At 29.5% G+C, this 72,089-nt stretch overlaps 2 protein-coding genes and 1 pseudogene across 2 annotated transcripts in view; 2 read left to right on the forward strand and 1 right to left on the reverse strand.

The window, feature by feature from the left end:
- Positions 1-9,098: 9,098 nt before the first annotated feature.
- On the reverse strand, positions 9,099-25,666 carry LOC129313283 (dynamin-2B-like; annotated as a pseudogene).
- Positions 25,667-33,270: 7,604 nt separating this feature from the next.
- LOC129314225 (glycerophosphodiester phosphodiesterase GDPD4) lies at positions 33,271-40,606 on the forward strand. The gene is made up of 9 exons (XM_054957586.1): positions 33,271-33,513; positions 34,226-34,312; positions 36,689-36,786; positions 37,226-37,286; positions 38,494-38,574; positions 38,730-38,822; positions 39,001-39,090; positions 39,565-39,692; positions 40,200-40,606. Exons 1-9 carry the CDS (start codon positions 33,301-33,303, stop codon positions 40,366-40,368), a joined length of 1,020 nt encoding a protein of 339 aa, XP_054813561.1. The 5' UTR covers positions 33,271-33,300; the 3' UTR covers positions 40,369-40,606.
- A 27,033-nt stretch (positions 40,607-67,639) lies between these two features.
- The window catches only part of LOC129313739 (serine/threonine-protein kinase D6PK-like), a 5,346-nt gene continuing 896 nt past the window's right edge, over positions 67,640-72,089 (forward strand). The window contains 4 exon segments of the mRNA XM_054957091.1: positions 67,640-67,997; positions 69,617-70,620; positions 70,623-71,421; positions 71,956-72,089. The exon segment at positions 71,956-72,089 is cut by the window's right edge and continues 896 nt beyond it. Coding sequence (XP_054813066.1) covers positions 69,741-70,620; positions 70,623-71,421; positions 71,956-72,089 — 1,813 coding nt within the window. The 5' untranslated portion in view covers positions 67,640-67,997; positions 69,617-69,740.

Genomic DNA, 72,089 nt, shown 5'->3' on the forward strand with positions numbered 1-72,089 from the left:
TTTTTATTTCTTTTAATTTTTACTTTGATATAGTGCTTTTTACTAGTGATAGATGTATATATTGCACTAAATTTGTACATAGCTCAATATTTCTTTGGTGAATTCCTTAGGTGACGAAGTAGATTAGGATAGATACAAGTTAGAGTTGTTCATGTCACCTAAAGCCCAACTCTTTCCAAACTATTCAGTACATCAACCAAGCTTTAGGTTGGCCATCAGGCAAAGGTCAAACCCTACCTTACCCCACCCGACCATGTCTTTTTTTTAATATTTTTTTAGCAATATTTATTTTCTGGCATTATTTTTTGGTTTAGTGATTCCATAAATTACATTATTTTTATGATTTTTCTTGACATTTTTTTACCATTGCAATTTTTTTAATCTCTTTCAAAATTTAAAATTTTTTTTAACTTAACACTATGTAAAAATAATTAACAATTATTGATCAAATGCAATTTTAAAAAAATTTACTTTGGATTCTAATATTAGTTTTACAAAAAATATATTTTAAATTATAATTTTTATATTTTTGAATAAAATTTTTCATATATTTTTTAAAAAAATTGTAAAAAAGTTTTCAGATCAATTGGGCCAAACTTGAATCAAACATTTAGACATTAGGCTAACCAGATAGATTATGACTTGATTGATGATTATATTGCATGTTAACTTGTGTCACGTTTTCATTTGAAGAGGAGTTAAAAAAACTCATCCAATTGCTAGATATATTGCAGCTGGTGATAGATATACTGCAGTAAATTCATTTGAGTCTGGATTTCCGTTCTTTTTTGCTCGCTTTCATTTTGTTTGCTGCATGATTTGAGGCATCAATTTTTGCATTGTTACCTATTCAACCATCTATTTCTTTTCCAATTTAGTATAGAGGTTTCAACAGCACAAAGGAACTCAAAAAACCTTTGATGGTCTGCTAAATCTGTTATAAATTGGGAATGGTTAAATACACAATTTGGCCTCAAATTGAGATTTTTGAAATTTCATATAATATTGCCCTTTAGCATTCATATAGTGCCATGGATAATGACAGTGATTGTACAATGTGAAAATTTTGGCCAAAAAAATACAATGTGAAATTGTAATCATAGTTCAAACCAAGAACAATCCAAGAGTGGCAAGTGCTATACAATCATCTAATGAGCAACTATCACCAAATAGAGCAGCCCAAGAGTATCAAGTATTGTACAATCATCAAATAAACAGCCAACACCAAAAAAGAGCAACCCAAAAGTAGCAAGTACTGTACAATCATCCAATGAGCAACCCAAGTGTTAATAGAAGCAACGACTAAAACAAAAGGAGCTGAACTATATGACTTGTTTAGGAGGTCAAGAGTTGAATTATGAACCTGTATTTATACCAAATAGTGTGAACAAATATTGCATTGTCTTGAAATTGTAATATGTAATAAAAGTTACATTGATTTGAATAAAAGTGACTTAATTTTCGTTTATACTATTATAATTTACCATTTGTAAATACTTGACTAAACTCAAATGCTTCAAGTAAAGTCTTATAACAATCAAGGGGTGCCTATAATCAAGAAAAGAACAAGTATGATATAATGTGTATGTTCTAAATCAACAAACTAGTAGGAATATTGTGTAGTTACCATCAACAAATTGGTGCAAGGCATTTTACTTGGAACATGTGTATCCAAGATCATATGATCATGATGTGCTTGAGTTGGTGAGGTAGCTTTTTCATGTGCATCCAACATCATGGGATCATATTGTAGTTAATGATGTCGTACTTTAAAAAAATGAAACCATGAATACATAATAAGCATACAGTACTTGAAAAGAAAAAAATGAAACCATGCTGTACTTTAAACGAATAAGAAGAAATTCATTATGATATACCAGTGAAGCTTTGTTAGAGGTCTTGACTGATCGAGAGGTTTTCTTAGTGATCACTATTATGATTCTCGTCACCATGGTCATCATCATATTCTTTTGATGAGTGTTATATGTGAAGTTTAGTCACTTTCTTAGTAAGTTCCAATACACCTTAATAAACTAGAGAGAATGCCTCTAGACTTTCTGATGCATCACTAGCTAACTTAACAAGCGTGGGGTATAATTCCCTATATCATCTTGACCTTTCTAGTTTTGGATCGTCTTCAATAACATTTCCCTTCAAATCATACACTACACTACATCTAGCTTCTCTTATCCACCTCTTTATTACATATTTCTTTAAGAGTAACTTCATATCACGTTCATACAATACTCTCAATGCATGACAACATAATATGCCTACTCATTCAAATTTTTTGTAGCTATAAATAATTGTCTCAGTTGAAGAATCAAATGTCAAACCATATTCACCTCTCCTATTAACCATGGTGATCACATGATTAAATAAGATTTCCTCATCTCCATTTTTCTTCCTTTCATTTCTCTCTTTTATATATGTAGATCACATTGAAGTTGGAACAAGTCAAAAATTGGTCAAGTGTAGATTTCAGAAAGCTGACGAAGCATACATGAATTTTGCAATATCAACCTTAGCAACTTATCATGTGTCTCAAAGTGAAGTTCCAATTCCTTATAGCGCATGTACTCCACAACTCGTTCAAATTGATGAAAGAATTGATTGACATTCAATTCAGGATTTGTGCAACTCTTTACACATGAATTGATATTTTCACTTATTTGAATGCTTCTCATGCCAAGTATCCTTAAGCCCTTTATATAACGTGCTGTCCATTTCTCTTTTATTTCATATATGGACATCAACCATGTGTTTTCTCCTATGTCATGCTTTAATAATAATTCTTGCCATGCTTCCTCAAACTTTGTTTCATCCCAACAATGATACATGCAATGCTTTAAATCACTTATGATATGAGAACCATCCTTTTTCAAGCTTTTAAGGTGCTTTATTATATTCCTTGAAGTATGCCATGCACACAAGGCATGCTTTACTTCAGGCATCACTTCTTGTACTGCCCATGCCATTACAGCATGTTGGTTAGTAAAGATGGTTAGTGGCTTCACATTCTTGTGTGCACGCAAAAATGTCTCAAAGAGCCATTTGAAAGTTTCAATAGTCTCATCATATAATAATGCGGCTCCAAATATCACAACTTCTCTGTAATGATTTATGCTAGAGAAAATAACAAGAGGTCTATGGTCACAATTTGTGCAATAAGTTGTATCAAGTGAAACAACTTCTCCAAAGCAAGCATAATCAATCAACATTCGTGCATTAGCCCAAAACACATTTATAACTTGCTCCTCCAAGTCTATTTGATGAGCATGAAAAAAAGATAGATTTTTTACCAATTGTTCTTCAAAGTAATGAAAGATACATTAAGCTTTAGTAAATGACATGAGTTTTCGCCTTCTTGAATTAAGATAATTTTTTACATCAACTCTTGTAAATCCTAAATTGGTTTAACCTCCTGCATATTCACTCATTAAATTAAATGTTGATTTTTTATTAATCCCAGCTTCCTCAGCAATTTCTGATTCAAATGCTTGAGCTGATGTTAGTCCACAAAATGATCGAAACATGTGCATAGCTTCAAGAGGTTGGAGGGAATGATTATGATCTAGAAAAACTTCACTTATTTTATACTTCTCATTTACTTGTACAACTTTCATTTTAGCTTTGCAATATGTTCTTGTCTCTGGTCTAGGCTTCTTGATGTTTTTACCCCGTTTGTTTAGTCTTTGCACCCCTTCTTTACAACAAACGAATAAGTAGGATGAATATGAACCATCTTTTCTCCTTTTATTAAATCTCTCTTTTCGAACACCAAAACCGGTTCTTCCACCATAATTTTTGCATAATTCCCATGCATCTTCTATATTGTCAAACTCAAGATTAAGTCTAGGAGTCAAATTTATATCCATAATATAAACCTGCAAAACTAATCGGCAAATTGAAGACTAAGTATCACTACATATGTATGCATATAAAGAGCCAGCATGTATACAATTGAAGAGCTGAACAAAGATATAAAACAGAGATGTACAAAATCGAAAAGCTGAAACTATAGAAAACCAAAGAGATAAAATGCAGAGAGATGATGCTATATATATAGAAATTCCAAAAATAGAGGTATAAAAACTAGCAGTGAAGCTATCAGCATATGTATAAAACTAAAGAATACATAATTGTGTAAAAAAATAGAAGAAGCTATCAACCATCAAATATAAGTGAATGAAAACCATCCACTACCCTTCTCATAGATGAAAGTAGCAATCTTTACTCGCCAAGATCCAATTTCAACAAAATCCTTTTTCTAGGCTGGCAATTTCTTCTCACACACCTGAATGAAGTTTTTTCAAAGCAACCTATGAATTTCTTATACATATAAATATATAAATTCTGGAAGTATCATTGTTTGGGTATTTATCTATGAATTCTTGTTTGAAATGGATAATATCTATTGGTTTATCTAGTTTAGGGACATAATTAGTTTTCACTTTAGAAGTTTTGACTGATTTTAGTTGCACTGCTATTTGTTTTAATTGGGCAAATTGAGTTGTTATCTAATTTAACACACACACACACACACATATATATATAGTTATATATTATGTACACGATGAAAAAGGACACTCTAGTATCTCGTCTCATCCTCAAAATCCTTTTGCCTTCTTCCCAAATTTTTTGTCCCCACCACTAGTTTGGCCTAGCTTAATTTGTCCCAAAATGATTGGGGATGCTAAGCCATCGGACTAATAGGTCTCATGCACATCACACATACTTAAAATATTGTTCTATCAATATGCATAACCAATGTTTTAAAAGTTGGTTAGCAATTTACAGTTCTCATGGTCCAATCAATTAGATCAGTGATCAAACCAATAACATAATAATTAAATACGAAATATTAAATATATATATATATAATTATATAAATATAAGAAATAAATATAAAATTACTACCTAACTTTAAAAATAAAGCCACATACTCCCATGAGTTAACAAGCCACAAGTAAAAACATGAGCGAAAACCCAACTTAAAATACAACAGTATCAAGTATGAGACACGAAAATATCAAGCAACCCAATTTTGGAAGTAAGGATATTAGCCATTTTCCATTATAGCAAATAACAGACCTTTTCATCATCTAATGTTTCTAGCAAAAGGAATGTATGTAAAGCTGGACCATGTTCATGAATATAGACCATTCCTTGTTTCTTTAGCTTGTTAATTTGTACATGTTTTGTTTGACTCCTAGGAAAATGGCAGAATGGGTATAAACCATGATAAACAGAGGACTAGGTATATTGTACATATAGTATCAGCTTCTGACCTATTTATGCACAGTGGAAACAAAGGCGGAACAAAGGATCCTCAGCAGGAATGTGAAGCTTAATTCATATCTTCTCCAATATCTATAGATATTAAAACTTCCTCATTGTTTATGTGCATAGACATCTCAAAATTTAAGAAAAACCCTAACTTAAAATAAACCTTGGAGAAGCATAAACAGCCAAATTTGTGTGTATATATATATATATATATTTTAAATCAAACGACAAGGGGCAGAAATTGGAGTTTTTTTTTTTTTTTTTTTTGGTTATGGCAATAGTTGACCCATCTGGTTATTACAAAGCCACCCTTGGTTCACTTAAGGTTCCTAGCTTTTTTGCTAGTCCAAGGAGGGGCAGAGGGAAAGGGTCATGCGGGTGAGCAAAACTGAACAAAAATTAAAAATTAAAAATCAATTAAATTAAATTCATTCTATTTGATTTTCTTTTAATAAAAATATTAATATTGATTGATTGATTCAATTCAATATGAGAATTATTGAACCAAATAGAACAAACCAATCAATTATATACAATTAATATGTATAATTTTTTTTGTCTTTTTATATTTTTGAAAAAGTGAATGAGCTCTCATGTGGGTGGATAAAAACATCTTTTTATTTTCTCCATATTTGTTTTTCCCTTTCCCGTTTTCTACACTTCCACGCATAGTGGTAGTACTTTTTGTTTAATGTGTTGTTTTTTTTTATTTTTATAATTTAGTTTTCAATTCTAGTACTGACTTCTATTAGTTTTCCCGTGAATCATGTAAGAAGATTGCTATTATTTATTTGGCCTTCAACACTAGGGAAGAAAAAATGGATAGAAGAAGAGTACAATACTCCATAAACTCAAATTAAAGCCCATTAATTGAATAAATCAATCAAATTAAACCATTACAATTTGATTCTGTTTGATCAAGTATTCCAATTTGATTCGATTCACACTTTTTGTATAATTCAGTCAATCAATGTTGGAAAAATTTGGTCTACCGATCTTGGAGAAATTGGATCCCAACTTTTCCAAAAATTGTTTTAATTTCTATTCAATAATAACTCAACTCTAATTCAACCATGAACACTTTTTGGTCCAATCAGTATGATTGTCTGTTTGTTCCAGTTCTTAAAACAATTATATATAGATTTAATGTTATATTAAATAAAGGACATTTTTAAAAAATTTTATTTTTATTTTTTAAAAATTAAGATTGTAAAATATTATTATTGAGCTTTGTCATACACACATAATATTGTCTCAATTATTTTATAATTTAAAATAAAAGGAGTATTACATAGACATTACATATTTCTAATCCTCAAAATTTATGAAAATTTTGTAGCATATGTAATTTTTTTAATCTTGGCCCGGTCCTTGAGTTCAAGGCAGCCTATCCCAACTCAAATGGTGAAACTAGATTAACGGCTCAGACCAAATAAAAGATTTGCGGTTAAGGAAAATAATACATAACTAATTTAATTACTTTTTAGAATTTTTATAAATGATTTAACTAAGCCTTACATCTAGTGATGGATGGAATATAAAGTCGGGAATAAGGGCCGGGCTTGACGGGCTGCCCGTTTAAGCCCATTTTAATAAGGGTTCGGGCTTAAAAATTTGACATTTTTTAGGGTAACCGGACTTCGAAGCCCGGCCCTTTTAAGCCCTAGAAAAACGAGCTCGGGTCCGAGCGGCTCGTGTACTATTCATAAAATATTGTTTTCACCTCTTTCCAGATAATGTGCAAATATTGATTTGTATTTTGTACCAGCAATTGGTTGAATTGTTTTGTGCCATTTTATAGTAATTTTATATTTTATCTTGTGATATATGTATAGATATATATTTGATAATAAAATAATTTAATTAATAATTATTGTAGGTGATGATGAAGAAGCTGCAGAAATAATTAATATTGAGTCTCCGTCTCCATCTTTCATAAATGAACCTACATCTGAGAGTTTAATATTTTATTTATGGATGATAATGAAGGAGATCTTAATTAAGATTGATGATGATGTTTGCTTTCATCTTATTTAGACTTTTAAATTTTTTGTTCATTTTTTAGATTATGTGAGACTTTGGTTTGATATATGTTAAATTTTAAAATATTTTAAATAAATTTTAATGTTGAATTTTATTTTATTTTATTTTATTTTATTCTTATCCGGGCTTACGGGCCTGACCCTGAGCCCTATGAATAAGAGCCGGGATTCAATTTTAAGATAAAATTGGGGTAACCGGGCTTTAAGGCTTAGGCCCATAAGGGCCGAGCCCATATGAGTTAGGCCCGCCCGTTTACCAACTCTAATGGAATATAGTCAATATTAAATCGACAACCAACAAAACTAAACTATTGATTGCAGGAGGCAAATTTGAAATATACATGTGTGCTTGTTAATAGTTATTTCTATTTTTAATTATAATCATACAATAATAACTTATGCGCTTTTATTAAAAAAAATAATGTGCGTTTTTCCAAACAATCTCGGGAATAAATTAAGCTCCACTCTTTTTTTTTTAATTAATGACTAGTTAATATTAATAATAAAAAATAAAAAATTATAATAAAATATATATTTTATTTTATTTAATTATATTAGACATGAATGTGCATACGAGACAGTGTGCAAGAATTTTTATCGTCTTGGGAGCCCCTTGACTTGTGCCTGAATCCGCCCCTGAACATATTTTCAAAAAATTAATTAAATTGCTTCAGCCATTGTCATTTATCTACTGAACTAAAAACTACTCTCTTTTGATATAATGATCAGCCCAATTTAGTTGCTGAGTGTTCATCTGTTTCTCAATCTTTTGACTTAACTACATGACCCACCTGCAATAACGTGTAAATAGCAAGCATGTATCTTTTATTTTGTTTTCTTAATACAAGACAATGGCCGTATCCAAGAGGCCTGATTGATGCGAATCGGCCACCAAAATATCCCGGCATCTTGGAGGAGCACTAATGATGCAAAACTCGGACCAAACTGAATGGTCAAGCTGCCAACTAGAGCCATCAATAGCTCAATTTGGATCAAAAAATCATTTAAGAAGTTGAACCAAATTAAACCACTTTGGATTAAGAACTGGATCCAATTCTTAAAAACTAAGCAGCTAAAAAATTACCCTTTTTCTATTTTTATAAAATAACTTATTTTTTTAATCATTTGATGTTATACTATATCATGTAATTTTTTAAGTCCTAATAAACTTAAAATATTTAATTTTATTTTTTAATTAAGTAACAATTTCATATTTATTTTATATTTAAATTATTATATACATATATAAATTTTTTTGACCATTAATCCAACCTAACTGAATCATACGAATCATAAACTGCTAGCCTTTTCAATTTAATATTCAATCTAATTCTAAAAACAATAATAAATGCTATGGAGCATAGTATGCAAGTTTGATTTAACCCACTCGATTGAATCAGTAAATCATTAAATTAATATCTTAATTAATTTAATAAATGTTTTATTTATCACTGATTTGATTATAGTTTTGACCATTAACTTTTGAACTAAGGAAGAATGACATTAAAGTCCAAAAGTAATAAATTTATGATAGTTAAATTTTTAATAAAATTTTCTGAAAAATCAATTATAAATATTAATTTAGATAGTCATAAGTTCATAAATTCTAATTACAAATTATACATTTAAATTTTAAATATAACTTTCAATTGATGTGTTTCAATTGAATCAATGCCTTGACTAGTTCAATACGTTGGAGTATCTATGTGAATTACAAGCATATTTTATGTCATGAAAATGGCTAAAAATGGACCCCAATAAGAAAGATTAGAAGTAATGAAAAGAATATAGAATTGCAAACCTGTGAGATTCAAGTCCATCTTGACTTCGTCTGCATGATACTGGGACACGCCAGAAAAGCCTTATACTACATATATACACAAACATATGGTCTTCTATGTACACAAACATCTCGTATCACTAAATATACCCTGCCAGAAACAGAGAATCAATACGACTAAAATCCTCCCTCCCCACTTTAGTTTGTACATATGGTTATCTCTCAAGTGTCGTCTCATGAAGTGAAGAGCGAAAGAGAGAAAGAGGCTCACAATGATAGAGGTGGAACCCACATCACTCTCTTCTCATCTCTTCACTTCAGCAAAATTTCACTTCAAAAGATTAAAGATTTGATCGCAAGCAGCAACGGGACCTAGAATCTCTCCATTTCTTTATCATCATTTTCCCTTCACTTCCCTAATCATAACCATTCATCAAATCTATGACCAAAACAAATTCATTTAATGCAATGGTTATGAGTAAAAAGTGGAGGGAAAAGGATAATAAGAAAATGGAGAGACTCCGCGTCCCCAACTACCTGTTAAAATCTGTAACCAGAAGAACTAGGCGGGGCGGGGGCTGATCGGTTAGGAGTACGACGACTACCGGAGTTTGAACCATAGTTCATATCACCATTCTGTACTATATCACCATTAGATCGACTGTGACCATTAGATCTAGATCTTAAAGAACTGCTACGACTACTGGGGCCATTAGCAGCAGCATTGAAAGCAGTTCTCCAATCATCACCTGGACCATCACTTCTTGGACTACTCTCTGCAAACAATGATAAAGAAGTTGAGAGAAAGACCAAATAGGATAAGGAATAGAGAAACAACCTATTTTCAAGTGCTCTCATGCAGAGTCTTTTGAGCTTGCAGTGGAATTTAACTAGAGTCTAACCCTATCAATACAGATGCGCTTAAATTTTTTAACCAATGTGCGTAAATCAAGAGAAATAGGAAAGCCACAATAGAACTGATTTCAATTGGGAAATAAATTTTTAATCCCTTAGGTTTGCTTGAATTATCGATTTGGTTCCTTAAGATTATTTTTTTAAGCACTTTAATCCCTTATGTTTTTATTAAATTATCATGTTAATTCTCTAAGTTTTAAAACGCAAATTGAATCTCAAATTAACTTAAAGTCTAAAGTATATTAATGATTTAGCACGTATATATAGTTAAATGAGAATAAATTAGCCGTCAAAACAGTTGAATTCATACCAAGTCAATTATATATACATACATATATATATGTATGTATATATATATAGATGTGTTGGTGATGAGAATGGGAATGGTGAGGATCAAATTTGGTCAAAGAGAAGAACCGTGATAGTATGTCAGCATTCCAAAAGTTCAAGTTGTCAAGGTCCAAAAGTGGTTTTATTAATGATATTTCACGCACAAACTTCTAGGTTCTCACAATGATTCAACTTTGGACACTGAAAATACAAAAGACTAAAGGCCTTGACATTTTAGATGAATATGATTCAACCCCACCATTAATTATGCCAATAAATAAGATATTATCTTTTATATACATACCTTCAACACTACCGTTTGACCAGCTAGTGGCAGCAGCTGCACTGTTGTCATGAATACTCAGTTGACGTGTCAGTTTCGAGAGAAGTGAGGATTGCTTTTGGTAACGTTCCCTCCTTCGCTTCACATTCTGGTCCTCTTGTATCAGCTCCTCAATCTTAGCCGTGCTTTGAGAACTGTCCATAATAAGGAAATAAAAAGTTTACCATAACCAAGTCACGGGGGAAAAAATGAACACAAGAATGCCTTCAGAAATCTATAATATAGATCCATCAAAGATTAACATGATTCCCCTGAAAGATTTAAGTGTCTCCTAAACTAATTTGCTCAAATCAACAAAGAATAAACCCCATGTCCCCACAAATGCAGTACTTCACTCTTCAAGGTACAGGCACAGTCCAATAAATAAATACTAAGGAATTAAAGAAGGGTTAACAGTTTGCCTCATCAATTATTCTCACGTAATATCTAAACTTATATATAGTGCAATTTTTCCTTGTACCATTTGAAAATGGTGGACTGGACACTTTGCCACTCAAAAAACTAACTTTCACCATTAGTTGACCAAAAAAATTATAAAAAAAGGACATCAAAAATTATAAATAAGTACCCTACAAGAAAATTAATATTGATCAAGTCCTTAAAATAGTGTGATAGTTTATAAATCTTTCTCCATAATTTATAAATCCTCCTTCAAAAATTTCTAGCTAGGGTTAAAAAATACTTTTATTTATAAATAACAAATATGCTAGTGAAGTTATACATTTCTAGAGAGTGTAAATCTCAAAAGTTAACTTATAAAAGAGTTGCTAATAATAATTAATCCCTCCAATCCTATTTATAAGACACTTTTAACTAAATCACGCGGATTAAGAAATGTGATTAAAATTAGATAAAATTCTTTTTTTCAAAAATTTCTATAGAAATCCCAAATTTCTGTATATATTTAGTTTTTGATTAACAATACACCAAACTTCATAGCTAATTATTATTTCATCTAAAATTTTCAACACAATTTTGTAAATAAAGTCCATTCAAACTTTAAATAGTTGAATATTTGACTGGAAAGTTTCAGAGAAAGTGTTATCATATTCAAAATTAATCATTCTCGAAGTGTTATCATTCTTGAGGTCATTTTAATTTTAAGAGACAGTATTAACACTTCGAGAATGATTAATTTTGAATATGATAACACTTTCTCTGAAACTTTCCAGTCAAATATTCAACTATTTAGAGTTTGAACAAACCTCATTTACAAAATTGTATTGAAAATTTTAGATGAAAACAATAACTAACCGTGAAGTTTGGTGTATTATTGATCATAAACTAATTATATATAAAAGTTTGGGATTTCTATAAAAAAATTTGATTAAAAATACTTTTAACTAATTTAACCATTTTTATTAATCCGTGTGATTTGGTTAAAGCTTAAAGGTGTCTTATAAATAGAATTTGAGGGAGTAATTATTATCAGCAACTAGTTTACAAGTTAACTTTTGAGATTTACACATTCTCTATAAATTGACAACTTAACTAGTACACCGGTTATTAAATGAACGTGTTTTTCATCCTAGCTGTAAATTTTTGGAACACTTATAAATTTTGGAGAAAACTTATAAATTATCACACTATTTTAAAGATTTAATCAATATTAATTTTCTTATAGGGTATTTATTCTTAGTTTTATGGGTCTTGTTTGTAATTTTTAAGATTCTTTTTTATAATTGTTTGGGTCAACTAACCAAGTTGCACGAGGCATTATTTTCAAATATTAAAGGGAAAAACTGCACCATATGTAAGTTTAGGATACTAAACACTCTTGAGCAAATAATTAAGGGATAAAAATACCCTTCAACCCAATAAAGAATGAAGCTCTGCAACTTACAACAAAGAGAATATCATGAGTCACGCAACAGAAAAGGAAAATGTAAACGTAAGAATTTCCAAACCTGACAGAACTGTATAATTGATTCAGCATGTCTTCTTTAGCTTTTTCAACTTGGCAAAGGACAACTGCCTGCTCAAACAATAAAGCAGAAAATGTGATAAAAAATTTTAAAAAAACCTGCAAGAAAAAGAAAAAGAAAAATGAAAACTTTGGAGAAAAGGCTTACCTTTGGTACATTGGCAGCTAAACTGTTCAAAACAGCTTCAACATAACCACGGACTTCTTGGGACATCCATCGTAGTTCTTCTTCGGGATCTGCAGGTCTCTGAGACATTGTATCCTGGAATGGGAAAAAACAATGAGCCGGTTTCTTTAAAACCAGTAATCATCCATCACACGTGTGAACAGAAGCCATAAGGCAGTAGCTCACCAAGGAACCATTAGATGAAATAGCTATTTGTCCTCCTCGTGCTTGTATAATATTACTTATCTTATTAATCCATTCAACCTTGTCAGCTGCACTCTCAGCCTTCAAAAGAACAGCACTATGTGCTGTACAGAGAAACAGAAACCAATCAAATTCAAAAATGTTCTAAAAACATATCCATGAAATGAGTGCAGGGAGTATGTTCAAAAAAATGGCTACAATAGCTGTAGAATATACCTTTCAAAACAGTTTTATATGGAATTGTAGTAGTGATCTTGAAAACAAGGCTGGGTTTGCCAGAATCAGGTCCATTGGACTTTTACCCTTTGAGCTCTTTAATGGAGGATCCTCTTCATCTGAAACCTCTACAATGTTGCATTCCTGCAAGATACTAAAATCGTCATTTAAAGTTTTTAGTTATACTCACATCTCTCTCATGTTATACAACCAACCCCAGCCAATGCAACCAAATAAACGTCCAAGCTACCAATAGTATAAAAACCAATTTTTTTTCTAAATTATATTTGTATATTCAATGAACTCTCACTCACATCGAGGAAATTTGTGCTCTAGTGCCTTTTCAACACCAGAAGTGAAAGTAAAAAACTAAGGTCATGTTTGGCATGCATAAAAGGTGTTTCAAGAAATGGATGATAGTACCTAATCTGCGAAGTTTCAAGATAAATTAATGTCAATGCAATGTTACATTTGGTTGGTTTAGTATCCATATACGCCAATATGCGTATAAATAGGGAAATGTCCAGATGTAAAAGAAAAGGACAAAAAACACTAATGAATAGAATATAGACTTTGAATGATTGTACCAAATCTGCGGATAAATTTCTGAAGTATATACATTCATTCTCCATAAAGCAAGAGTCTCTGTTACGTCATTGTTGGAGATGGAAGGTACAAGACTTTTAAAAGAAAACAACAACAACAACAACAACAAGCCTTTATCCCACTAGGTGGGGTCGGCTACATGGATTGCAAGACGCCATTGTGCTCTATCATTTATCAAACTTTTAGGAATATTATTAATTAAGAGATCGCGTTCAACAACTTCCAAGAGTGTTCTCTTAGGCCTTCCTCTACCTCTCTTAATCGGACTCAAAATTATATGTTCCACTCTTCTCACTGGTGCCTCCCTTGGTCTTCTTTGTACATGCCCAAACCATCTCAACCGATTTTCTACCATTTTTTCTTCAATAGGTGCCACCCTCACTTTTTCACGTACGTGCTCATTTCGAATTTTATCTTTACGTGTATGTCTACACATCCATCGTAACATTCTCATCTCTGCTACTCCAACTTTATGCTCTTGCTGTCCCGTTAGAGCCCAGCATTCACTACTATATAACATTGCCGGTCTGATAGCAGTGCGATAAAAATTTCCTTTAAGTTTATTAGGCACCTTACGGTCACAAATAACTCCTTTAGCTTTTCTCCAATTAAACCACCCAGCTTGAATTCTATGTGAAATATCTCCACTGATTTCGCCATCATTTTGAATAATGGCTCCCAAATATCTAAACTTTTCTACTTGAGGTATAATTTGATCTCCCAATTTCACTTCCAAATTATTGTCAAATATTCCTTTACCAAATTTACAATATAAATATTCCGTCTTACTTCTACTCAGACGAAAACCTTTCGATTCCAATGTCCTCCTCCATAACTCAAGTTTACAATTAACCTCTTCTCTTATCTCTGCTATAAGAACTATATCATCCGCGAAGAGCATACATTTCGGGATTTCCTCTTGAATATGTTCCGTCAAAACATTTAAAATCAAGTTGAACAAATAAGGACTCAGAGATGATCCCTGATATAGTCCAATCTTTATAGGAAATCCTTTGTTTGACCACTAGGTATTCTTATACTAGTTTTAGACTTTTAAAAGAAAACTTTCAAATAATTTAGACTACCATGAATAACAAGGGAAAAGTTGCCAATGATAACTAAATTTGAATTCAACCAAGCACTTATGTAGGCATTCCAGCTGGAAATTAATCACTAATTAAGTTATATTTGGATTAAAGATTTATGCTAAAAAAACTTCAATGCATTTGCTGAAAATATAACCGTTGATGAAAAAACATTCATGCACAAAAGTATTGATGGTCCTCATACCTCTAACGTAATAACACACGAAAAAGTCTTTCCTCTTGCTTTTTTGTGTAACCAAGCTGCAAAGCAAAATCAGAGTCAATGTTACTTGTAGTAGATTATATCATAAACATAGTTAGTTACATCTTTGTCTGTTGAAAAGAAAAATTAATTATATCTCTTCAAGCACAATTAACCAAGCACAACAAAGATAAACAAATGAAAAACTGTCAAAAACTCATTAAATGATAATAATCATTACATCATTTGCTGAAAACAGTACATACATGCAGTAAGTGGCTTGAACACCAATTGTAAATAAAACTCGAGCTTCTCCAAGAAAAAATTAAGCATGGGATGATCTATAGAACGTAGTGAAGACCAAAGATAAAACGTAGAAATTTGGAAAGCCCACTTCACTAGTGAAGTCATCTAACATCTATGTGTATAATTGTCAGTCTTACATTACTGTTTACCACAAGACTCATCTGGCTTGATAAACAATGAACAACAATTAACACCAAAGAAATAGTCATTACAAGAAAGTGAAACAGAAGTTTCACCAATTGATTCAAACTAATCAATAATCAATAATAAAATATATAAGATGCTTGTTGCCGAAAAAATAAATGAGTAACTTGCTTCTAAGAAGACAATGAATAAAATTGACAGATTTGGAGAAATGGTTACGAACCTTTCCTGTCTTCCCATTTAGAACAAACCATCGCCTGCTCCAACCATTAGTTTTCGCGCTTTTCTTCAACAAATATCCTGCAGCGAATACAGAAGATTGGATTTTTATATGGTGATAATTAAAACTCAAATCTCTTCTAGTTAAGTACCTGTTTGGAAAATTCCAGTTTCAAAATAATATGTTAGAGAAATTTATGTCAGAGTATGCTCCTATGCCTTCCTAGGTTTGATTGCCACAAAACTGTGTTTATCATTGTTAAGAAGCGCCATGGTCCACCATTTCCTATTATTAACCTTCCAATAAATTACCACCTAAATGGGGTAAATGTTTTGTTGAAAATTTTCCACTAGAATAGGGCAGTAGCTAGAGCATGGAATCAACCAACAAACCTGCTGTTATTTCTCCTTCAGAACCTGCAGTTTTTAAACCAGAACCTTCTTTCCCTTCTTTCCCTTCTTTTCCTTCTTTCCCTTCTTTCTCTGACTGACTTGATTTGTCCTTCTCCTTCTCATCCTTCATTGACTTCATGCTTCCACCTGTTTGAGGGCTAGTTGCCTGAGTTGATGGTATGCAGTTTATACCAACAAACCATAATACAGACGATCAGAAACAAAATATAATTTGGAGTAGCAAAATTACAAACTACTATTAATTTCTACAAACCCACATTTCATCAAACACTGAATAAGTGACCACCTACCCGGTTAAGCATAGATTGCTCTGCATCTTGCCCTTTTTTTGAAGATCGATTTTTGAGTTCATCTTCTCGGCGTTGCCTTTCCATCCTAAAGTACGTATCATAGAATAACTATCAGATCGCAGAATAAACTGTAAGGGCAAACAAATTGGATCTTAAATTTCTTTAGCAAGAATTCACATTGTTAAGCCAAATATGTCCAAAATGATGGATTAAGAAGGCATAGATAAGAATAATAGGAGAGAAAGACTACTAGAAATTGGAGATATTTCTGCTCTGGGAATTATTTCTCTAGTCACAATTCTATTTTGCTGTAGTATTCTTCAATAAACACGAGTTGCAAAACGTGTTGGTTTATAATACTTTAGCCAAAAGAAATATACATCTTTTTTCAGCAAGAGTAATGAAAATTTAATTCATAAATCTTACCATTTTGATGGAGTACCTAAAATAGTTTTCCGAGATTGTTTTCAATAAAATTCCAGAGCTTTGGAAAAGAGCATCAGAAAAAATCCTTAATCCCATACGATCTCTCCTAATGCATAGGCCAAAAAACTTTCCCTAGTTTACTGCCCCCTCATTAAAAGGTCTCTCCAACAAAAATGATTTTTTTCCTTTTGTAATGAGCCTTCACTTAGCTTAAGCTTCTGGATGAAATGATTATTGACATAATATCAAAGCCTCTTCAACCAAGTAATAATGTGTTTAATCCTTTCGATTCCATGCCATTGCCAGTAAAATTTGATAGGGACTCATTATATGTTTATTTAAATATCCCCAAATGAAACAACAACGCATTATTTAATGATAGGAGTTTGATAGTTAGCAGGAAATCTTAGATTGAAACCCTATTTTCATAATGCGTCAAAATAAATATTCCCAAATGAAGACAATCTCCAAAACTTAGACCAAACATAAAACAAAAACATAAACTTGTGAGAAAACTTCAGAAGATGTTATAGTAAGTTAATAAATACAAGAATAACAACTGCTGCTAAAATTATTTTAGAATTACCTTCTTTGTACCAAACGAATGAAGTGTTGAGGTGGCACAAAAGCTCGCTCCATATCAACTAGGGCAACAACCATTTTCTTTGCTTCATTCCTAAACCCTTCCAATGCTGATGTTGCAATGGCCACAACCTTGAAGAATTTATAAAAAAAGGTTGTTTATGATGAGGAAGAGAAGGACTCCTCCCATGCAATTGATTATAAAGAATAATGGAAAATTAAAAGTTTGACTCCAATTTACTTAAAAATACAAGCATCAACTGTCAAGCAGCAGTTAAAATAAATTAAAAAATGTTAACAAAGTCCAATACCTCTCTTTTGAAAGCCGGGTACCTTGCTAAACCTGGAGTAGCATTGGCAGCAGCTGAAACTATATCTATTAGGACACGATGTACCTGGATCACAAGGCCAAAAGGATCTCTATTAGTAGTCAACAAAATATACAGGTCGTCAGTCGTGAAGGTGACAATCATTCAAAAAAAGTAATTGTAAACACTTCACATATAGCGCTCCAAGAGGCGGCAAAACATAATAATTATATTGCAGAATCTCTTTGGAATTTTCATGTTTGGTGCAAATTACACAAAACAATAAATCCTGGAAGTGCAACATTCCAATGCAGGAGGGTGAATATGCAGGATTCCCATGGGATAATAATGTTTCTGCAATTTTAAAATATCATTTTGCCTCTCCCTGCCCTAATACACTTACAAATAGGTCAACCTACCACAGCACATGGCTTAAACAAGCTGCCTCATTTAACACATCTTAGTTAGATGAGTTTAAAATCAAGACTGACTCGCCAAGTGGGCTAGGTTGCTTGGCTTGTTTAATCAACCATATGAAAAATAAAATTAAAAACTAGAAACACACATAACTCAAAAATTACCTTCCAATGCCTTGTCATAAAAAATGGCACAAAAAAGAAATTTTCTTCTCTTGAATTATTCGATAGGTCTTCAAAATTTAATATTTGACAAGACAAAATAAACAAGACAACATATTCTTAAACTTCAACTATATTTGAATCTTGTGTTATAGCAAAAGCTTCAACAACACCAATATCTCCATCTCCACAAGCAAACCGACATCTTCTGCAACTTAAACAAAGACATCTTTTACAGAAAAATAATATTATTTCCTGCAAAAAACATGAAAAAGAATAGCCTTTTTTGTTGGAATGACTAGAGTGGTTCAAGAACTAATAAATAAAATATAAATTACAAAAAATCATAATATATATAAAAATGAATCCAAAACATAAAAAGATTACATACATAAATAAATATGCTTAAAAAATACATAATGTAAAATAAAAATGTAAAATATGCAATAAATAAATTATAAAAATAAATCATAATTACTGAAATATAAAAAATATTATATAAATTGATAAACAACTAATATCACCAAAATATATTATTGAATTATTGAAGATATAGTATAAATAAACTACAAAATAATGAATAAAAACAAACAAAAGTGCTACAATATGATAAATTAAAAAATATAATTATAATTCAAATACACATATAATTATAAATTATAAACATTACATTATAAATTATAAATAATAAAATAATAGTAATGATTATTATAACTATGTAAGAGTGCTATAATTATAAATAAGTGAAAACAGCAATGCCTCGGAAGATTATTATTAAATTATTAAATATTAAAAAAATGTAAATAGATATCCCAAGAATATTTGTGATGAGCTAAATGTGAAGATTACACTTTGTATTTAACGATGAGGAGAGGGAAGAAAGTCTGAATAAAATCACCGACTCATATACAAGCAGTTCTCCGTGTATTTATATTCCTGAAAATGACCGACGTGCTACTATAGGCCTAGGAACGTGGAATTGCATCCGAGAATTATGTTTGATTTCCCAACCAAACACTCCCTTAAAGGCATGGTACTCGAGACAGGACAATATTCTCACCAACACCAATTATCATAGGGAATTAGACAGCATATCAACAATAAGCCTAACTTAAGAACAAAATAAATCTTTCATAATCAACTTCACAGCGTAGAAGCTAGGATTGTCTACAAACTGACTAAAGAAATCTTAAAAATAATTCAAATTGAGAATTACAAAAGATAAATACCTCGTCAACGCAAAGACGTGATGGTTCTTTCGCAAGCTCTAGAACACCTTTAATAAGAGATCTCAGACCCTTTTCAGGGGAAATAAGATACGGTTGATAACCATCAGCCTCCAAAACAATCTGATAATTGAAGAAATGGTCAGTAGAAGCAATAATCACAACCAAAAAACCAGCTTAAAAGTGTGCATCAGTGAAGCAGCAATTTGAAACTTACCCTCTTTACGTTGTTGATATCAAAATGCCTATCAATAGGCAATTGCTTGATTCTATTAGGGAAATTTCCATCAAAACTGGCAACTATTTTCCACCCAGCACCCTGATAGATACATGTATGATAAATAAATAAATAAATAAAATGGCTCTGAGCAATTAACAGAAAAAATAATTATGCTCAAGAACGTAAATTGGGGGAAAAAAAGGTTGTCATCCAATGCTGCTAACAGCCTAACATGCAAAATTAGGTTACTCTGACAATAATGAAGAGCACATGCTATGTCCAACTAATGTTAATAGATCCGTGCATTAAAGTGAAAATTGCATCTCAACTTCATATCAATGACACATAGACAATGATTTTTAACAATAATACTAGATATGCTGAGATATACAATAGTTCAGAAAATCATTTAATACGAGAGAATGTAGCATTATGGACAACAATCAATATTGACATGAGCTGAAGTAAAACAATAAATTTAAGAAACATACCTCACCAGTGGTGATATGTTGGAGGAACTTATCTTCATATTCACGGCAAAGTTCCAAGGCTATAGCTCGTGTGCCCTCTGAAGTTGTAACCATTTGCTCCCCAAGCCTCACTAGTTCATCCTGAACTATCTGAGACTTCCCTTGTAACCTTGAAAATGTGACAGTAGAAAGTAAGAGAATACAATTTCTATTGTGGTTCTAAAACCAACAAACATATGCAACTTTGTGAAACAAAAGGCAATCATTCAGCCAATTAATGATACACATAGCAGTTCTTTCCAGCAATCGCAAATGAATAATTCATGATGCACCTCCCTTGTTTCAACTTAACCCAATTTATTTAGCCTTACACAGTGACTCCTTACACTTAAGAATGGAATCAGTAAATTTTAAAACAAGAAAAAAAGATAAATAATTTTTCACTGCAAAAATAGCGGATTTTTCATGTAATCAAACCAATATTACATTTAGGCTGCAGGCTAAAATCAACGTCTTTAAAAATATTGCATAACAATCAAGCTTAAAGAATAAAATAAAACTAGAGAAACAGACCTTCAACTTTAAATACCAGTACCAATGACAAGTCAGTTTGCCTCAAACAGCTTTCTATATTGAAAACAAATGGTATAACCATGAATACTATAATCGTAGAGGAAATTACATAAAGGCCAAAGTGAAGATGAAAACATTTATTAGGGAAAAACATTCTCCCCATCGTAAGATATAACTTAATTACATTGCCCACCCCACTATTATAAAAAATTGACATGAACCTCTAATGAAACAAGATAACAAGTCACAACTAAACCTACTTTCACAAAAATACCCTCAAGAATAAGATATTTCAACTAAAAATGTAAAAATATGTTCCTCAAAAAATTTTATTCAGTATTTATTTACTTCATATCAAAAACCATAAACTTGATTTACTATTAAATTATTATATTAAGAAAAAATTAAATAAAAATTAATTGAACATCAAATTTGCTTGTTGTGGTAGGAATTAAACACCTCAAGATTCACTAAATAAAAAATGATTATTTTACATGGACCAAATAAAAATTTAATACAAGTTGGTTCCAAATAAAAGTGTTGTATCGTTTACCTTTGTTAATAAATTGACTTCTGTTCCAAAAGAAAAAAAAAGTTAATTCCAGATTTTGGCAGTAGAAAGGCAAGAAAACGTTTGCCCATGAAAAGGGGAACAATATTGTAAAGTTTTTCATTTTCATCCAACAATACCCCTGCATACAATAACCACTTTTTAATTGAACGAATTGCAAAATAATTTAATAATAAAATAATTAATTGTTAAAAAAAGAACCAAACAAAAAATAATTTTCTAAAGAAATCTGATCAAAAGATAATAACAAACAATATTTAATTTCAACACTAATCTGTGTTATATATATTCAAATATATATAATTAAAATGAACGTTGTTGCAAATTTAAGAGAAGTTGAGAATAAATTAGGTTTATTGTTTTTTTATATATATAAAAACAATATCAAAAATACAAGTCTAAATAAATACATTTAAAATTTAAAATGGTCCATGTAAAAAAATTTAAAAAAAAAAATCCTATCATTGACTTCCCAGTAGATATGATATGAAGTTTCCACTAATCACGAACAAAATGGAAATACGGACCCTTATAAATTACTAAGAAAAATGTCAAATTGCACAACACAAAAATTACCCAGAAAGAAGGTTAGGCAGCCTGAGTTTCATCCGACTCCGGATTTGGTGTGCTAGAGCGTCAACCAAAGCTATCCTTCCAAGCTTACTTTGAGGAGCTCCAGTCAATATGGATCTGAGACTTTCACTCTCTGCTCTCCACGCAGTTTCCAGAGAATTTTCAGAACCAGAAGATCCAGTTTGTGCTGTAGCTATTGAAACTGATTGACCAATCAAAGCAACCCATGGAATATCTGACGCTCTTGCAGGGCCCTGATTCGAAAGAAGTGCTTGAACTGCCCCCAAAGATTTTTGGTCTGATCCAGCTTGATCTATTTTACTAATGATACCAATGGTTCGGGTACCTAAATTAAATTTTTACAGCCTATTTACTTATGAAATGGAAAATTCTACAAAAAGGGAGAACAAAACAAGAGCAAATGATATACCCTCTCTATCATATTCCTTCGCAGTTCTTAAGGCCCGAGATGAAGCAATTTCAGATGCTTGAACTGCAGGTATGACAACTAGCAAAATGGCATCATTGTGCTCAACAAATTCACCAACCTAAGAAAGGACCATATAAAAGAACATCAGAATCCAATCAATATTCAATTATAACCAATAAAAATCACACAGAAATTAGAAGCCAAAAATAAGGAGAAAAGGAATTGCATTAACCATAATAGAGTATATTAATAGACAAGATATATCTTACAATGAATGAAAGGTTTGGAAAAGACAGGCCACCACTTACCGTCGATTCACTCATGATTCGCTGATCCAGCCCAGGTAGATCAACCAACTTAAGAGGTGGTGCTGGTAACATAATATGGTCAGACAGAATGTTAGGAGATGTAACCAGGAAAAAGGAGCATAATATGTGAGAATGCAGTGGTCTAATGAGCAAACTAATTTAACCTGTGCAAAACAGATCCTATACAGGTGGAAATAAATGAAAGACAACAACAACAACAACAACAAGCCTTTATCCCACTAGGTGGGGTCGGCTAAATAAATGAAAGACAACATTCAAAAATTATCTGATATCAGAATATGAGTTGCATGTAGCACAAAGCAACTTGAAAGCTTTTCATGAGAGTAACAGCACTACTGCATGGCTTTCTACATTTTATCATCTCACAATGAGAGGCCAGATACTACTTTTAAAGTAATAATTGAAATGGAATATGGGGAAGCAGAGTCAGACAACTTTTTTCCCCAAGTTGTCAAGTTTCTAAGCAGATTGTATAAATCTTAGATGTACAAATTGAAGGCAGCAACTGCCATCAAACAATAGTCATCAACAAACCTGTACTTGTGCGAAGCTTCAAATATATCTCATCCCGCCCCTTGCCCAAGGAACCTTTACTTAACCTATCCTGTAATGAATATCGTAAGGCACCTACAGCAATGAAATAAACCATTTAAATATCCTTGGAAGAAAAAGAAAAGGCATGTATCATAATAATACCAAGCAAGAGAAGGAAAAAGAGAGGGCTTATGTGCCAATGTTGGATTGATAATAAATGTTAATGCAATCTGCGATGACAATCATCAACAATCAGTGGAAGTACTCTGTTTTATCTATATTAAAAAAAAATCCCATTTTTTAACACCAAGCCTGCTTCACTTCTACTGCATGCAAGCAATTATGAAGTAACATTCAATGATTATGATTTTAAAAACCAGATGGAACCAGTTATGGAGGTATACGATGACAGGTATAAGTGCACTGACAGAAATCAAGGAGGTCAATTAAGAAAAATAGAAACTAACTTGCAGAAACTTGCTGGGACTTATTGTCAATCTGCAAAATAATTGATTTGCTGCTTAAAGAACCATCTCGCTGCAGATCAATGCTTATAGGAGCCCTGGTAGCTCCATTTTCACCAGTAGGCTGGAGATGAAGGAGACTTCAAGAATAAGAATAGATTGTATAAAGGTGATATCATATAGCAGATGTTAACTACAATAGATGGAACCCAAAAAAATCCAACTTACCAAAACAGGATGTCCAATCAAACTGTTCAACACAGCAGATTTACCAGCACCCTAAAAAGTTGAGGCAAAAAATGAAATCAAATAAAAATATATCAATTTTCCAGTGCAGATAAAAAAGTTACCATGCAGCAAACCATTAGTGTTCAATATAGAAATATAGTATTAGCTCAACAAATACGTTAAATGACTACATTTTTTCAGGGAAAAAAAAATTGTTCCTATGTTCAATTTATAATGCAACTGCAATCTAACGAAAATAAATAAAACCCACGTTATTGCTTATCGCACACAATCCTACATGATCGAGTTGCATGCATTGTTGCTCATTTGAGAAGAAAGGAGAAGGAAAAGTAACTTGTTTGTCACAGGAAAAAAAATTCCTGGAATTCTGAGATTGTTGTTACTGCCATTTGCATTTAGTAAAAAGACTAAATTATAAACAAAACTATATAGTTGATACTCCCACTTAATCTGCATGCCTGTAGTTACTAGAAAAAACTATCCTGCCTAAAACTCATCACAGATTAAGCAAGAAGTTCAATAAGAAATCAAGATTCCATCAAGCTCTCATTTTATTTGTGAATTTTAGAAATCAATTTGAATTTTTAATCCCAAATTCGATGTCTTCAACAAATTCTGAAACCTTAGCTATGAAGGAACAATGGAAGATCAGATCTCAGAGTTCAATTCTCATTCTCAACCCATGATCAATATGAGCTTGAGGTTTTCTGATTCAAATATGAGCAAACAATTCAAAAGTCATCAACTAAAAATTAAAGTTATAGTCTTTTTCACAGAAAATGTCTTCAATTTTAAGTCCTGATATAACATAACCTATCTAAACTATCCAATGTTCACATCTCAACACATACCGTACGTTAAAATGCGATGTTATGCCTGACAGAAAGCTAGCACAACTAACTCCTAGAACTCATTATCAGTTACCAATTTCTATTGTAATTCTAATGTTTAATCATTGTAAGAAGAGTAGATTCATCTAATCCACAGGTATCTGCAACCACAGCGTATCATAATTGCCACCCTCCATATGCATGGCACCATACATTCGAAACTTACTAAATATATCAAGAAAACCCATAAGCTCTGAGTAATAGAAGCAACCGAGACCCGACCCTGGTATAAAATTCAGTGCACGTAAGGTAGTCAGAAATCATAGACACCCAAGAACTTACAACATTTCCAAGTGCTACGACGTTGAGGAAAGTGGAGGGCCTTCTAGAAGATGCAGGGCTCGACTCATCAACATCTTCGTCAGCAAGTAAAGCCGCCGCCTGGCGCATAGAATCAGCCAACTGAGATAACTCCTCGATCGCCTCCATCAGTTGCAGAGATCAAGGATCCAAACCCAACAGAATATAAGCCAAAGGTTATATCAATTCGTCTAGCTGACAAATATATATAGTAACCGATCAAAATCGAATCTTAAACAAGAGCTTCAAAACGATCGGTGAGAATCAAAAAGATCTCTCCCTCTCTCCCTGTGGCAGAATGAAATGGAATGATTGAAGGAGCCCCGAGAGAAAAGGGAGAGAAGGAAAGAAAGACAATGGTTGATCTTTCTTCGACTTGAAAGAGTACGAGAAAGTGCAAAAGGTTGAACTCTTTCTCTCCTCACTTTCTCTTTCTAGGCGTTTTTGAATTGAAATGGTAGTCCCAGTCGCTCAACGCTCCGACTAGTCTCGTCTCCGTCATTTGTTTTGAATAATAAAAAAGAATTTGTTAAAATCGAACGCGTATATAAATTTACGGATGGGTAATTGGTAAAATACTAAAATTGCATCATCAATCAAGTAATTAAAATTCAACATTCATTTATTTAATTTAATTAATAATTAAAAGATTCAATTGGGCGAAATAAAATGAGCTAATTCCTCATAATTTGAATAAAAAATAATATATTTAGCGTCCAATTATTTTTTTATAAAAAAAATTTAGGTAAATTATGTTCAGAGTTTATCAAGACATAAGAAATGCTTTATGATTCAAAAATTATTTACATTGATAAAGTTTTCATTTCAAAAGTAGAATTTAATTTCACAACTTTATAAATTATAAATTAAATTTTTATTATATGTACCAATTTTGGATTTCAGTACACAAGTGTCTCTAATAAAAGAATAATTATAAGTAATAAAAATAATAATTGTCATTCTCTATTATTTTAATTTACTTTTTCTTTTAAATTATTAAATTTTAAATTACTTTATATTATTAAATTTCATATTACTTTAACAATTTTTTTGGTTCTTGGCCAAAAAACAAATTATTTGGTAGTTTCTTCATATTTACTTGGTACGAAAACAAAAGCTTAACAACTTGGAATTACACAACACCGCTCATGATGACCCTACCCAACCGGCCGAAAAGAACCCCGCCTTCGCTTTTGAATTTTTGCTTGACACCGACTTCGGTACTCGGAGTTGTCTGCAACGTGGTTATTGGACATTGGTCCCATTTCCTAGTCTTTTTTTTTTTTTTTGACACAAGGACAATTTATTAAACCATTAAAGCTTTAATCCATGCAAACATAAGGCCCATTTAAAATATAAATAAGCCCAAATAGAAACAAACATAATAGCTCAAAAAAAAATAAATAAAATATACTTCTAATTACCTAACTTTATATAAAATTTTAATTTAATTTTTTAAATTTATAAAGTATTTTTTTAATCTTTTAACTATAATATCGTTAGTTTTAAATGATTATTTTTATATTAAGTATTAGTATTTCAAAAAAATTAAGTTTAATATGTCAACATTTAAGAATATCTTGTCAATATTTAAAAATTTAATGAAAAAATTTGTTAAAAATTAACAGTATTAAGGTTGAAGGATTAAAAAGATGTTTTATAAAATTAAAAGATTAAAATAAAATATTATGTAAAGTTAAAGGACTAAACGTATATTTTAACCAAATAAAAAGGAAAAAGGCCACAGAGAATACATATATGAAGAAGTCGCCCCATGCAGGAATACATAGATAATGGAATGAAGGTGATCAATGAACATCATATGCAATTAAGAAGAGAACGAAAAGTTCTCACAATGGCTAAAAAGCATAATAATAGCAACCAATATGAATACTCTCAATATTCCAAAGGTAACATTAATTCCCGCAGGCGAGAAATAACAGAGAATGAACTGTAGAAGCCATTATGAAATAATCTAAACCCATAAAACAAAGAAAGTACATCATTAGAGTAGCCTGAACTGAAAAAAGGGGTTGTGGCATTACCCATTTCACAACCCTCTAAGACCAACTGTTATGGTACCGCCAGGCGAGTTTTTTTTTGTCACAGAGCTCACAAAACCCAAATCCAGACCCATATCAAATGCTTGAAGAAGGACCTCATCATCTCTCTAGTCAATGTATCGATGTCACTTTTTACAAGGGCAGTGGAAGAACTTCCATCTAGCTTGCAAAAACAAACAAGACACTTGAAAGCCAGACAAATAAATGAACTGATGCTTGAGTAGGAACTGACACCTCAGCACAAGAGCAACGAACAAACGATAATTAACTAAGCTTGACGCGATGATGGCAATTAAGGCTAGAGCTAGGAATATGAGCCAATCCAAAGGGCACCTCTGCATTGTAGGGAAGGAGGGCAAATACACCCCTCAAGCTTGAAGAAAATTACAAGAAAGATTCTTATATTTTAATATTTTACATCTCTTGATTTAAATATTTTGCACCTCTTAACTTAATTTTAAAAATTTTGGGTTCAAAATTTTTTTAATTGTTTTTAAATTATTAATTTTAAAAATGTTGCACCCCACAGCCCAGGTCCTAGCACCGCCATTGAATCTAGACCATATGGGTTGACCCATGTAAGTTGTGAGAAATATGAATTGAGTTAGATTCATTCTTTTTCTATATGAGCTAGAAAAATTTCAATTCAACCCAAACATTGAAGGTTGGCAAGTTAAATGGGCTAACTTGCTAACCCCGTTTATTGTTTTCCAATTTATTTTTTCATGAATTTTAAAAGGATACACCTAAATGATGAATTTTTGTTTGATATTCCTTCATGATTATTCATTCTAGATATACTAAAATATTAATTTATAATGTTCTCACAAAATATATGAATTGATACGACTAAGTAAGTCATGACTAATACAGTTTATATTTATTAATTTCCCTTTTTTTTAATTTTTTTAAAAAATAATATAGGTTAAATAGGCTAACTTAAACCCATCAAAGTTAACCTATATCATTTACAGGTTATATGATCCAAGTAGAAAAAATTTATTTTTATTTAAGTCAATTTTTTTCAACTCAACCTAACTTTTATCATCAATTATTCTAAGTCAACTCATGTAATCCACCCTATATTCTCAACTCTAAAATTAAGAGTATATTAATTGCGTGCTGAATTGATGAAATCGTGGTTGAACCTACTCTTGATAGTGAAGAAGCTCCAAACAACTCAACGCATGAAAATTTTTTTAGTAAAAGGAGGCCTGGTCATCGAAGCTTATGGAGGAGCATCAAATGAAGTGAGCCTAGACTTGATACAAATGTCATGTGTCCTATTAAAAACATAACGAGGCCCAAAAGAATATATGGCAACATGCTTGGAGAAAACCCGAAAAAGAGACCCGAAGATCATTGCGCAAATGACCTAAAACCAAAGAAATCGACTTCAGACAAATGGCAACCACTTGGTGCGAGCACAAGTTGTTATTAAAGTGTTTGCCATATGTATGAACCTATTCCCATTATGATGATGAGGAATTATAATATTTTAAGAGATCATTAATTTAAACTAAATATAATTTGAGTTAGTAATATGGGTCAACTCACAGCCCGCAGATTGGCCCGTATCAGGTTGTTGGTTTGGTGAGGTGGGTTGGCATGGCCCGCATTCTGTGAGGGTTGAATTCTGCCAACTCACAGCGGGTTGGTGGGTTAGCGAGTCAACCCGCAAATAAAAAAATATTTTTTTAAATGATTTTTAAAATTTTAAATTTAAAATTTTAAAAATTATAAATTTACCTTTTTTTATTATTTTTTCATGGTAAACAAAATCATATATTCCCCTTAAAAATTAATTATCCAAATAACAATAAAAATATTTCTAATTAAGACATGCTTATATCACCATTTAAATATGAACTAATTTTATTTTGTGATCATTTTGTTCTTTAGTCTTTTACATAACTGATTAGTATTATGCATATCTAAATTAATAGAAATGTTGTGCTTATTTCCTTTTCTTTTGATCCTGTTTTGGTTTTTTTGCTACAAAATTGATGCCCCAATTTAAAATACCAATTTTTTTTTTAAAGCAAATAATGATGATTTAAACTCTAACTATTACATTACTAATCATAATGCATTCAGTTCATACCACATAAACATTCTAATAGCTCTATGTCTATTTTTTTTCCTTTTATATTCAAATTAAGATGATAATATATTATATGGTTGGCACTTCATAAATATATTTAATTTTTTAAATAAAAACGGTGGGTAAACTTTTTTTATTTGCTAACCTAGGTAAGATAATTTAAATAAGATATTATATGAATGAAGCAAAGTATAATAAAATATTTTATTCAATCTTGTCTTGATCACATTCAAATTATATTATATCACTACTTAAATATATAAGTAATGTGTTTTTATTGTTTTCTACCGTAATTTAAATTTAAATTAAATAAATGTAAAAGTATCAAGTACTTAAATCATAATTTTGTACATCCTTACTTTGAATGCTTTATTTTAAGCTCAACTTTTTATATTTTATTTTTTATCCATTTTTTAAAAAAATATAAGTGAGCCAACCCACGGGTTAGCTTGCCATAAGTTCAGGTTATGTAAGGTAGATCAAAATCGCCCCACATATAATTAAACTCATCTTCTTTAACTCAACCTGTAACTTTTTTACGGGTTGGCAGGTTGGGCCCATATTATCGACTCTAAACACAACCAACATTTTTAAAGAAAACAAAAATAGAAATAGGTTCACCGCAATGAGAAAATATGAACCGATGATGAGGAAAAGTAGAAAGATAGGAGATAGAAACCGAAAAAACAAAGGCCAACATTATGATAAACATATGACACATCAAGGACAGGAAGGAACCCAGCTTATTACCAATAAAAGCAGTGATCGAGTGATAAGCCAAAGGGAAACCATAAACTCTATACCAAACATTAGAACAAGGAAAAGACTTTAAAGAAAAAGACTCATCCCAACTAGAGATATAGAGTGTAAAACCTTGAGCAAAGAATAAAACTAAGATCCGAAATATAGCTGAAAAAGACAATGAAGAATGGACCTTGATGTTGAACCACATTAATAGAGCCTCTAAGATGTCAAGAAACTTTGAGAAGAGCTTGATATTTAGAGGCATGAAGAATACGAGAATCAAGAAGCTTGAAAATAAAATAAAAAAAATGACAGCAACAAAAGGAAACATGAGATTGACTAACACGAGGAAGAAACATTGAGAAAACAATGCCAAAAAAACCAAAGAAAATGAATAGATAAGGACAAACACGGGGAAAAAAAACATAGCACAAGGACAAGAAAAAGAACCAAGAAGTGGAAAAAGACCACAACTACAACGGCGGCGGTGGCGGCAAGCAAAAAACCAAACAGAGATGCGACGACAAGAGCAAAACGCTTGGGATTCAAGAGTAGGAAGCAAATGAGACCAAAGAAAGAACCTCTTGAAAGAGGATCAGAAAATCAGCAACAATGAAATCAACAGCCAGCCAGAAACAGGCAAGGAAGAAGGCGGTGAGCAGTGGGTAGCAACAACGGTCGGCTTTCCCTCCACTAACGGAAGCCTCCTTGGGTGGCAAGGGAAAATTTGGATGATGTAGATTAAATATTTTTAATTTTTATTTTAAATTTATATATTTTTAAAATAAAAATATATAAAAATTGTAAAAACTTTTTAATAAATATACTTATCATCCTAACAATTTATATTTAATATAAATAATTTAAATTCAATATTAAAAATTTATAATAAGTTTATTGTTTTGTTCAGAATGTATCTGCATTATCCAGAATATATTTAAGAAGTCAATTTAAATTTTTAATATTAAATTTGAATAATTTATATTAAATCTGGACTATCAGATTAATACATATATTTATTAAAAAAATTTATATATTTTTTATTTTAAAAATATAAATTTAAAATAAAAAATAAAAATATTTAATCTAGATAATTTGAGCAGTTCAAATTTCCCTTTATATTAACAGAGAGGTAGAGAAAGCTTCCCTTAGTGGAGGAAAGCTGACTCCAGCGACAACACTAAGGCAACAAAGGAAAACCACCAGGGTAGAGATAGAAGGAGTGAACCTCTCCATTTTGTTCTTGTGTTATTATTTTTTTCCTCCTATTTCCTTGTCTACTATGTCTAAGAATAAAATTTCCATGGAAATATTTTGTTATTGGGTTAAAGTATAAAAATACTCACAAAATTTTTATGAAAAACTTTAGTATGTATCATTGTTAACTTAAAAATATCAGAATCTTTTGTAAAAAAGTTTTCTAGACGTTTTTGTACATTAATCTAGCTTTATTAACATGTTTAAACTATTTCAGTTAGTAAAAACATTTCTAAATTCAAAACTATGAAAAAAGAAACCTAATTTTTAACCCAAGCAAATATGAAAATCCTAAAATAGAAAAATAAGATTAGAGGTTAAATCACATAATAAGTGGATAGGAAGATCAAAATACTCTAGGATGATTGCAAATACAACCCTAATAGCCTTTTTTTTTTTTTTGTTCTCTTCTTTCTTTCCATTTTCTTCCTCAATTTTGTAGTCTTGTTCACAACATAACAACTAGTGTATCACGTACGTCCGGTACTGAACGCAAACCTTTTATTCTTGCCTTGTGTAGGATATCGTTAACTTAGTTATCCTGCAACCTCTATCCATAGACGAACATGGCGTAACTGTTCTATGTCCAAGGCCAAACATGGGCAGAGTTCAAATTCAAATTCCGACTGTAAATCACCTCCAATCCTTTCCAGTTCATTGCTTGATACCACTAAGTCTCAAGCATCAACTTAATCGGTCTAATTCCCAAATAATTCAACACATTTCACATTTAATTCAATTTACTTCATATAAGTCCAGGAATCACAAATTCTAAGATGTCAAAACTAATGAAATGTAGTTAAATGATAAAATTTCATGGCAAACCCCTGGACTAGAGATAATAAAAAAATAGAACCCCTAAATATCTAAAACTTCACTACGAGTTTAGGGTATTGAATTAAAATTAAAATTCTCTAAAAAATGACAAGATTGTCCCCATTAAAATTCCCTAACACAATTTGTTCGTATTCGTACTATATATTGTTCATACCCTTTAAACTATTGTTTATTAATCTATTTCAAATGTTTATTACAATACTTTCAATTTAATTAATTTCAAATATTATTTTTGTATTAGCACTACTTGTTTGTGTTCCTATTGTATGTGATTTATTACCTTTCAGATTGTTGTTTATTGTCCCACTTTCCTTATTAATTACAACACTTTCATTTAAATTAATTCGCAAGCATTGCTTTTATGATAGTATGACTTGTTTGTGTCCCTAATGTACGTGGTTTATTATCTTTTAAACTATTATTCATCATCTTACATTATTTATTCATTACAACACCTTCACTTGAATTAATTCTTATATTAAAATTTTTGGTTGAAATTTTTATTTATTGAGTTGATTTTTTAAGTAATTATATTTTAATTTCTTAATACTCAAATTTTATTTTTTTAATATTCACCTTATATTTTTTAAGTACTTATCTTTTTAATTTTTTCAGTGTTTAGTTTTTTCAACTATTATATTTTTATTTTTTAAATTAAATTTAAAGACAAAAATATTTAAAATATAATTTCTGAAAAATTACAATTAAATATTTAACAAATAAAGATATGTATTAAAATGCAAATGATCAACTTAAAATTAATTTCAGTTAAAAACTTTGGTTTTTCTTTAACATTTCTAAAATTCACAGTTTTTCATCATTAATTAGTTAATTAATATTCATAGAAGGTCTCAAACGTTTTTAATACCAATATCTTGATTATTTTTTTTTTCTAATTAATAATTGATCTTTGAAACCTTGACTAGGGCCCTTTTCCAAGTTTTGAACGTTTTTTTTTTTTTTCCTGTTTTTTCTTTTCTTTTCTTTTTTTTTGACATAATTTTTCTTCTTCTTCTTCTTTTTTTTAATCCATGGCTTTGTTTACATTTCAATTCATTACATACATATGTAAACTCGTTGGCCTCAGCAGAAGTTGTATGATCGAACATCGGCCATTGGCGGCAATGGCTTCGAGATTTGGCAGGAGGCAACAGCTATTTCAGAGTACGGCCGGTTTTCCATGGCCCAGAAATCGGCTTCGCTTCAGATTTTCTTCCCGGAGGGTCATCAATACGATCCTCATATGTCTCGCCTTGCTTGCTATTTTGCCTCCACTTTTCTTTCACTTCCGACTTAGAAGACTTCATCAGGTATGCTCATTGCCATCCACGTTCTGTTAACCGCTCCCTCACCTAACTTATTCCTTGGGTTGTTATGGATTCATACATTCAAAATGGGTTCCTGTGTAAGCGTAAAGAAGTAATCTTGAAGCTAAATGAATTAATGTGAATGGGAGTGCATTTGGAACAATAGTTTACATTCGTTAATTTTGTGTTTGCCTTAGAATGGAAACTTTCCGTCGGAGTGGGATTGAAGATTTTTGTCTTTTTGACTTGGCTGCAAATGCTGTCCAGATATGGGCTTTAACTGCTAGATCGCATTGATTAATTGATGATCTTCTTCGGGGCCAGTTTCAGAAATCCCGTGTTAGATAATATTTTTCTGTATAGGCAACTATATATAGACAGCTCAAATGTCCTAAATCAACTAGAATGCGGTATTATGAGCCAGTAATAATCCAAAGACCTAAACGACCAAATATAAATTCCGAGTTACATTTAAAATTATAGGTATATCATGAATTAAGAGAATAATTCCAATTACCATCCTGAATCAGTTTAAAAAGTCACTTTATTTTCCTTAGATTCATCGTCAAACCGTATCTACTTTGTCTATGCTTTGAGGTAAAACTTGGATTTTTTAGATCAAAAGTTCACCAACACTTTAGTTGAATGTTTCTGTTTGGCAATTATTATGATAGGTTCATATGATCACTATGTAACTGTTGCATTGATTATGCAGATGCAATTGAGGAAATGTTCTTGGCTTAATGATCCTCCCCTTGTATGTGCGCATGGGGGTGATTCATCTAAGGCTTTTCCTAACACGGTATGTTTTCTAATTTCATCTTGTTGATTCATTACATACATGATACATCATTACGATGGAGCCTCTGATTGAGGAGTCGTTGGAAATTTAAGTGGTACTTATAGGCCATGGTTCTTCCGCTTTACAAATTGGTTTTAATGGTTGTTCTCCCTTCTCGCTTAGGTCTCCATGACATTGTTTTGACCTGATGTGCAAGCTTCAATTAACTGAAGTTTTGGGTTTCGACTTAAATAAACTTTTTATTTATCACTAATTCACATGTGAAAATTATAGCAAGAGGCAAACGGTGCAAAGATAATTTGTAAAACCCAAGGTTTATCTCAATTGGTTCTCTTCTTAACACCCAAGGTTTGGGTTTTTTCTGGGTAGCTAACTGGCGGGACAAAAATTAAAAATGCCCTGAACCTGGTAGATATTTCCACCATGCATATTTGACCAGATTAATCTCTTGAGAATGCACAAACGCAGTCTTGAACAGCAATTAGTTTTATCTTTGCCATAACTAATTTTCAAGAAAATTCATGCCGTGAAATCTTTTTTTATTAAGGATACTACCAAATAAAGTTTACTGCTCTGAAATTTTAGCTCATTTTTCTTTACGCTGCCCCACCATTAAGTACATCTGAAGCACTATATATTTTGCTTTTAGAAATTTTTAAGCGTATCCTCTGCAGAAATTTTGTAGATTAGCTTGAGGGCTTTTGGTAGAACTAAGGGGTAAGATATTTTCTGGCAATACGCTTTCTCTGCTACTCTCTGGTGTATGGCTTTAAGGAAATGCTCTTATCTTAAAGGTTCCTATTCAGCCCCTACATCTGATGTGAAATGGGATCATTTTCCTATCTTTGGTGTTCGTCTTATTGTTTTTCTATACGTCTCCTTAACAGTGTCTTTTCTATATTAATTCTCTGTATCTCTGCCCTTCAATAATATTAATTCTTTTATCCATGAGAAAAAACAATCTAGTTGAATTTCTCTGAATGAGCTTGTATTTTGTAGTTTGAGCTCAAGTTTCCACTTGATGTTCAGTGTAAAATCTCTTCAAAACCATCCTGTCTTGCCATTGCCAAAGGGGGAAAAAAGAGAACTGTCTTATCTTGCCAACTTTTGTGGCACCCCAACATGCTTACATTTGATCTGTGCCTATATTTTCCTGTAGTTCCATTTTGGCTTGTGTAAGTTCATAAATTTTGATTTGATGATTATGCCAAGGATCTGATATTGTGGTTGGAACCGTGTGACTCTAAAAATTATTCAATATTACGTTTTGGAGTCTCTCAATGTAGAGGATTCAACTCCTAAAACCATTTGTACAATAACGTTGGAAGTAACTGTGACGGAAACATTAGTTTCCAATTGATGTTCAGTAAAGTAACAGAGTAAAACACAAGAAGAAATGACAGAAAGCCTCTACCTCTTCAAGGCTCAATTCCCCAACATTCTCTCTCTCTTTCAGATGGAGTCCACTTGGGATAACCACAAGTGATCCTAAGTGGCATGGCTGTTCCCCTTTAAGTGAAGGTTTTCTTGGGTGGGTTTCCCATGCTTGTTTAGGCATGTATCAATTGATGCTATAGCTTAACCAAGCTCCAAAAAAAGCAATGTAACATCGTGGTTGCAGTGAGTATGGAAAAATTCTGCCGTCAAGGATGTCGGTTTCTTAGGTTTAGTCCTACGATAGTGTCCTGAATTATTTAGCCAAAAGTAATTCTTGTAGTACTTAAGTGGCATGGTTCTTCCTTTTTACACATTGGTTTTCAAGGGTGGGTTTCACCATGTTTGCCTTGGTCTTCATCACATTCTCTCTGCTATCAGCCCATCACCCTTTTTATCCCATTTTCTGACAAACTTCTTGTAGATAAGCTTCCATTTGTCTCTGCTGCCCCAAACTCTTCAGTTTTTATAACTTTATTCTTCTACTTTGCACAGACCATTCTGATTGGAAGGATCTATCAACTTCTCACAGAAGAAGGCCAAACTACAAACTATAGAGTATAGATCAATATTTTTTTTTTTAGATCAATAAAATATTACTTCTCGTTGAATTTTTATGAGCAAAATAGAGAATATTAGATGTTTGACTAAATGGTAATGAGTAACGACTTATAGTTCTACATATAAATGATTATGAATATGTTTGTTAATATGCATGTTAGACTTAATTTAAGAGCTGCAGTGATGTTGAAGTAATGTACTTATTTCTTTTTATCCCTCAATTTTTTATGGTGCTTATCTGGCTAACTTCTTCAATTTTGATTTGATATGGACTTGTCAAATGTTATTATCAACAATTATCTGCATCAAAATATAATTACATGGTAGAGTTCTAGTTTATGATATGGTTCTTCCTTGTGTGGTATCTGATTTTCCTTACAGATTGCTGCATATGCCTCTGCTCTCCGTTCTCAAGTGGACTGCATTGAGATTGATGTATCTCGTTCTTCAGATGGAGTTTTGTTTGCTCTCCATGATAGGTACTTTGGCTTATCAGTTTCTTAAAAATTTTGAAATTATATGCAGATAGGGATTAGTCACAACGATCCTCAAGATGCCAAAACTAGTTATAGGTCCTTCTTAGTATTAGCAATCAAAATCTTACTGAATATTTCTTGATGCATTTCATTGGATTTATTTGAGGTTTGAAGTCCCCAATTTGAAGTATTGTTTCACCATTATCGTCATCATGTTTATCAAACGCAAATTTATGGAGTACTAATTTTTTTTTGCCAAGTGTATAAGAATTATTTTGCACTTCTCTAATATTATTTTCATAAGTTTATTTTGGGTTCTGCTAAATATTAATGGACTTATCTGCTTCATATTATCACCTCTAAAGTTAGCTTTATAACTTTATGTCCAAAAAAAGTTAGCTTTATGGCTGGACAGAGATTAATTCTCACTTGATGCAGGCAGGGATTTGCAACGGATATCAAGAAACGCTACATCTAAGGTTGGGCACTTGAGCGCAAATCAGGTGACACTTGCTAGTTTTGTTTTATTCACATCCTATTGGAGTTGTCTCGTGAGTATTGTTGTGGGTGGCTGATGGGCAGCCAAGTGGGTGGAGATTCCTACCCATATGCAAGCTTCATTCTGGGTTAATGGGCTATGAGCCTTAAACACTGATGCAAGTAGCAATTCAAACTCAATTATTAATCCAATTGGTAATGCAAGGGTATTATAAACATAAATTCCAACAAGTCACCCAACACAAATTCAATGCAATCCGAGATTCAAAGCATTTATAACCTAGAACTAGATTGTAGTCAAGCAATACAATTTAGAATCACTTAAAATTAAATAATCTTAAGCTCTTGAATTAAGAGGATAAATGAAAAATCACTCTATTTTCAAATGCTTGTCTTAGGCCGTAGCTTCCTCCATGCTCATCCTAAGTTGTCACCCAAGCTAGCCTAAGCGTCCATGAATTTTCTTCCTCCTTCTTGCACCATAAAAGCCATGGCCATGAGAATATGATTGAAGGTTAGGAATAAAATGAGTGGTGGATGGTGGAACCGAGAGGGAAATGGTGATAATTGATGACGTCTGTCAATGTTGGTGAATGGAGTTGAAGAAGATGGATGATAAAAAAGAAATAAAGAAGCGAAAAAATGAGGGAGAAGAGAGAAGAAAAGGAAAGTGGTAGCTATGTTTAGGAGATAAGAGGAGGAGAAAATATTTTGATCCCATGGTATCTCCGTGGCCTAAAAAGGTCAAATGCTCCTATTAGTGTATGTTATGTTCAAAATAAATCCATGTCTCATGAAATGATTCAAAATTCATTTTACAAATTGGAAATTAATTCTAATAATAGTAAATATTAATATGCACTCAATTTCCAGCAACTATGATTTTCCCACAAAATGATCAAAAACTCAAATAATGTATAATAAATCAATTTAAGATATATATATATATATATATGAGATAATCATCTTAAAGATTGGAAAATTAAACTCATCATAAAATATGAAAATAAAATATTTACAATTTAAGTCCAAAATTCTCATAATTAATTCTAAATTATATTATTTTCCAAATTTGGCTAATAATCCAATTATTTTCTAATAAACCCAAATTAGTCCAAAGTTATCATTAAAATATACGAATAAGGTGGGATAAAATAAATAAAAAATATATCAGTAACACTGTCTAAGATTTTGTTCAGTTTGTTTTTGCAGATAAGAGAGCTTAGTGCTTTGACCCAATCTCTGGAGAAGTTCAATGATGATGGTGTAGCTACCGTTGAAGAGGCACTGAAGGTATAAGTATGAATGCTCAACCTTCCTTTGATTTGCTTTCCTTCTTGAATTATCGTCAATTGCTATTGTCATGTTCATTGACTTTACTCTTTACATTTTTTTCCTTACTTGTAATATTTTCAGCCTTTTCTCTGACTATTATTATACTGTCTTAGTTGACTGCTAATTCAGTGAGGCAGATAATCCTAGATGCTAAGGTTGGGCCTCCATTATATGAAAAAGGGCTTGCTAGAGACATTCTATCAGCTGTAAGTATAATGCTCCTATCCCAGTCCCCAGTCATCCAAATTTCATCATTTTCCATTTTCTAGTGACTGCTGGACTATCATTTTGCTATAGCACTTGTAAATTTGGCAATATCTTTTTAATTAATTTTCTGTTTTCCCAGTGTTGTAATCTCAAGTATTCAGTACCTCCCTCTTTCAGGTGGAGAAGACAGACTGTGGAAACTGCCTTGTATGGGCTAAAAGCGATACTTTAGCCAGGGATGTGATTAAACTGTCGTCAGATATCACAGTAAGAAGCAATTTGACTTATTTACATCCCCCCTGGCCCCCCAAGAAAAAAAAAACGTAGGGAAAATTCTAATGGAAGTCTTTGGTTTTCTTCTGAGATGGCTTTTTTGGATTGTTTCTTAATTCTCATTTGGATCTCACTTGGCAAAGATTAATCCTGAGATTCTTTTGTGGCACTTTTGGCATCTATATTTTTATCATCAATTTAGAAAAGCAGAAGGACAAAGCACAACTCTGATTTCAGCTATTTTATCCTGATTCTCTTCACAATCACTAGAAGCATTCTGGTTGATCACTTCATCACTAAGGCAATTCTGGTTTTCTGTTTTCTTATTGGTCGCTTTAGCTTAATGATGACAAAATTAGACCACAGATAGAACTTGTTAGAGATTAAATGATATTGGGGTCTTAATTTTACCTCTTTGTTTGGTCATTCACTATAATTTCCTTGCATATTTCCTCTGTCATAATGCAGGTAGGCTACATTGTTTTGATAGACCGATCCACTGGGGCTAGGACAAATTTGTTGAGGATTAAAGATGCTGAGGTTGTTGGTGTCTACCATCCGTTGATTGATGAAAAGCTTGTTAAAATCTTGCACAGGTGTGGATTTCATGTAGAGCTTACCTATAATTAGCTTGGTAACCTGACATCCCACTTTCAGAAAGCTACTTTTCACTTTTAGGAAGCCCAATGTTATTTGGGTACACATTTTTACCCAAAAGGACTTTCTGAAAGTACATCCAGTACTGCATGTTTGGTTTTCAGTTTGCATTCTCCAAAGATTCATTTGTAAGAAGCAATCATTTGTTGGATTTGACAAAAGTACATTCCACATGTAGTTTAAATGGAGTTTGGAAGTGGATTTGGGGAACAGACAAATTTGGAGCTTTTGAAACTAAAATTGAGTGTTGGAACATATAATGGAGGGAAGTTGACTTTTGGGGGAAAAAAATGCATCTACACACAAATTTTGTTATAACAATTAACTTTTTACTAAATTATTTTTTTTTAAATGAACTTTTGATAAATTAACTTTTGACCAACAAAATACCAAACGGGCACAAAGCGTTCATGTGTACTGACCAAGTTCTTTCCTATGGTTGACAGGAGGAAGAAGAGGGTATACGCCTGGACAGTTGATGATGAAGAATCCATGCAAAGGATGTTGTCTGAACATGTTGATGCTATTGTTACAAGCAATCCTACTTTACTTCAACGTGTGATGCAAGATACCAGAACTCAATGTCTCGTAGAAGGTTACTCATTATCACATTAATATTTTATCCAATAAACATATGTCTAACAATACCCAGTTTATGTTGCAAATATTAGAACTAATATGTAACCGTCCATTCTTCTTTTGGCTGCCTCAATTGACCAAACTCGAAGAAAAGTATAGAAAAAAAATATACATGTGGGATTATTAACAAATTACTTCCCTATTGAACGTGTGATGCTATTGTTAATTGAAACCGAAGGTTCTAGTATATGATCAAGCAACAATTCTCCATTCACATGAAGATTGGTTAACACGTAACTCAGAAATTTGCTGTACATCTAATATCTCTGAGCGCCCTATTTAGGTTATTTGGTTATTTGGGTTTTGGAAGTTTTGGACGATTGTGTATTTTCCCTTCTTTGTGGGCTCAGAGTGACTATTGAGCTTAGTTTGGATTTCTACAATGGTTATTTAGAACCTGTCTTTTATAGCAGTTTTTTATGCATTTTATAACAGTTTGTTATTTTGAAAAACAAAAATGAAAAATCTGTTTTGGAATCTAAAAATCTAAAAGATGGCGCTGAATTTATGCATTTTGTTTAAATATAATTTGTTTCTAAGATTTAAATAATTATTTTACGGAAAATCAAAATGCTATCTTAAATACTTATTTAATCCTACTAAATTTTATAATTTTTTTTTCTTTTTCTAAAAGTTATGCCTAACTCTTTTTAAGTCAATTATCTCTACTTAAGTAATTACCTCGTGAATTTCAATTATCATGAAATCTCATCCCAAATATTATTAAAATCTTTTTTAACCGAAAAAATGTCACATTGGGATGTTAAAAGCTAAGGGGAAGGATGCAGAAATGAAAGTCAAACAGGTGTTCACAGACAGGACGAGATCGGGACATTTTCGTGCCATGTCTTGTTCCAAAAAAAAAAAGATCGGGATTAAATTTTTGTCTTGTCTCTTGTCCCGTTCCAAAAGTTGCCTCGTCCCATTAGGAGTCAAGACGGGACTGAGACAAGATCAGGATGTCTCGCCATTCCAATAAATGAGATAATATAGGAGAAAAATCTAGATAATAATGTTTATTAAAATTTTAAATCATAAAATTTATTAAGTTTAAAATCAAAACAACATAAGTATATAAATCACAAAATTTAAAGTTAATTATTGAATTATATTAATCACAACTACACATAATAATAGCAAATACAAGTGATCTTTATGCTATAAGAGTATCAACAATAGGCAAGTCAAGCATAATATCAAATCATTGTTCTTCGACTTTAGTGGAGATGTACTAAGCTAATTATTTTTCTAAAAATAAAGTAAGAAATATATTATAAATAAAAGTTATTGAATAGATAGATATAAGAATAAATTATATTAATATAATTAATATATTATAAAAAAAGATATTGTCATGTTTATTCCATGTCATTAAAATTATCAATACAAAAAAATTTAGTTTTAAATAAGAATTGCATGTATTAAAATTATAACTAATATAATTAATATAAGTATATATTATATTAATATATTTAATAATTTAAAATAAAAAATAATATATATAATATTCGAGACGGGACGGGACGTCCCGATAGTAATTACGTGTTTCATCTTGTCCCGAACCCTTTTTTTATCCTGTCCCATAAAGTTTCGTCCTGATTATTTTCAGGCCAAAACAAGACCGGTCTCAATATAATCAGGATGATACTGGGCCAATGAGGATAGTTCCAAACTAAACGCCTTAGCTACAATGCATAAAAAGAAAAAGCAAATGAAGAATATTGATGACCCTTAGATGGGAAGAACCTTCTTATTTACTCTTTTCATTTTAATTTACAAGATAGTTTTAGACAAAATTACACATAATAATAAAACTCATTAAATGTACTTTACAATTTTATTTTATAAAAATAAAAATATACTTTTAAAAATGTTATTTATTTAATACTTCATTTATGTAATAAGATTAAAGAGATAGAATATAATAGGAAAGGTAACATCATAAATAAAACTTTATTTTCATTGAAGTATTTTATATTTTAAGATATTAAATTTTTTTTAAAATATCTTATAATTTACTACAGATGCCGCATAATAAAATAGAACAGATGAAGCAATTAATATCACTACCTAAAATATCACACCACGTCTTTGTCAACTGGAGAGAGTTAATTAAAAGTGCGAAGTGAAAAAGACACGTGTTAATATGCTAGATCCAAGTGCCGCGTTTTTATAAAACCAAACTCATATCACACTATACTCCCCCAATTTTATTTATAGGATTAAGAGCGAAAAAAAAATAATTTTATTTATAGGATATTTATTAATTTTTAATTCTTCTCTTTATATTTTTGTCTTACTAAATATTTTAAATAAAAATATTAAAAAAAAATTTAAGAATATTTATTAAAGATAAAGGTAAAAACTTATTAAATATTAAGACAAAATTAATTAAGTTTAAAGTTTTTTTAAATTTAATAAAATATATTAAAAATAATTTATAAATAGAATTAAAAAAAATACATGAAATGGAAGCTCGCTTATGTTGTAGAAACATCCCTTTAAAGGTAGATAGAAAAGAATAATGATAATTGGGGTCGAAGAGAACAACAGAGACAAAGAGACTCCTTGAAAAGATGTAAATATAATGGGAGCACGAGGGCTCAAGAGGAAGGCAGACCAGGAAATTTTAAATACTCCCTCCCATTCTCTATATTAAGCATATTTTAGAAGCATAATCTTATTTACTTTATAAGTTATTAATTGATGGAATTATTTTATTTTAAATTAAAATTTTTAAATTATCTTTAAAAATTGAGGGGGGGAGAGACAAAAAATAATAATATATGATTTATTTACTCTTTATTTTTTATTTAAGGGTTATATTTAGAATTTCACTTACTTTTATTTCTTATAATTTTTATAGTATTAATATTAGTGAGATCGATAAAAATAACTTATAAATAAAATTAAAAAGAGAATATAAAATATGGAGAATGACAAAAAAGTCTCAAATGAATCAATTAATTTAAATTAGGTTTTAAATCCTAAAATCCAAGAACTTGCAAATTATGATGAATTTACAACTTATATTCTAAATTTTAATTTTAATGGGAAAAACAAATTATTTATTTATTAACCATGTTAAAATTTAAAAAATAAGTTACAAAATTGATATACAAACTTATAAATTTTTAAAATTTAATATTTAAGATTTAAGATTTAATTTAAATTAATTGATCATCAAACATGATTGTCATTCTCCCTATTACACACAGAAAGTGTGAAAGTGGTTGGTCAATTGATCTGCATAACTCAACGGAATGGGTTTAAGCACCATGATGCTCATCACTGTGATGAGATCTAAACCATCTAAATTTTGATTTGAATAATCCAGATTTAAAGCAATATTATGCATTATATTTATTAAAATAAAAATATATAAAAAATATAAAATAATTTTAATAAATTTTTTATTTTTAATATGGTCTACATTTATTTAGAGGATCTAATTTAATATTAAAATTTTTATAATTAATATATATTGACTATTCAGATATACTCTGCTTAGGCTAGATTAATATCAGATTAAATCTAAACTATGCAAAGTACATCCGGATAGTTAATATATAATAATAATAATAATTTTAATATTAAATTGAACCCTCTAAATTGAATCTAGATTATATTAAAAGTAAAAAATTTCTTAAAATTATTTTATAATTTTTATTTTAATAGATATAAAAATCAAAATATATAATAATCCTTTAAATTTGGATAATATGGACCATCCAGATTAAAAATCTAGATGGGCTAGCTTTCATCATAGTGATGAGCACCATGGTGCTCGTCACTATAATGAGCACCCAAACCGGACTCATAGCTCAACATGGAGCTACTGTACAACAATGTGAAGTCATTGTATACTCATCAACTTCATGAACAGTAATTTGTGAGATGAATTGTTTTAAAAGATATATTGATGATTATTTATTCATCTTCTTTATATTGTAAAATAGTTATACGTATATTAAAATCTCATTATGAATGTTTGTATTTACTTAAAACTAATTTGTACAGAAGAACAAGAATATCTTGTGCATATGCAGGTGCTCTGCTAGTTATTAGTGATTGAATAAAGAAAAAATATAACTATTAGTCTCTCAATTTTTTAATATGCCTTGGTATTAATTCCAATACTTTTTTCACTACCCCTAATTACTTAAATTTAATTTGTCTATAATATTGATCCCTATAATTTTAAATTTACCCATAAGGACTTAACTTTGCTGACATACTCCCTCTATCTCTATATATAAAATATTTTTAACTAAATCATGTAAATTATTAAGAGTTGGTTATCTAATTAAAAGCACAGCAATATTTCAATTTTGCCCTTAATTATTGTAAATAAAAAATAAATCTCTTTTTTTAAAGTAAATTAAAGAAAGTATTTATCTTTTTTTCTTCCTAATTTAACAAGGATATGATGGTGTGTTCATTGAAAAAATATATTAACAACTTTTTATATTTAAGAATAAAAAAATTTTAAAAAATCTCTTCTATATATAGATGGAGGGAGTATACATTAGCCCATTAATTGTTTGATTGACATGTTAAAATTACGATGGGCAGGATAAAAAACGCAGAAGGCCCAAAAAAGCAAAAAAGAAAAGGGAGGGTGCATTTTGCCTTTGTGATTTAATCCCCTTTTGGTATGTACAAAGAAAATCACAAAAGGTATTAGTGAAAAGAGTGAAATATATAATTTTGAGTTTTGTTAAGAGAGATAGAGGAAAGCTTAAAAAAATACTCTTAAAAGTTGTTGAATGTAATCTCTTAATTGATAATATTTTTAAAAGCTTGATAAATAATAGAATATAATGACGTCTTACAATTTATGTAATTGACATCACCTAATGAAATAAAAGTTTACTGTTGTTGTTATTGTTGTTTAATTTTATATTTGCCTTCTACTCATGTTTTATCTAACCCATCCTACTGTTAACACGTCAGCACGATAATTAACAGTTTTATATGTACGTCCTTAGTCACCTTTAAATCTGTAAGTATATTTAGGACTTTGGAAACTAACACTGTAGACGGATCAAGCTTAAGAAATTAAGAGCAATAAAAAAATACAGAAATTAATACCAAAACATACTAAAAGTATAAGGATCAATAATCATATTTTTCATTGAATAAATTAATTCTTTTCAAAAATTATTGATAATATTTTATATCTAGTAATTAATTATATATAATTTTTGGCCAAATACTGTGTAAAATTCAAATCCTCAATATTTTTTTTATAATTTCCAATTATTTTTGGGTTGCATGTTTGTGATTCATACGGGCACCATTTGACATAAAACTCACAAAAAAAAAAATAGTGAAACAAATAAAATAATAAGGCATGGTGATGCTCACTCTTTTCTTTCCTCCTGCAACTATCCTCCATTTGGAAGCAATTTTGTTTGAGGCACTATTAAGTGCTAAATGTCTTTTAGAGAGAATTTATAACATTTGTTTATCATTGTCGCACCCGAAAAATGTGACACCGACTTCGTGTGAACAGAGGTTCTAACCTTCATGGCATGAATCGGGCAAAATGAAGAGTCGCCACCAAGATTTTAAGGTAAATCTTGAAAAACCGTTTAAATAAGAATAAGGATGGTCTACGAAAATAAAAAATATATTCGAGAGTCGGTTGAGTGTGGAAAAAGTGTTAGGCACCCCACAATACCCGTTCGTCAGAATGGTTACCTAAAGTTTGTTGTGCTGTATTAATATGGTTTTATAATTATTTTAATTATCTCTTTTATATTTATATGTTTAAAAAATGATAAGAATTAAGTAAAAATATTTATTTATTTATGAGGGAGGACTTGACTCAAAATCTGACTCTGAAGCCTACGTACCCTGTGATGGGGATCAAAATTCACGTAGTTGGGGCTTAAAAATTATTTGTGAAAATATTTTTTTTTGAAGAGAAACTAATTCAAAATAATTCACCATTAAATAATTTCTGAAATTTTGATATGTGTGTTTTAAATTACAAAAAATAATTTAATTTTAATTATTTTCTAAATTTTTGAATTTTTGAAATAAAGAAAAGGAAAGGGTTTAAAACTATTTTTTTTATATGATTGGAAATTTAACCGCTATACCTGCAGAACCTTATTGGTTCATGCGGTAATACAATTATTCTAAATATCTGCAGAGATTATGAAATCTCACATGATAAAAGAATTTAACAATTTAATTTATTTATTTACATTATTATGTATATTTTTAAGTATTAATAATAATTTTTTAGCATCTATGTATATGTTTTTAAAGAACTTTAATCTTCATATCTGCAAAGCCTTATTAGCTTATACGGTAATATGATTATCCTAAATATCTGTGAAGATTTTAAAATCTCACATGATAAAAGAATTAAATTTATTTAATTAAATTTTTAATTTGATTGATTTAATATATAATTTATATATATTTTTTCAAACTTAATCGTTATATCTGTAAAGTCTTATTCACTTATACGATAATATGATTATCTTAAAAGTCTACGAAGATTCAAAAATCTCACATGACTGAAAGATATAATTGATAAATATGATTACAATTTAAATTCATTAATTTAGTTAATTAATTTTTTAAATTGTGTATTATATCATTATTTACAAAAATTATTTATTTATTATAAAAATTGAGAATCACTATATTTGTGAGGACTTATTATCCCACACGATGATGTGATTAATTTAAGTCTCTACAAAGATTCTTAAAATCTCACATGAAACTTAAATAAATTATTAATTTGGATTATAAAAGGAGAGTTAATTTTAATGATGGGCCATTGAAACCCATATAAATACGTACAAGATTGATCCTTGTACCTGTAAAATATTATTAATTTACACAGTATGAAATCATTTTAATCAATTATGGAGACTCACACAATTTTCACACAACCAACTTTATTTGAAACAATTGAAGTTAGGTCTATTAAACACACATGGTCACATTCATGTGGATTTAAATTTTAATTGTTGAAATGGCCTAGCAATCTTTATAATTATGACTTAAAAAACAACCAAGTGTAATTTAAAAAAAATGCATTTCCATAAGTTACCAACAACATAAGAAACATTAATTGAAGCTAGCATTGTCAAACAACATAAAGTGAATTTTTTTTTTTAAGATTAATCATAAAGACTGATTTTTGAATGATTGTAAAACAAGTACATACTTAATTTTTAAAAAGAATAGACTCAAATCACATTTTACTATCTAAAGTCACATATATGGTAATTAAATTGAAAGGTTTCATCATTTTTCCACACAAGATCTTTGTTTCAAAAAGTATTTTCACAACATTCCATTTGTTAAATATACAAAGTCATGGGGCAAATATGTAATTTTTTCAAAATCAAAATGACATCTAAACCCCTAAAAACTAAATAATAATAATTACATTTCACAATATTTAATTACCATTTATATATTTTAGAGATTTTTTTGGGAGAATTTTATTTAAGAACCATTGTTGAGAATTAATTTCAGGTGAGTTCAAAAATATTATAAAATTTCAATTCAATTCAGGAAAGAAAAGTCAAAAGAAGATTACTAGTTGTTAATTTTCTTACTATACTTATTAATTTATCAATATCATTTGTAAATTACATCCATCTGTCAAATAATTAGTAACATTAATTGTTAATTTTTTAATTTTATTTGTTAATTTACTAATATTAGTTGTAAATTAATGTTAATTGACGTTAGTAATTTACAAAATTTATCAATAATTTACAATTAATAATAAAATAAATAACTAATAATTTTGCATAACAAATTAAGAGAAGTTTGGTTTTTTCACATCAAAACTTTATTAAATTTTCTCTTCTGAACTAAATTAAAATTTTTAAAAAAAATTTAGACACATTTAAAATTAATTCTCTACAATAATCTTTAACTGAAATTCTATGATTTTTTTTGTCACCCCCCTCCCCAAAAAAAAAAAAACACACACACACAACACACACAAAATAAAATTCTTCTTAGCATCACCATTTCTCTAAAAATCTCTTTCCAGTGAAGCCAACAAGACACTAAATTAATATATCCAAACACCGTACAAAACGATCAAATAATATCTAAACAAGAGGAGGGGACAAGGCCTATAGTCTTATCAACCTTACATCATGTATTTCAAATTCATTTCCGTTGATGTCCTCCTGAGAGTCAATCCCACAGATATGAAAGAAGATGATCGATACATCATAGTATTGATAATGATATTGATGGGTCATTTTTGTGAGGCTTCAATGGGACAAGGATTACAAACAAGTGTGGAGCCCACTTGTCAAAGTCAAGAACACAAAAAGGGTCCGCGTGTAAATGCCATTTGGGATACAATAACCAGCGTATTAATAAATAATAATTCATGCGTTGTACAAAGTTTTTAAGTAATTTATAATAATTTTTAAAATTATAAAAGAAAAAAAGATGGAAAAATCCCCTTAAATATAAAAATGACAAGAAAGTCTCAAAAAATAGTCTCAAGTCCCTTGAAACTGTTATAACATTTATGTCATTGGTCAAATTACTATAATGCCCTTACTTTAAAATAAAAAAAGAAACGGACAGTAACTATTTTTATTTAATTAATGACTAAAATAAAATAATGAATGACAAGTTATACTTTGTAAATTTTTAACTATTTTAATTTAAGTATTATAAATATCAATGAGTATTGATTTAAGTAATAACTATTTTTCTTTTGGTAATGACTAAAACAAGATAAATAATTACAACTTTCCTTTGCAAATTTTTTAATAATTGAAGTTCAAGTGTTATAAATATTAATGATTATTTTGATTTAAATAATGATTACTTTTTAATAATTGAAGTTAAAATGTTGTACATATTAATGACTACTTTTCTTTTGGTAATGATGAGATAGCAAATAATGAGTTCTACTTTGCCCATTTATTTTTTAGTTTGGAGTTAAAGGGTATTTTTGTCTTTTAATTATTTGCTTAGAAGTGTTTGTTATTATAAACTTACATGTAGCATAATTTTCTTCTATAACATTTGAAAATGGTACATTGGGCATCTTACCATTAAAAAGTTAATTTTAATAATTAATTAACTGAAAAAATTACAAAAAAGAACATAAAAGTTAAAGAAAAAAAAAGGATCCATAAAATTACAAATAAATAATTTATAAGAAAATTAATATCACTTTTGTCTCTAAAATAATGTTGGTCAAAATTGTATTTTGACCTTTTACGTGGCTAAGAAATAATATTTGCATCTTGTTATTTATATATAATTTAGAAGACTTAATATATATTAATTTTTTATAGGGTAATTATGTGTAATTTTGTATAATTTTGAAGTTCTTTTCTACAATTTTTGAGTCAATTAATTGTTAAAATTAACATTTTTAACGACATGATGCTCAATGCAATACTATCACATGTTGAAGGAAAAATTGAACTATATAAAAGTTTAAGATATCAAATTCTCATGAGTAAATAGTTGAAAGACAAAATGCCCTTTAACCCTTAAATTAGAGATATTATAATCATTTCACAAAAGACATTAATATCATAAAGATTTCAAGAAACTTAAGAAGAATTACCACATATAGTGAGACCTCATTGTTATTTATACATTTGAGGGGATTTTTTTTTTATCATTGTTCCATTATAAAATTCAGTTATGGATAGCTATATGTAAAATTTTAAATGAAAATAATATATTATATTCACTTATTTTCTTAAAGTTACATTACATAAAAATTCCTTGCAAATCAAGTTTTATTTAAATTAAACTAGATGTCAATAACCAGCGTGCATTATATATGAATGAAGTTTTAAGAAAAATGAAATCTACGACTTTCTATGATAAATATGATTGATTATAATGTTACGTTTTATTTTTCTCTTGGAAAGTGTTTCTCCAATAACTTATCTATTTTCCTCCTCGCAACATTCGCCTCAAATATTAAGCCAAAAGCATATTTAAGATTCTAAAAATTGTTACTTAAACAAGCAATATATCCCTACAGGGAGAAGCTCCTTTAAATATGTGCAAAATTTCTCTCTTGACACGATAGTTTAAAAAAAATTATAAATTTGGGGGATAATAAATTGGATCAGGGTCTTATATTTAGAATCAAATCTTCCCCTTCAATTAGCTTTTATATCTAGGTTGGCAAAAAAAAAAAACAAAAGAAAAAACTTATATATTTTTTTATATACTTAATGTATTTGTTTCTAATTAAATTAAGATATGTACTCCATATCTTTATATATTATTTGATCTATAACAAATTCTTGTTATTAATGTTATTAACATATTAAAATTTATATGTCTTGATTTAATTGGATAAAAACATATTAAGTATATAAGGCTAAATATATAAATATTGCCTAAAAAAATAGCTCCTATATTTAGAATTAGAGGGAGTATTTTTTCTTCAATCAAGTGAAATTTTTTATTTAAGCAAATTTTAATTGCTGTCAGACTTTTAAAAGATTTTGCTTTAAGCCTTATATATTTTAAATATGAGGCTTTTAATTTTACTTACATGAAAAATTTACATCATTTGTTCGCCATCATTAGGGCTAAAAATAAGTCAAACTTCTATTAAGGGGCATGTGCCTTAACCTACTTCAACCACAAGTTAACTTATTTATTAAATAAATTTAAATTAAATTTAAACATTTAATTAGACCTATTTAATTAAATAGATCAAGCCTAATATTTTAAAGCCTAATCTACAAGTTCAACAGACAGCCTATTTACACACACACATATATCATGTATTATATCACACAAACATCAATTTTACCATTTAATTTTTAATCAATTTATTTTTTTATTTCTAGTTATATTTTTAATTAGATTGAATTTATATATTAATTTTAATTTTATTACTTTATTATTGTATTGTAGTGTAGTTGATAAATTCTTTTAGTTATTATATATTATAATTGATAAATTATATTTTATACTTGTATAAATAGTCTTAAAATATATTTGAGACATTTAAAACTAAAATAAAAGCTTATTTAACAGGCTTATTTTTAAATAGACTTTTAAATAAAATTTCAGGCCATGCCAAACTTTAGGTATGTTTAGATTTGAACCGTGAGAAAAGCCTTATACAAACTCAAGCTTCTTACTTACCATATAAGCTCAAACTTACTTACCATGCAAGCTTAGGTTTATTTAATTAAAACCTAACTCGACTTAATATATTTTTACCTGTAGCTATCCTAAACAAACTCTTACATAAAATAGCTTAATTAGTACAGTAGTATAACCTCAAAAGTGAAAAGCACATTTCAGCTGGTTTTGCATATGGGTTAAGTGGCAAAACTATCCTAACATTTTTTTTTCCAAAAGCACCCAATGTTTTTAAGTAAACAAAAGTATAAAATTCTCATAAACTTATTATAATGAGTGCAATAATTATCATTCTATTAAAATTGACTGACATTCATTAACATTGAACATTAAAAAAAGAAAGCAAAAATAAGGTGTAAAAGTATCTCTAAACTTTTTCACTAGGAGTTTTTGGTATTTTAAAGACAACAATAATACATGAGTACCTATTAATTTTATAAATAGGCCAATTTTTTCAATTCATTAAGTTCTATTCTTAGAATTTCACTGTCCATGTCAAGTTATTTTAACAGATTGGGAAAGATTATAACTAATAATTTGTATCAAATTAGACGGCCAACCTGAATAAATTTGAAAAATCTTAAGATTTAGCTTGGGAGTTTAGAAAATTTTCTTTATCTCAAATTTAAACCTAAAAAAAATCACGCCAAGCTCAAACCCAAATGAGCATCACCCTAATACCTGAATATTTTTTTATTATTAATAAAATTAAATTAAAATTAGATATAAGTTGAACATCTTACTTTTTTTAAGATAAAATTGAAATTGAATGAAAAAAGAAAGAACAAAATAAAGTGATGTTTGATAATTTGAATATTTAAATTTGTCTGAATAAGCCTCAAAACTCAAGTTGTTAGAATTGGGCTTGACTGTATGACATTTTTTTATAAAGTTAATGGATATTCATGTCACCATATACCATAATTAGTTTAAGCATATCAAAAGTTCAAAGAAAAAGGTTTTGGGTATTTTTATACCTCATGTTTACTTCTTCTTTTTTATAGGTAAGTTATAATCTTAGCTTTACACACACACTCTCTCTCTTTTTGTTCCCTTTATTATTATTATTATTATTATTATTATTATTATTATTATTATTATTATTAAGAAAAACATAACATTTAATTCATATACTTACTTGTATTATAGATTCTTACATTTTTTTTAATATTTTAAATTTCTATACTTTTATTTTTAATATTTTAGGTCTTTTTAAAGTATCTAAATAAATAAAGTGTAGGAACTTTGAAGAGATTTAAAATATTAAAAAATAAAAATTTAAAATATTAAAAAAATAAAGATTCATAATAAATTATAAATAAAGTGTAAAGATGAAAAAGTAATGTTTTTCCTTATCATTGCTAATTCGTTCCTGTTTGTATCCTGTTCCACGAAATTCATTGATCCACCAAGATGACAGGCATCAAGCGCGGAGCCCAGTTGTCACAGTCATAAATATACAAAAAACGCATTTTGGTACAACAATAGTGTTGGATTCCCATGCATATGCAGCATTCCAGAAATGAAACGAAGGAAGGAGTGAGTCATTTCACGGTCTTCTGCTTTTAATTTAAAAATCATGAGTAGTCAAGGGTCCTATTCTACATGACGTCAATCACATTTCATTTCATTTCACACCGCCCATCCAGCCGCCCGGTCAAAAATTTACGCCTACGTTTGGTGGAAATATTTCAACAACAACAAAAAATCATTTAACACCCTTGACCATAATTAATAATAATAAAAAAAATCTTTTAAACTTTAAAAATTCATTTCATGCTAGAGGTATTAAAATGAGATTAACATGCAGCCAAAACATACATTTTAATTCGTACACTTTATTCATATTTTATTGTAAATTTTGCACCTTTTTTTGTGTTTTGAGTTTTTGCATTTTCATTTTTCCTAAAATGCATGATAAAATTACTTCATTATCTCTATCCTCTCTCCTTATCTACTAAGTCTTTTAATATAATGTTTAGGTCTTTTTTATAATTTTTACTACTAGCAAAATAAAATTTAATGAGGTACAAATCTCTTGTTAAATACTATTTTCCTTTACTAAATTGCGTTTTAGTCCTTCACTAAATTCATATATAAAAAATGGCTCACTAAACTAATTTTTAGCGATGGTCATATCCCTCATTAATATTATTCAAAATTTGATAATTTTAACGAGGGATTAGTCTAGCGAGGGATTAATCCCTCATTAAATATGTCTATATTTAAAAATAATAATATCACATCACTTGTCATATGCGCGTTAACTTGTGATATGTCGCCTACAATCTCATGTCGCATCAACTGTCATATCACCTACCATCCCATACCCTATCACCTAGTACGTGTGCGACAACTCATGATATATCATCATTTACCTTGCATCATATCAATCACTCCTTACCATATCGCATATTTATTATATTTATGCTAAGGTCAAGACTTGAATCTTCGACCCCTTACCTTCTAAGCTTTATACTCTTCTTCTTTGTTAATTAAACTAAAAGACACATGTACTCATTATATAAGAAATTAAAGACATATTTATTAACTGCACAAATATATGAAATAATATATTATAAAAATATACGTGTGTGTGTTAAATTTTATTTTCAATCAGTAATATGTTAAAAATATTTATATTTTATTTAAGTTATTGTTTCTATTATATTTTTAATAACTATTATTTTATTGATAAAAATTAAATTAAAATAAAGAAAATATTAAATATTAAATAATTTTATTATGAATATTTTAGTTAATTTTTAATTTAATCTTTATTTTCAAATAAAAATAATTAAATATATCATTAAAGTCATTGTTAAAGTTAATTTTTTTTTATAGTAATTAACTAAGGATAGAATTTCTCTTTAAATGTCTCACTAATTATCTATTTCACAAAGGGATTGCCAATCCCTCACTAATTATTTTATTTTAAAAAGAAATTGATAGTCACTCGCTATTTTTTTTACTAATTATCTTATTTTATAGAGTAAGTGATAATCCCTCATTATTTTTCTCACTAATTTTTAATCGAACTATGAAATCAATATTCTTAGTAATTTGGTATCTCAAAGAGGAATAGACAATTTTATTAATTTACATTTTTTTTATTAGTGTTTATATGAGGAAAAAACTGTATTGTTTTCAAATGTTTAAGAAGGACATTGTACCATAAAAAATTAGAATATTATATCTTCCTGTGTGAATAGTTGAAAATCCATGTTAAAATTCAACAAATCTTTAAAGCACAAAGACATTAATTAAAGTCTATCAATTCAATTATGATCCAATTATAGTCAAATTGATCATTATTAAATTAATGTATCTTTAATTATGTATATAGTAGAATAATATATAAGAAAGGGAAAAACTTAAATATTTAACCTTATATATTTAAGAGTTGTTTCTAATTAAATTAAGATATGTATTTCCTCCATTAAAAAATGTGAGATATTTTTAATTGAATCTTGTTCTAATAAAGTAGCATTGTCTTCAAACTAACATTATTTTTTATATTTATTTTTATTTAATAAGATGTTTCACTTTAAAGTAAATATAAAATGATTTATTTATCATAAGCAGGTTTGAAAAAAAATCACAATGATTACACTTAATTTGAAATACTAACAAATCCTTATATTATAAACATCTAACATATCAAAAAGTGCTTTATATTGTTGAACGAATGGAGTAGATCTTTATATATTACTTATTATATAAAAAAACCTTTTTATTAATATTATTAACACATTAAAGTCCATTTGTTTTGATTTATTGGATAAAAGTACATTAAATCTATAAGGTAAAGTATAAAGTTGGGAAACAGGCATGCCGGCTCATATGGGCAAGGCGAACGAATAGGCTCAAGTTCATAAGCCTGATTACCTCAAAATCAATTATTTTATGAAGCTCAGCCATTATTCACAGTGTTCATGGCTAGGCTTGTAACACAACATTTATTATTTATTATTTTTTAATTTTTTAAAAATTAAATTTTTCAATTATAATATTTCATATTTTTTAAGATACAAATTATAGTGTTCCAAAATTAAAAGTAAATAATAAAAATTTTAAGGTATAAAAATATATTTTAAAATTTAAATTTAATTTAAAAATTAAAAATATTTGTTAGGGAGTAAAATAAAAAGGGGCATGAATTGGTCTCCTAAGCTTAATCCCATTTTTTAGGCCTTAGCAAGGCCAGTCTTAAAAGCTTGATTTTTTTGAAAAATGCTATTTTTAAAGCTCAAATTTTTATAAAAATGAGCTTAAATGAACAACTCATCAAGCCTGATCTTTATTCTAAACTTTAGATAAGTAGCTTAGTCTTGTGAGAAAGAAATAAAAATAAAAAATAGTGCTATTTCAGAATCATAATGTTAATATTCATGGATGTTCCCAAATATTAAACATAAATAACTAGCAACCAATCATCATAAATGAATTAGAAATCCCATAAAGTTATTGAGAATTGATTCATTAGGCGAAAATTTATTAGCATCTACATGAAAAACAACCACCATTATTTGGTTGTTCCCAGAATCATTAAACAAGTCGAAAATTTGTAGGTTTGTTTTACATATTCATTTTGTCCTTATTTTCTTGGTGAAGCATATTGTCATCGTTTAATTAGATTTTTAATAAAAAATATTACTATTACTAATTACTAATTATATAAAAACTTGTGTATTTTTCATATATTAAAAACTGATTTATTAAAAAATTTGTAGAAAAATAATTGTGATCCAATTAGAGTCAAGTTGATCACTACTAAATTAATAGCTACATGACAATTTCACCTTTAAACTGTAAATCTAGGATTGTTTGAGACTCTAAACTCATTCTTAATATAATATTTTTTTTAATTTTTTAAAATAATGCAACGTTGCCCTTTCAGTTTCAGTTAAGAAAAAGTTAATTTTTACTGTTATTTCACCAAAAAAAATTGACCTCACAAATCACAAAAAATAACCAAAGAATTATAAAGAATATCCAAAATTACATACAAGGATAAAAAATTTATTAAAAGGACAAAAATATTCTTGGCTTTTTTCTGATAATTTTTGAGATTTTTTTTATAATTTTTAGGTTAACTAACTGTTAACGTTAATATTTATTAATAATTGGAATAATATTATATTATTTTTAAAAGTTGAAAAAAAATATTATATAAAAAAAATAAGTTTAGAGTTCTTAGCATTATTGAACCTATAATATGGGGACAAAATTATCATTTAACCCTTATATTAATGTAAGTTTAATTATAAATAAATATTATATAAGAAAAAAATAACACATAAATCTCTAAATTTAATTTTCACAATCTCAATGTTAGTATTCATCTGTTGACCAAAAATCATTCATCTATGTTCACAAATTAGGCTCGAAATAAATAACTAACAATCTATCATCATACATTTACAAAAAAAATCATAATATTTGTTGACAATAAATCCGTTAGGCTAAAATTTATTAGCATGTAATCCCTCCGTCCCAAATTATAATATACTTTTAGGAAAAATTTAATATTTCAAAATATAAGATATTTTGATAAAAATAATGTTTTATTAATAATACTTTTTTAATATTATCCTTCACATATATTATCTCTTTTTAATATTTTTTCATCAATAGAGAATTAAATGAAGGGCATTTTTAAAAGTTTATATTTTTGTTTTGAAAAAGTAAGGTAATGAAATATATTTAATGAGCTTTATAGGTATTTAAGATTTTATCTAAAAGTGTTTTATAATTTAATATAGAAGGAGTAATATATATAAAAACCGCCATGATCTCCAAGATCAATATATTCTTTTGATTAGGCTCCAAAATCACTATATAAATGAACAATTTGAAGGTTTCCTAATATTCATATTGTCAACATTTAATTATATTCTTAATAAAAAAGATAAGAGAGCAAATTGACTCATAAATTATAAGTTAATTGTTATGCTCCACAAGTGCACGGCCGTAACAAGTAATAAAATGTGAGTAAAGTATTATTCCCTTAAAGATTGGTTAAAAACAATAATTAAATAAAATATTAAGTGAATTCAATTAAGTTGAGCCAAACACAATTAGATGGATATGATTTTACAAACTAAATTGACACTAAAAAATAAAGTAAATAAAATGATTTAAGACTTCTTGAAAGTAATCAGGTCTAAGATTATTTATGTTCCTTTATAGTTCAAGAATACTCAATCAATCCTCAATATATTTTGCTTTTAATAATGAATTAAGCTTGTTAAGGATACTAAATTACCCAAAAGTGGCCTCTCAAGTTGCCAAGTATGTGTTTGGTTTAATCCCTTAATTAACTAACTAAACTTTAATTTTTCTTACAAATCTTATGTGATTATGTGAGGTTATTGAGTGTATTTCGACCACATTAACAAAACTATTTATTCAACTTGCAAATTTCAAGTTCTCAAATAAGTTAGCTTAACTTCTACACTCAAGTTAGTTCTCTTGAGTGTTAATTAAGTGAACCCAACAATCTAATTGATGATCAATCAACTATAAGCATTAAGTATGAAGTAAAATTAACATAATCACGTCATTAGTCGCAAATACAAAAGGAGAATGAGTATTTAATCCATATAAAGGGTTCAAAATAATTCTAAAATTAAGGGCTTAGCTATAAATATTCATAAAACCCATGGGAAAATACAAATATATCAACACAAACATTGAACGAAAGGAAATGAAGGATAATAGAAAAGAAGAACTAAGATATGAAATTAAAATCTCTTACAATCTTCAAACTCAAGCTCAACCTCTACTAAAATCCATGTCCTAATATACCCAAAGCTCCCAAACACTTTCAAGAGGTTCAAATGGTGGCCAAAGTCGAAAATGGGTCATATATTCTCCAAAACCCTACTTTATTAGCTAAATAAAACGTTTTGGTTTACTGTCATGACTTTGGGATGACTTTAGTAATTTTTCACTATTTTTGCTTAAACTTAACCTTTATGCACTTGAGTTTTTCATTAAAAAACCTTTCAAAAGTATCAATAAAAATCTCTAAATGCATCCAACTAAATATTAAACTAAAAAAAATTAATTAATTAGCTTTAAAATATCAAAATAGAGTCATGGTTTGAATTTTTAAAATAATAAGTACATTTTTCTAACTTGAATATTCAAAATATGTACTATTGTGTCAAAATATGTTAGAACATGAGGAAAATATGCTCGGATGATGAAAATTCTAGAGGCTAACATTAATGAGTGTTTGTAATTTTAAACTTATTTTTAGTGAATGTTTTTCTTTAATTTTTAAAAATAATACAATTTGATCTCTACCGTTAACAAAAATTGATTTTGATCATTAATTAACTAGAAAATGATTAAAAAAAAGATCTCAAAATGATAGAAAATGACTAAAAATTAGTTTAAAATTCTATACACTCTTGAACTTATAGTTTAAAGATTAATTTGTTATTTTATCCTAATAAAAATATTATTAACAATTATATAAATACAAAATTATTAAGAATTGGGGGGGGGTGTGTGTCATATTACATAATAAATTAAATACAAGACACCAATACAAGAGGCGCACATTGGCCAAAAAAAAAAAAAAAAAAAGCAATAGGTACGCACTTCACATCATGCTGATCGCTATCAAAGCCATAATTAAAGTCTATCAATCGATTGTGATCGAGTTAGGATCAAATTGATTATTATTAAATTAATGTATTTTTAATTATGTATATTGTAAAATATTATATAAGGAATAAAAATAATGCATACGTCTCATAATTTAAGTTTCATAATCATAATGCTAATATTTATCGATTTTCACAAATTAAACTTAAAATAAATAACTGACAACCAATCATAAAAATGTATTAAAGAATTCCATAATATTCACTGAGAATAAATCTATTAGGCGACAATTTATTAGCATCTATCTGAAAAAACCATCACCATTATTTGATTGTTCCCCAAAATAATTAAATAAGTCGACAATTGGGAGGTTATGTATTATATATATTCATATTGCCTTCATTTGTTTGGTGAAACATATTGTCATCTTTTAATTATATTTTTAATAAAAATATTATTAGCAATTATTTAAAAATTTATTTACTTTTGATAAATAAAAATTTGATTATCAACAAAGTAGAGTCAAGTTGAACATTATTAAATTCATGTAATTGTAATTATATATATACTATAAGTATTATCTAGGAAATAAAAAAAACTAATATATTAAAAACAGAAAAAAAAAACTAATATATTAATCTCGCAATTTAATTTTTATAATCATGACGTTGATATTCATCTAAGTTCACAAATTAGACTTAAAATAAATAACTAACCACCAATCATCATAAATTTATTAAAAATCATCATAATATGTGTTGAGAGTAAATTCATTAGGCAAAAATTCATTAGCATGTATATATATAAAAAACACATCCATCATTGTATGTAAGGACTTTATTAATGGGTGATTTATAAATATTTTTTGAACTTAAAAACATGTCCTTACCTTAATCAATCATCTAGCTTACCTAAACTTTTTCGTAAAAAAAAAAAAACCACCATTATTTCATTGTTCCCAAGATCATTATATAAATTGACAATTTAGAGGTTTTGTAATATTTACAGTGTCATTATTTGTTTTCTTTAGTGAAACACGTTGTCATTATTTTTAGATCTTTGATAAAAAATATTATTAATGATTGTATAAATAATAATATTATCATAATTGGATTATATATATATATATATATATAATCTCTTACAAACCAATAAATATAAGACATCAGTACATAATTTATATAAATCAATAAAGACATTTAAAATTGGTAAAACTAATTATATTTAAAATAAAAAAAAGTTCTTTTTATTTTCTCACTTTCCTACTTGACAAATAGTCTCTCTTATACTTTATTTTATGAGTAATACTTTAGGAACAAAACCTTCAATGGCTCAAAAAGTTACTCAAGTTTTGGAGAAATAAACACCTCAACAAGTGCTTTATGCCTGAGAGGGAAGGTAATATACTCCCCAAGTGACTTTTTTTTTGTTAAAATAAAAAACTCTACAAGACTTCTTCTTCTTCTTTTTAGGAATATACAAATTCAACCCCACAAGTGACTTTTTTTAATATACAGCTAGAAAATTTTTTTCAAACAACCCGAATCATTAATGCACCTTCTTTTTTTGTTTTTCTGATTTTTATTCGTCTTATTAATTTATAAGAAAAGATCAATTATAAATAAATAGGGGTATAAATAAGTGAAATAGAGTAATGAATAATAATCTACAAGATAATGAATAATATACAATAGAGATACAACAAGTCATATTAACATTAAAGCAATACTTAGAATTAATTCAAATAAAAATGTTGTAATGAATAAGTAAAATAGGATAATAAATAACAATATGAAGAATAATGAGTCACATACAATAGAGACGCTAACAAGTTGTGCTACCATAAAAGTAACACTTGGAATTAATTTAAGTGAAAGTGTTTTAATGAATAAATGAAGTGGGGCAATGAACAGCAATCTGAAGTGTAATGAACAATATATAGTAGGGATACAAACAAGTCATACTAGAGAATTTTAATAAGGACAATCTTATCATTTTTTTAAATAATTTTAATTTCAATTCAGTATGAGTTTCAAAATTTCAAGGGTCCTCTTTTTTATTATTATCTCTAGTTTTATCTTTTATGGATCTGCAGTGAAATTTTCCCTAAAATCAAATTGATCATTATTAAATTAATGTATTTTTTAACTATGTATATAATAAATTTCATATAAGAAATAAAAAATAATGCATACGTCTCATAATTTAAGTTTCATAATCATAATGTTAATATTTATCGATTTTCACAAATTAAACTTAAAATAAATAACTGACAACCAATCATAAAAATGTATTAAAGAATCCCCTAAGATTTATTGATAATAAATCTATTGGGCGACAATTTATTGGTATCTATATGAAAAACCCATCACCATTATTTGATTGTTCCCCAAAATAATTAAATAAGTCGACAATTGGGAGGTTTTGTATTATATAGATTCAAATTTCCGTCGTTTGTTTGGTGAAACATATTGTCATCATTTAATTATATTTTAAATTTTCATAAAAGTATTACTAGTAATTATTTAAAAATTTATTTACTCTTGATAAATAAAAAATTGATTATCATCAAAGTAGAGTCAAGTTGAACATTATTAAATTGATGTAATTGTAATTTATATTATAAAATATGATACAGGAAATAAAAAACTAATATATTAATATCACGATTTAATTTTCATAATCATGATATGTTAATATTCATCTGTGTTCACAAATTAGATTTAAAATAAATAACTAACAATCAGTCATCATAAATTTATAAAAAAATCATCATAATATGTGTTGAGAGTGAATTTATCAAGTAAAAATTTATTAGCATGTATACATAAAAATCGTCCATAATTATAAGTCATGGAATCAAATCTCATGTCAATATAAGGACTTTATTGATAATGATATGTAAATATCTCTATAAATATTTTTTGAGCCTGAAAATATACCTGATCTAGATTCTAGAATTCAACTCACTTAATTTTTTTTGGTAAAAAGAAAAAGTCCACCGTTATTTGAATGTTCCCAAGATCATTACATAAATTGACAATTTAATTTGGAGGTTATAATATTCACAGTGTCATAATTTATCTTCTTTTGTGAAACATATTATCTTTATTTTTAAATCTTTGATAAAAACATTATTAATAATTAGATAAAGAATAATATTATTATAATTGGATTACATATATCTTCCAAACCAATAAATATAATTCATCAATACATAATTTACATAAATCTAAAAAACATTTAAATTTTTTTTTGCACAAAAAAATTTAAAGTTAGCAAAACTAATTAAATTTAAAATAAAAATAATTTCTTTTGATTTTCTCACTTTCCTACTTAACATATAGTCTCTTTCATACTTTATTTTATGAGTAATATAACATTCAATGGATAAAAAATAACTAATTTTATAAAGGAATTTAACTAATTTAGGTATATATTTCATCAATTTTTAAATCAATCAATTTGTTCGATTTCCTTGTAACATAATATTGATAAGGATGAACGATTGGACGTTTAGTTTTGTTGCCAAATGAAGAAATAAATAATGTATGAAAATCATTTCAAAATTTTTTAACGTGTTCCCAATCAGTCAACGAGACCATCATTTTACCTTCACATCAGACGCTAGTGAGTGATGACTAATCGGAATTTTTGAATGAAAGGCTCCACTGTACATTTACCTCTCACCAGTAGTGAGAAAAAAAAAAAGCACTACAGTTAACTTGTTGTGCTGCCAAAAAGGGAAAAGAAAAGCACCCAATGTCAATGTGATATGCTAATTGTTTGCTTGCTTCTTGCTTTTCTTTTTTATTTTTTTTAATTGGAGAGAAAAATTATTAATAAAGAAATCAACCGTAAATTGATTTTGTAATTGTATTCTTTTATCAAGTTAAACATTATGTATAAATCTTCTATTTTATAATGAAAACATACATTGAAACATACTCCTTCTGTCCTTTTTTTTTTTTTTTTAAATAAGCGTACTCCTTCGGTGACACTTTTTATAAGGTTTTTTTTTTAAATATAAGGTACGTGAAAGATTATTTATTACTTCATCTATTAAAAAATGTAAAGCATTTTTAATCGAATTTCACTCTTAATAAAGTAGTTACTTATTTTTAAATTAATCTTATTTTTTATTTACCCCTATTTATATAGTGTTTTACTTTAAAATAAATATAAAGTGATTTATTCAATAGAGGCACTTTTAAAAAAAAGGTAATAATTACACATTAAAAAATTAAAAATATTTTATATTTTTAAACATCTAATCCCTCTAAAAATACCTTATATTTTTTAACAGAGAGTATACTCTTTTTCAATTTTACTCCTGTTGTAAATTTAATAAGGTTCATCGTATACTATATATCTCTCTATTCTAATTTTTAATAGAGGTAAAGTGAATTTTTTTCATTTTAAAATATAGTTAATGAGTTAACTATTATTTTTTGGTTTTAATAAAGTAGTTGAAAGCGTTTTATAACAGGGACTAGAGGGAGTAATAAAATATTTTTAAGAATGACACTATTCTTTTTTATTAGAGGCAATCATGTTTGAGATACAGTTGAGTATTAGATGTACGCATATCTTCTAACCAAAATTCAAACCTTGATTTGCTTAGTTGTAAAAGATTAGGCCCTTTCACTAAACTCAACCTTATTTGTAAAATGAGATTATTCTTAATGAAACATTAAGTAGCTAAATAACATTTTGTTAATAAAAATTATATTTAAACCCTTTTAAATTGTTTCTTAAATTTTAATTTTTTATTTTAGAAATACATATAAAAATATTTTAGTGATTTTAATTAAAATTATAATTCATTTTTGCCACAAAAATATTTATATAATGCATTTTCATTTAGAGAAAATATAACAAATCTTACAAAAAAAAAGAGAGAGAGAAGAAGTTTATAACGTTGGCATGTTTAAAAAGATGTGTAATTTGACCTAAAGTAGGTGTGTAAACTTGACACATCATATGGGTTTTGTGTTATATTTGGGGAGTGTATCATAATTAGAGAGACAAATCAAAAGTGAGGCCTTTTTTATGGTTGTGTTGGGCATGAATGATGGCGTCAAGTTCAAAGCATTTAAATTGAATCAAGTGGCCACAAAGCCACAAAGGGCTACAAATTTGGCTTATTTCCCGTGTGCTTTGAGAACCTTTATGTCACATGCCCTTTCCCTTTTTCATTAATTAATTATTATTTATTATTTATTTCATTCACTAATTACTCTTTCTTTACTTTTAAGCGGGATATCTAAAAATTTTGTAAAAATCCAACATGACAAACTACAATAATTAGGTGCATGGAACTAGTTCATTTAGAGACTTTAGATCTATTAATTAGAAGTAAAAGATACAAACAAAGTTCGGCAAAAGTTTTAACTTTTTAATGTTTGATTACTTGGACGGTGAAAATAATGTTAATAGCAAGGTTTTAAAAACCATATCAACCATTTCAACCATGAATCAATCACTAATTTAGTCTAGTTGAAATCTTTAAACTGTAAGAAATTTGAATAGATCAATAATTAGTAAATTGGTCAAAATATATAATAAACAACTAGTATAATGAATTAGCAAGTTTGGGATTTTATTATTTTTAACCCTCTTCTAATTGAAAAATGACATCGCTTTGATTTTTTTGTTTTAAAAAGCCTTAAACCTAAAGCAACTAGCATGCGTGACCCATCTTCGGATTTTAGTTCACCTCTCCAACTTTGGCTAGCAGCTACTAGTTCTGTGATGGGATCTCCACCTCGAACTAGACTTCTATCTAGTCCTTTGCTTATTGTAGCCAATCTCTAAAGCTTTCATTGCCATTTGAGCTCTGAAGTCATCGCCACTCTATCTTTGTTTCTCAAGTCTCAAGTCGTTGCGCACCATCTCAAGTCTCAAGGTTTGTGTTTGTCTTTGTCTCTGTTGACATGATTGATGTTGGACTGTTTGAATGTGGATTTGGTTGTAATTTCATGGATTTTAATATTAACAGTGGTGTTATTATGGATTAAAATTATGTGCATGGATGTTGGATTATTTTTCCATTGATATTATTCATATTGAGATGCTTGAATATTGATTTGGCTGTTATGGATTTGATATTAATATTTGTGATTTTTTAAATTTAAAACGACATTTTTGTGCTTATATAATGATTTAATTAATAGTTTTAAATGTATATTATTTAAAATATATAATTTATTATTGATCTATTCGATCATGAATTGTTGCCTTAACTAGTTCAATAAGCAGTTTGGTTTTAAAAACCCTTAGGTAGTAATTAATATTGGAGTAATATATCATGCACATTTGTTTTTCTTTCTCTTTCTTTCTTTGTTTTTTTTTAACCATCCAAAATAATTCAAGAACTTTTTATAAAATATTCACTTAAGGAGATCTATTTCAGATTAGCCCTTCATTTTCCATCCAACGCACAAACATAATCATTCACACTCACGAAAGATGATGTATGTGTACAAAAGTGGATGTTCAAACCCTTTAATTATTGCTTCTACGATTTTAAAAAATTAGTTACACTATTTATAATTTATAAATAACTCATCTAGTTAAAGATTTTATATTATATGTTCAATTTTTTTAATATTTGTATCTTAAATAAAATAATATCAGTTATCTAATTACAAAAAAAATGATTAGCTATCCTCAAAAAGACTATCATCTCAACTTTGGGTTTCAATCCCCTCCTCCATGTGTTATTGAAAGTCTTCCTAGCATTCATAGATTACTTGAGTAGTTGTGACTAATTGAAACTATACTTACTTTTTTCATTAAAAACTGTAAGATATTTTTTAAGGAGTTAAATGTTAAAAAATATAAGGCATTTTAAATTTTTTGAGGTGTAATTAATGCATTTTTTTAAAAGTATCTCTATTGATGAATAACTTTATATTTATTGTAGGGTGTTTAATAGGGATAAATACAAAAAGATATGGTTAGTTTGAAATTAGATAACTTTTCATTGAGAGATGAGATTTAGTTTAAAATGCCTTATAGTCTTTAACATAGGGAGTGCCAATTAAGCTCATGTATAATCCTCTTGGTTAAACCTATTATTAATAGTGTAGTTTGAAAAAAAAACTATTTTTATAGTTCTCAAATTGAAGTTAAACTACTATTGCATTTTAATTTTCAATAAATTGAATAGGTCTAAATCTAATATAAAAAAAGACTAAAATCTTTTAAAAACTTGAAATTCAACTCAACCTAGTCTACACTACAATGACAAATAAGTCAAAATCAAGTTTCAAACTCAAGAAATAAGCAAGGCCAAGTCACTAATAGGCCAATTATTACCCTAACTCGAACTACTTATGCCCTAATATCACATGTTAGAGATTATCTATAAGTGATATAAAAATTTACTAAATTATTTATGGATAACTTAAAATTTAAATAAGCTATTCTGATAATAAGACATTAGACATTTAGACTAATTAATGATATAATAACTCTATTTGGTATAGTGAAAGAAAATGAAGAGGATAACTTCACATAATGTTTATAGTACATATATTGTTTATGCTTACTCTATTTGGGTTGGTGCTCGCCGTTTGGGTTGGTGTTTGTTATCAATTGGTGCTTGCCGGAGTGAAGGATCGGGTGGAGGAAAGAATATCGTGCAGAAGATGAGATTAAAAGATAGGTGAAATTAGAAAACAGAAGTTTTATCATAAAAATCCAATTCTACTAGTTTTAGCGGAAGTAAAATTGTAAAATATTTAAATTTTATTATACTAAACAAATATTTTTTTCCGACTCCATTTCCATATTCATCTCTACACTTCTCATTTCCATCATATTAAAGGAGCTGTTAGTGTAGCTAATCTATCATTGTGTAATCAATTGGAATTCAACACTATGAACTTGTCCACACATCTCAATCTACAGGGCCTAATATCCGTTCTTGGCCAAATATAATTTGGACCAAACAATAGTATTAATTAAAATTCATTATTGTTTCACTAAAAAATTCATTATTAAATTTTTAATGTCATAATTCGATAACACATATGATAAAATATAGTTTTTTGAACAATTTAAGTTAATAATAATTATTAATTATTTTAAAAAATTTGGAATAAAAATAAGATTTTATTACAAGTATTTTTATATAAAATTTAAATCATACCCTCAATATTTTATAATTCCTTTTTATGTTTTTCTATTCTATTTATGTTTGGGCAATTGGGTTGCATGCTGGACTGCGGGAGTAGCTTATCACCGGCAGCGCGTAGTTGAAATTTTTTTTTTTGGCCAGAGTTGATTTAAAAAAAGGAAAAAAATTGATAAAAAATAAAATAAAAAAAGAACCTTGTACTTGCCAAACTGCCACGTGTCAGTGTGAAAACAACAGTGACAGCAATTAGAAAAAGAGAAAAGAAAACAGGTATTGGTAAGGCGGGCCCCTTCAACTTCGAGTCTTGCTACTTCCTCTCCTGCCATTAAGACACACAAACCTGCTATGCGTGTATTCATAAATTTTCCGCCATTACAGAGAAAATAATCACAGTAACAGTGGCTTCTGTATCTCTCTGTATCTATCTATAGTTGAAATTGTGCCAGTCTCTGATACTTCTCGTGATTACCATCTCAACCTATTCTTCCTTTCTCTTACCTCCTCATTCACTCCCTCTTTCCCATTCTACACACATCACAAAACCCAACTTTCTCTCCCCTCCCTTTCTCTTCAAACCCTAGCCTTTCTTAATAATTCCCGCCGCTTGCATCTGGAGGATTTTAACTTTTGCGGTTTTTGGGGTTCTTTTCTCCGTCGTTGCCTTGTTCTCCGCCTTTGATTTATTGGGTTTCAGGTAATTTTTTTTAAAATTTTTTTCCTTTTCTGTTGTACCCCTTGGTTAAACTTTACGTTTTGTTTTTGTGGGTTTTCAGTTGCGTCGATTATGTATTCGAATTTTGTTTTCGTTTGTTAAAGTCTGATAATAATTTTGTTTTGCCTCTTCGATTCTCAAGCTTGTTGTGAAACATGATCTGTGAAGAGTTGATATGATCGTCTTATAGGTCTGATTCGTGAGCTTTGTTCTGCTAGTTTTACTGTCTCACTGATTTTAATGTGTTTCTTTTCGAATTTCTTCCCTCTTTGGTTTCCCTCCTCTCCATTAGGCTTAGCTGAGTGGTATTTTTGAATGATTCTGCCAAACGGCGATTTGAATTATAAGCAAATATTCCTTCATGTCCTTGTCGACTTGGAGGGTGTGAGTCATTCCATGATGAAGAAAATGACTAGTTCGACTATAATTTCTTCCAACATACAGCATAATGCCATAGAATCTGCCCAAATAGTTCTCCTTCCTTAGTAGAACACCTAGAAAGCACGCAGTGGATATCATTCTACATTGGCATCGGAATTGTTAGTGGCCTCAGATGGTTGGTGAGCCTTCTCTAGACGCAGAAGCAAGGAATGGAAGAGGAGGGATTGAGACCCTCTCATATTTTAGAGTAAATTTTGGGGGCAGAAAAAGTCATCTAGTGTGGGGCCTACATACAAGCAACATGGTGAATCCATTGATTTAATAGAGAGCTTCAACTCATACAGCCTGTTTGGAATGTGAGGGAAATGGCTCCATATTTTTCTCATTCTGGGTACCAAACAGCCTTTTAGAATTGTATCATGTAAAATTTCTCCAGAACTACAAGGGACCGCAATTTGAGTGGAGGGGAGAGAAAGAGATAAAAATATTAATAGAAAGGGGCCCCTGGAAATGAAGAAATAAATTGAGTAAATTTAACAAAACAGTAGGAATGTAACAAATCAAAGGAGACCAGACAATTAAACTCACTCCCTCCGATTCTACATGTAGGATTCACAGAGATTAATGAAATTAATTAAGTTACTTATTTGTAAAAAATGTGTTTTGGTTCCCTAAAATGCCCCCTTTTAATTATTTATATTGTAAATTACCCCTATTGATTGCACGCACATTACGGATAGTTTGGGGAAAAATAATAAATATGGGAGACAGATGAGATTGACGTCTTACATTTAGGACCAAAGCAAAGTCTTCAACTAGCCTATACATTTAGGATCAAAGGGAGTAACAGAATGAACATTTCTATAAATAAAAGTGTCTTTTATGAGTAAAGTAGACTTTATAAGGTCCAGATAAAATTATGTTTTAAATAGTGAAGATCAGTGTTGTTTTCTATGGACAAATTTGTGTTGGCCATGTTTCTTATAGTGTATTTTGGACATCTATATTTTTTTATTCCGTTTGACTCTAGCTAAAATGATGGATATTAAAATTTGTAATTGTGTTGGTGCCCAGAAAGGTGACTATATACTGCAAATATTTCCTTTCATGAACCACACTTCTTGCTTAATCTAATCTGAAACACTGGGAAAATGTCAGGATTTGGATACTTTATTTGTTAATCAATAAAAGGGGTTCTCATCAGCGCATTGATTCTGCAGAGAACTATGACCAAAGAGAAATACGGAGGGTTCTCTACATGCCTTGTCTTTAGAAATGGGCTGACATATTAATTTTCTAGGCTCCATTTATTTCCTCATCAAATACATCTATATTCTATCAAGTATGGATGCATCATCCAGTACGTGTGAGATTGTGGAATCAAGAGAAGAGATAATTTCTGAGTTCCGAATGGATGAAAAACCTGAAAGTAGTTGTGCCCACAGATCAGGGAAAAAGTGTTCTATAGAGGATGATATTGATCGTCTTTTCCAAGCTATTGACTTTAAAAATTCAGCTAGAGGTTCTAGCACCCCACGTTCACAAAAGAGTGCTCTTAAAAGGCCAATAAAAGTCAGTTCATCTCAGGCATCAGGGATTGGGATTGCAGAGCCTGTAAGTTTGAAGCAGGCACTCAGAGGGCTTTGCATATCTCAGGCATCAGAGATGGCTGCATTGAAGCGACTATCAAAGCCATCCAGTTCATCTAGAGTATCTGAGGCGGGAACTATTAAGAAGCTGTATACAGAAGTAGTGGATGAGGGGAAAGGGAACTTGGTTGAAATCTCCCTTGTGCCTGAGATATCTGTATCTTCTGGTAAAATGCCTAGGGAAGAGAAGTCAAGTTCAAGTGCTGATCATTCTACTCATTTTGTTGAAGTAACAAATCCAAAAACAATCGCAACCAGGGTAGCATCCCGAGATCAGATTGTTCCTCTTCAAGCAGAAGGTGAAAATGAGAAGTTAGTCACAGTTTGTGGAAAACCTGTACTTCCAAATTCATCCATAGTTGATTTTGAAAGTGAGGAAGTGTCTGAGGTCAAGATTGTTTCTACTTCCTCAAGCAAAGCCTCGCACTGTTCTACAATTCTAGATAAGGGGCAGGAAGTAGAGTTGCATTCTGAAGCTAATCAACCAAGCTCTAGCACGAGCAGTGGAGTGGAGAAATCCACAAGCAGTATTACATGTTTGGCAAAGCCAATGTTCAGGAACATGAGCTTCCTTAAGAGAAAGTAAAGCAAGAATCATGTTCTACCTCAAGTGGCTCCACACTATGTTCAAGAAAAGTTGACAATGACTTGGATCCTGGTACGGGTAATTTGAACAAGGAGACTGATAAACATAATTTGAAGCAGGAAACGAAAGAAAATGAGAAATTGTCTCCCTGCAGTTCAAATCATAGTGTAGAAGTTAACTCAATTAATGTGTGTGCAGATTCAAGCAAAACTGGTTTCAGTATGAATTGCAGTAAGAGAACCAAATTTCTAGTGACAAAAATTGATGAAAAATCAAGATCAAAAGAAAAGGGTGAATTTTCCCAAAGCTCAAAAAGCAGCATTGGTGAGTATAGTAGTAGCACAACGGCAAGCTTAAGTGAAGAGAGCAATTTGAGTGGCTCTAGTCGCAGTGGCCACAGGCCTCACATGTCAAAACACTTGAGATGGGAAGCTGTTCGTGCTGTTCTGCAGCAGCATGGGAGCTTAAATTTGAAACATTTCAAGCTGCTCAGGAGGCTTGGTTGTGGGGATATTGGAACTGTTTATCTCGCAGAACTAATTGGTACAAGCTGCCTTTTTGCTCTGAAAGTGATGGATAATGAGTTTTTGGCCAACCGGAAGAAAATTTTCAGGGCCCAAACTGAGAGAGAGATCCTGCAGATGCTGGATCATCCTTTTCTTCCTACACTTTATGCCTATATTACAACTGATAAGCTCTCTTGCTTGGTTATGGAGTATTGCCCAGGTGGAGATCTACATGTGCTGCGCCAGAGGCAACCATATAGGAGTTTCTCAGAACAAGCAACCAGGTAGGACTTTTGAAGTCTTTCTCTTTCTTGGTAATTTGATTTTACGATCTCTTTTTGTTCTGAAATCCAAACTTGTGTGGTCAGCTTAACATGTTATGCTTAATTCAATTGAGCAGTCAGAGCTTCTGGTTTCTGTGTACATAGGTGTTTTCTGAAGGAGTTTCTCTTTTTAATATGGTTTTCTTGGTCACACTTTTCAACACGGTTGAATATCTAACGATTCTACTACATACTTTTTATTTTATTTATTTGTTTCTTGATTTATACTTGTTGCCTATGCTCTTGAATCGAGAAACACAAGGTCTAATTTTATAAGATCTGAACTGTGGATGTCACTGATGAAATAAATTAATGAAAACTATGCAGTAGGATCATGGGTTACTACTGAAAATAAATTAAGTTCTACGCTTGTTACTTTGTTTGGACTGTCATGATTCACCTGCAACTTGGCATGCCGCACTCTTTTGCCTGCTGTTCACAGCATGTTAATTCAATTTAATTATTTAGTGGACTAAAGTCACATTATGCCTACAGGTTTTATGTTGCTGAAGTTCTTCTTGCCCTGGAGTATCTGCACATGCTAGGAGTCATATATCGAGACTTGAAGCCTGAAAATATCCTTGTCCGAGAAGATGGTCACATTATGCTTACAGATTTTGACTTGTCAC

The sequence above is a fragment of the Prosopis cineraria genome, unplaced genomic scaffold (assembly GCF_029017545.1).
Source record: "Prosopis cineraria cultivar Desert tree isolate PC_DT_omini unplaced genomic scaffold, ASM2901754v1 PC6, whole genome shotgun sequence".
In the NCBI taxonomy this organism is placed as follows: Eukaryota; Viridiplantae; Streptophyta; class Magnoliopsida; order Fabales; family Fabaceae; genus Prosopis; species Prosopis cineraria.

Excerpts from the sequence above, each read along its gene's own strand:
- LOC129314225 (XM_054957586.1), top strand. The coding sequence starts at position 33,301 with ATGATCGAACATCGGCCATTGGCGGCAATGGCTTCGAGATTTGGCAGG. Across the intron at positions 36,787-37,225 it reads TTGTTTGCTCTCCATGATAG|GGATTTGCAACGGATATCAA; the intron begins GTACTTTGGCTT and ends TGATGCAGGCAG. Across the intron at positions 39,693-40,199 it reads CTTGTTAAAATCTTGCACAG|GAGGAAGAAGAGGGTATACG; the intron begins GTGTGGATTTCA and ends TATGGTTGACAG.